Source organism: Ctenopharyngodon idella, chromosome 11, assembly GCF_019924925.1.
Source record: "Ctenopharyngodon idella isolate HZGC_01 chromosome 11, HZGC01, whole genome shotgun sequence".
Classification (NCBI taxonomy): Eukaryota; Metazoa; Chordata; class Actinopteri; order Cypriniformes; family Xenocyprididae; genus Ctenopharyngodon; species Ctenopharyngodon idella.
In genome coordinates this window covers 21835683-21896630 of record NC_067230.1, presented here as the reverse complement: position 1 = coordinate 21896630, position 60948 = coordinate 21835683, and the positions used below count along the sequence as shown (strand labels likewise).

At 36.8% G+C, this 60948-nt stretch overlaps 3 protein-coding genes across 6 annotated transcripts in view; 2 read left to right on the top strand and 1 right to left on the bottom strand.

Annotated features, from left to right (window-relative positions):
- Positions 1 to 22638: 22638 nt before the first annotated feature.
- On the bottom strand, positions 22639 to 28407 carry barx1 (BARX homeobox 1). The gene is made up of 5 exons (XM_051913021.1): positions 28280 to 28407; positions 24887 to 25531; positions 23645 to 23936; positions 23386 to 23470; positions 22639 to 23306 (listed from the first exon to the last, which is right to left on the bottom strand). Exons 2-5 carry the CDS (start codon positions 25086 to 25088, stop codon positions 23139 to 23141), a joined length of 747 nt encoding a protein of 248 aa, XP_051768981.1. The 5' UTR covers positions 25089 to 25531; positions 28280 to 28407; the 3' UTR covers positions 22639 to 23138.
- A 78-nt stretch (positions 28408 to 28485) lies between these two features.
- On the top strand, positions 28486 to 43263 carry ptpdc1a (protein tyrosine phosphatase domain containing 1a). 4 transcript variants are annotated; one of them, XM_051913017.1, is made up of 11 exons: positions 28486 to 28652; positions 29582 to 29749; positions 33642 to 33740; positions 35741 to 35912; positions 36429 to 36509; positions 36601 to 36719; positions 38586 to 38723; positions 38843 to 39993; positions 40123 to 40311; positions 41651 to 41761; positions 41908 to 43263. In XM_051913017.1, coding segments are annotated over exons 2-11 (2196 nt in total). In that variant the 5' UTR covers positions 28486 to 28652; positions 29582 to 29748; the 3' UTR covers positions 42043 to 43263. The 4 variants fall into 4 exon arrangements, with proteins under 4 accessions (XP_051768977.1, XP_051768979.1, XP_051768980.1 ...); XM_051913019.1 differs by lacking the exon at positions 29582 to 29749; XM_051913016.1 differs by lacking the exons at positions 28486 to 28652; positions 29582 to 29749; positions 33642 to 33740 and adding an exon at positions 34386 to 35658.
- Positions 43264 to 50266: 7003 nt separating this feature from the next.
- wnt7aa (wingless-type MMTV integration site family, member 7Aa) overlaps positions 50267 to 60948 on the top strand; it is an 11325-nt gene continuing 643 nt past the window's right edge. Inside the window, exons 1-4 of the mRNA XM_051913177.1 lie at positions 50267 to 51310; positions 52348 to 52574; positions 56126 to 56397; positions 59294 to 60948. The exon at positions 59294 to 60948 is cut by the window's right edge and continues 643 nt beyond it. Coding sequence (XP_051769137.1) covers positions 51240 to 51310; positions 52348 to 52574; positions 56126 to 56397; positions 59294 to 59773 — 1050 coding nt within the window. The 5' untranslated portion in view covers positions 50267 to 51239 and the 3' untranslated portion in view covers positions 59774 to 60948. The remainder of the gene's footprint in view (positions 51311 to 52347; positions 52575 to 56125; positions 56398 to 59293) is intronic.

The window sequence follows — 60948 nt, the reverse complement described above, 5'->3', positions numbered from 1 at the left end:
CGTTTTTTTATCCAATAAATGCCTTGGTGAGCAAATGAGACTTCTTTCAAAAACATTAAAAAATTCTTACTGACCCCAAACGTTTGAATAGATGGATAAATTGAACTAGAAATTGAAGGAAAAACCTCCAACAAGTGTCTAGGAATGTTTAAAACTGATAAAATGTGTGCTACATACTTCACATACCTTCTTTTATGATATTTCATAGTTTTTGATGACTTTATAATTCTAAAATGTGGGAATAGTAATAATAAAAAAGGTAGTTGTAACTGTGTCAAGTAGGTGTGTCTAGTTTTGACAGTTAGTGTGAATTTAAATTATTTTTTTAAATAATTTAAATTTCCTTATGTCTTGTCTTCTAAACACACACAAAACAGCTAAATACTTGTCATGTAGTTAAATGTGAATATTTCATTACCCACAGCACACAAGACAAACAGTGCAGCACTAAAGTATGGTAAGGCATTTATTTTAATCGGAATGATGTACCGGGGTGCATTAAAAGCTTAACTCTTCACCATTTCCTGCACGCACGATTGTGAAATGATCAGTCTTGCACTCTGCCTGAAAGCACTAAAGACATTTTTGCCATTCGTCGGTGGTGTTAATCCATTTCCTATGGAGAAGGCCGAGGGGGTGTGTGAAAGCAGGCTGTGTCATCCCTTCAGCTCTGACAGAGTGCCTGGAAGGAAAGGTGAGGAAAGGTTGTGTACACAGGTGATTACTTAATCACTGTATCCTCTGTGAGAGAGGGCCAACAAAAGGTCACGTCACTCAAGCAACAAAGCTCAATGTACCCTCGTAACCACTCTGCTCAAACAACACTATGCCAGGGACCTCACCTAATGAAGGAGTGGTTACATTTGTTTTGATAGCTTAGCTTCATCAGGCTCATCTCAACTGAAAATACTCTTAAAACATGCCCATGTTTTGTCTTTTGCAGGAATTAGATGGAAATAGTTGGCATGGTTTGACTGCGGAGTCCCTTTTGGCTTGGATTACTTATTTTTGTGCGTGGTATGCTCCTTTTGCGTGTGACTGATCTTCAAAAGTCGCTCTCCATGGCTCTGCAGTTCACCCTCTTTATGAGCCCCTACGAATCTCTACTTTGTGTCTGTGCGACTAAACAAACATGAAGTGGCTCTTCAGAGCCTTAAGGACTTAAGAGATTCTTAGATTTGACAGACCAGCGCAAATACAGTGAAATGTTATTGGATCTGTTTAAAGCTGTGCATTTAGCATACTTTTTTATGATATTTAAAGGTGCAGTCGAATAATGCTTTGTTTATGTTGCGGTAGTCGATGTGATAATCATTTTAGGCTGCTGACACATAGCGACGTATATAGTATCATGCTAAAGCTAACAGTTTTAGTTACCAATGCACTTTTTTAAGAAATATATAAAATGCATTTAGTATCTGCCTGGTCTTGTGATTTCAAAATGGCCGCCCCCATGAGGTGACCCACCTCATGTGAAATAAAAGTAATCAGAGTAGTAGGCTAGCTTTTATTTGGCCAGTAATCTAATTTTAGTGTACATCATTTCAGAATGTTTTTCAAATATACTAACAATTTCTTCATAAATGCTGCAAGGAGGACAAAATTACTGAGTGCACCTTTACCAAAAGCCTCTTTGTAATATTTATTCCATTTCCTTGTTAACCTTAATCTGACACATGCAGGTTATGACTTAGGTTGTGTAAAAGGAAACCAATCATCAAATCTTAGAAACTCAAGAGACTTGAAATGACATTGGCATTTGCCCAACAGCTATCAAAGGCAAGAACAGCTATTAGTGCAGTTTCTAAAATAACTCTCACACGACACTCTTATTTGCCAAGAGGCGTTTAGCCCCATCTCTATGTAATGGAACACATCATTTAGGAAAGTACTGTCATTTGCCGCATGATATCCTGTCAAGTATATGCTTCAATTTAGAAAAGCTCCTGTACTCTTGGGCAGGAAGCAGATTTGTTGCATAATGTCCTCTCCAGATGTCTTGTACAATTGCAATATCCCTGCAATTAGAGTCATCATACAGTTCACAATGCACACACCACCGACGTTGGGGAGTAGCTAACTAAAAGTAGCAATGCTGCTAACTACACTACTTATTTTCAGTAACGTGACAATAGCTCAACTCTTTTTAAAATAGCGTAGCTTTTCCAGTAACTCGCTACTCTTTCCAGAAAACTGGAGCATAAATCTGCTTCATTGCTGTTTTTTTGTTATTGTATTGCATGCATAGTTTTGCAACTGGAACAAACTGAGGCAATAATCACAAGCTCTCCTAAAATGTCCACTTTCTCTCTCATATGTAGCTTTGGGAATCAGTTCATTCGGAGAGTCATTTAAATCAGAAATAGTAAACATTAAAATGAACGAATGCTTCTGTTTATCGCAATGTTTTTTTTTTTTTTTTTTAATTCAGTTTATTTACTGTAAATGTATCCCTGTCACCAGTCTGCCCTATTAGTAGCTATTGCTTTGCAAAAATGATACAAAATCATTTGATAGTTATATATTTTAAAAATATATATGGCTACTTTTTCAATTGGCTAGCTTGACTGCAGTGTTATTTTAGCATTATTTATATGCTATTATAGTATTTTTATTTTATTTTTATGTTTTCAGATTTAATTTTAATTTTAGTTGAGGTTTTAGTAATTTTGTTAGTTGCTTTGGTACTTCAATTAAACATATTTATTTCAAATATTTGCCAAGTCAACACTTCTACTTTTCTTTTTTGTTTTTTTAAGTTCAAGTTGTTCATGTAATATTTATTTATTTTAGATTTTATTTCAGATTTATTTCAATTACCGAAAATTATTTAAGTTGATTAGCTACAGTTTTGAAGTAGTTCCCCGACATCAACACACACACGCACACACACGCGCGCACAGACACACACACACACACACACACACACACACACACACAGGTTTGTTTTGCTATATTAGTGAGGACATTCCATAGGCTTAATTTTTTTTTTTATACTGTACATACTGTACATTCCCACTACACTACCCCTACTCCTACACCTACCCATCACATGAAACATTCTGCATTTTTACATTTTTAATAAAACATTGTTTAGTATGTTTTTGAAGCTATTTTAAATATGCGGACTCATGAAATGTCCTCATAAAACATGTTTACGTTGTAATACCAGTTTTACATTATACAAATTTGTGTCCTCATAAATCATGAAAACAAGCAAACACACACACACACACACACACACACACACACACACACACACACAGACACACACACACTTCAAATATATACAATATTTGCATTAATCAAAAATGAACAGATGGTAGCATTACCATAGTGTTTGCACAGATTTTCATTATTTTTTGTTTTTGTATGCAATAAATTATGTCCAATCCAAGCTGCTTTTCCAGAACTACAAGTCAAGGCATAGGTCTATCACTCATACGTACTCTGCACGTACTCTGCAGCTTATACAATTACATCAGTGTTCACCACAAGCCATTTAGACACTCGTTGACAAACTGACTTGCATCACCTTTTGTTTTGGAGCTCTTAATGGATTATGCTATAACTGTGCCAGTCAGTTTTTCAACAGTCTTTATGAGATGGCTTTCGCTTGTCTGTTTTTCTTCCTCGCTGATGTTAACTCGTTCGCTCGCAGCAGCTGTTTTGAGGATCATCTGTCAAAACAAGAGGGAGCGTTTTGTCAGGGAGATGGAGGGAGGATAGAATGTGTTGTGACTGCCACAGGTGGGGAACCTGACAAGAGGAATAATGAAAAGTCCCAATCTGCATCCCAGGGCCTGTCACTCTGGAATGCCACAGAGAAATTTCCTTGAACAGGAAAGGATAAGATGGAACATGCTTTAGTGCCTTGGTTTATGGGCAAACCGTGGCCAGATGACTGATCTGATGTTAATGAAAGACAAACAAACCATTTGTTTGTGGCGTAATTGAAACAGCCAGGTTACAAGATGAGAGAATAATAGTGACAGTCGGGAATTGCCGTAATGTGTCACGTGTTAACAGGTACAGGGAATAAAGAGAAAGTATGGGGAAAAACGAATGGCAGTGCAGTTGAGAGAATTTAATTATGCTGTTAAAGTCAGGGCAGGAGTTGAGGAACAGGGCATATGGGTTTTGGAGGCCGAGAGAAAGGAAAGCATCAGACACTGATGCCTTTGAATGGCTACTCTAATATCATTTGCCACTTCAGTTCATGCTATTCATAATGTTTATCAGTGCTTGCAGTGTGCTACAAAAAGATGACTGGGGCGTAAAGTATGCCTTTTCACAGTCATGGATTACTTACAATAGCTTGAAATTTAGGGTGTGATCTAAGTGTGAAGATATGTGTTTAAACAGCAAGTAACAGACCCAGAGTCAGTTTTTTTTTTTTTTTTTTTTTTGACATGGTGTGGCTCATTTAGTTTAAATATCCAGTAAAAATGACATACAATGGAAATACACCTTGTCAATATTTTTTTAAATCTGACAATTTACTCTAAAACAATAATAATAGCTAATGTATTATTACACTGGTCTATTATTGTTTAGTAGTCGTCGTCTTCAGAGATAAAATGTGCTATTTATTATGTATTTTGATGTGCTGAATTCAAATATGACAATTAAAACACCTGATTGGCTACTGTTTCCAAGATATTTACGTTTTTTTATATTTTACATCTATATATATATATATATATATATATATATATATATATATATAATATGTATTGTGTGGACAATACCTGTCACCTGTCCTTTTTATGTATTACTTTAATGAGCCGCAAAAAGGTTATATAAATCAAATTTATTATGAAACAAAAGGGCAAGTAGCTATTTTGTACATAGTGTAGTTCCATTTAGTGTCTACTTGCCACTTCTTGGCTTGTCTCTTGTATTCATTAAATGAAGAATCTCTTGTCACTGTCCAGCAATAGTCTGCAAGCATTGATGGGTTCAATTTGAAGTTATCTGCACTGTTCAGACAAGTACGAGACATCTCTGCTCACTTTGGCTAAACAGAAATGGTTCCCTTTGCAAAATTAAACACTGACAAATAAGAGAGCATGACACTGTATGAAAGGGGTAGCAAAACCCAGGCCCTGTTTACACCTAGTATTAAAGGGATAGTTCACCCAAAAATGAAAATTTGATGTTTATCTGCTTACCCCCAGGGCATCCAAGATGTAGGTGACTTTGTTTCTTCAGTAGAACACAAATTATGATTTTTACCTCCAACCGTTGCGGTCTGTCAGTCGTATAATGCATGTCAATGGGAACTCCATCTATAAGAGTCAAAAAAACATGCACAGACAAATCCAAATGAAACCCTGCGGCTTGTGACGACACATTGATGTCCTAAGACACGAAACGATCGGTTTGTGCGAGAAAACGAACAGTTAACAGTATAGTATCATTTTTTGACCTCACTAACCGGATGCTGAACGGAGTTGGACATAGTGGTGTTTTAGAGGTAAAAAATGATATAAATACTGTTCGGTTTCTCGCACAAACTGATCGTTTCGTGTCTTAGGACATCAATGTGTCGTCACGAGCCGCAGGGTTTAATTTGGATTTGTCTGTCGTGTTTATTTGACTCTTATAGATAGAGTTCCCATTTACACGCATTATTTGACTGACAGACCACGATGGTTGGAGTTAAAAATCATCATTTGTGTTCTACTGAAGAAACAAAGTCACCTACATCTTGGATGCCCTGGGGGTAAGCAGATAAACATCAAATTTTCATTTTTGGGTGAACTATTCCTTTAAGATGCGTTTTGGTCGATCGGATCACAAGTGGATGACGCAAAGTAAAAGTGTAAACAGGGTCTAAAACGTTTTGAGCTTATCCACTTTCGACCACTTCCAGAGGTAATCGAAAACGCATTTGACCGGATTGCTTTCGTAGCGTAAATGCTCATGTGGTCAAATGCGTTCGAACAGCCACTAAAAGACCACCTACTCTCTGCCCCTGACCTATTGCATAAACATTACGGGAATAACGCTAGCCACATGGGATTTAAACTTTGTCGGCTGAAGACCCAAGTTTGATTTGAAGGACATTTGGTTTTGAAAAATGTACCAAGCACAATGTTCTCTCACAATTCCTGATTTCTAACACGCACTCACAGCATTCAGCGTAATCTTGCAGCTATCAGAGCAAAAACGAAAGCTGCTGCTCTCTGTGTTTTTTTTTTTTTTTCCATCGTCTCTTGGCGCATTCATATGTAAATTGCACAATATTTCATCCATTCTTCAACATTTATTAAACACACCTGATCCAGCTCATCAAGTACTTCAGGCTTTTTTGAAAACACAAAAGTTTTGTGAGCGAGCGCAAAGTTTCTCGAGGGAACACAAAAGTTCTATGCACTATAGAAGCAATCACAGGTTACATGTCTTAAACAATGGCAAATGATGGCAGTTCACCTTTAACCCAGTTTAAAATAGTGACTACAAATCATGAATGGTTTCTCATGCTCTGCTTGATTTAAAAAAAAACCTGAGTCACTGATTACTACTAGAATAAAATGAACTTGTGAATAATCTTTTGAATGAGAGAAATCAAAGATGATTTATGGCAGAAATTCAAGTGTGGTTTGCAATTTGACTATTTAAAAATAGCTAAATAAAAATAAAATCAATTTGAATCTATGTAAACACTAAAAGAAGACAGCTGGGGCTTTCCAAATTGTCAGTGCTTTTTGTAATATTGTATCACAGTCAACACCACTTTAATATGTTACGCCTGATTAAACAATGTGTCATTTCTCCCTGTTTTCTTTAGAGCGAGTAGTGAAACTTCATGTGTTTGGAATTTTTTTTCAGTGTGACTTTGATAAATTTTGACAAATGTGTTACTGAAAGGTACGAAGTTTGACAAATGACACCATAAAAATCCAACTAAAGTATATGATGCAGAACAAAACTTGAATGGATCTTTAATAGTTTGAGGTGTGATGTTTCACCCAATTTGAATATACATTAACTCTGAGAACATCCGAAGAAAAATTAGGGCATTTATCTCCATAAAACAGTGTCGCTTTGTATTTCAATCAGCTTTTGTAATGATTCACTTTGTTTTGTTGACCTGAGACACAATGCCCACGACTTCCCCTTCCCTGTGGGCGCAAAGCCTAAGATATCATCCAAAATATTCACACTTCTCTCAACCCAACGTCATAAGTATATTTTAAGCAGTGTAAGGGACATATTTCATTCCTGTTTTAAAGTTTGAACACTAAGCCCAAAACACCCATTTTTCCATGCACGCACTAACAGCCCCAAAAGTAACTCCGTAATGAGATGTTGTTTGACATGCGTGCAACATTTGTGCAAGCCATTTGGCATTCTGCAGAAAAAAGCGAGAGTGGGAGAAAAAGAGAGAGGGAGAGAAAAAGAGAAAGGCTGTCATGTGAACTCTGTCTCAAACCAAGCCCATCGCTACACTGCCTGTAATAATAGAGAGGAAATTGAGCATTAAATACAAATCAACGGTTATTAATTTCAGCGTGACAGAAGAAGGGCGCAGAGGTTGAGCCTTTCAGCACTCCAGCGCATGCAATTGCTGTTACTTCACCTCTGTACCTCTGAAAGGAGGGGCTGCATCAGTGCTGGATGGGAGACTTTAGAAGTGAGAAGTCCCTTCTCTGTATTTGGGTTTCTTTTAGTTCAAGTAAATTCATGGTCCAGTTCCATTTGATGTAAAGATGATTACTGAATTAGAGACTTATCAGCAAGCAACGTATAATTTTTTATATATATATATATATATATAACTTTTGATCAAAACTGAGAGAGAGAAAACATTTTTAATGTTACAATAGATTTCTGTTTTAAATAAAAGCTTTTGAACTGTTCATAAAATAATCCTGAAAAAAATGTATCACAGTTTCTACAAAAATATTAAGCAGCATAACAGTTTTCATCATTAATAAGAATAAAAAAATGTTTGTTGAGCACCAAATCAGCATATTAGAATGATTTCTGAAGGATCATGTGACACTAAAAACTGGAGTAATGATGCTGAAAATTCAGCTTTACCATCACAGGAATAAATTACATTTTAAAATATATTCAAATTGAAAACATTTATTTTAAATTGTAATAATATTTCAAAAATGTTACTGTTTATACTGTATTTTTGATCAAACAAATGCAGCCTTGGTGAGCAAAAGAGTCTTTATCTTATGGACTTTAAAGACACTGCCTCCTCTCATGTGACTTTACTCACACTATTTGATCTGATATGTCATAATATTAGTTTTTTATACATTAATATTTGTTTATTTTTTATTCTGTTATATTTCTCTCTTTTTGTACTGATTATTGTCTCTTTTTTTCTTGCTACAAGGCACTGCCTTCTCTTGAGGAAAAAAAGAAAAGAAAAGAAAAACATCCAGCCATGTTTAAGTGGGGAGTGGAATTATATACAAAAGTCCTTTCAAGTCAATGATCAATCACAGTCTCTTGCTGCAACTGCACATTATCAAGTACCGGTCCTCAGTATCACGCCGCGCTCAGAGAACTTACAGAGAATGATGGGACTGATCAGACGTAGTGTTGGGAGGCCTTGACCTTTGTCTCCTTTTATAAACCGTGGAGGAAGTTGCGCTTGATCCCAGTGTTTTCCAGCACCTGCAAAATGTCAACCTGTTTAGATTTGAAGCAGAGACACTGATAGGACCATCTGGACCTTCACTCATGACATCCAGCCATGGCCCATGTTTGCGGCCAACACACCCTGAAAATGGATCAGCGAAGACCTCATTTGTAACATTTTGACTTGCACAAGGTGAAAGACTCACTCAAAAAAGAAGGGGAAAAAAAAGAATCAAACATTAACTTGCTAAATTGATTCAAAGCTCATCCACCATCTAGTAAAAAGATACTCATCTGCTGTAAATATTATTTTGGCTGCTTTTTTTCACTTGTCAAAACAAAGATCTGCAATTGCTATTAGGCTTAATCTTCAGTTGATTGTCTTAAACACATTAACACATTCTTGACTCCTACCCTCATCTGGAAAAACACCTCTCTGTAAAAATGCATTCATTCTAGGTGCAGACTTTTTATGTCAGTTTCCCTCTTTTATTCCTACAAACCCTACAAAACAATAATGTCTACACTCTAAAAAGTAATGGGTTGGCTCAACAAAAAAATTAACGCAACAGTTTTCATCAATTTTTTTGAGTTATGAGTGAATTTACATTCAACCAACAAGCAACATTGTGTTAGAGGAACTTAATTTGTAGCATTAACACAAATTTTTAAGTTGATTCATTTTCAAAACAATTTCATTAAGTTACTACAACCTAATTTTAAAAAAAAGAAATAATACGCAGAAATTTGAGTTTAAATTACAGACAATATTAAGTTGATGTAATGATCACCATTATTATGTCAACAGAACTCTACAAAATAATGTTTGCAACTTAAAAGGTTTAATTAAAACAGTACATTAGAATTTTTAACTTGCAACCATGCTTTTATTTAAGGTCCCCTGAATTACTTTTTAGAGTGTATACTCTGAATTTCTTCTTCGCTGCATTAAGTTAACACCTTTTCGTGAAACATAAAAATAACCCTTAAGAAAGTATATGCATCTGCGGTAGGTCCTCCATGTTTCATAATGAAATGGTGACAAATTTCTCTGACTTTTCCATGGTCTCGGTTTCAGTACAAGATGTCATTAACAGTTTCCATAACTCTGACCCCTATGAGAAAATGCTATGTTAAACAATTCAGCAATTATGCTTTTTTAACAGTCATAACTTATGTGCATCTACTTGAGAGAGCTTTTTTTTCCATCTGTCCATTTTAGATTAGTCGTCCTGTCATGCCTTTACACCTTTCCATGGGCAGACCCTGGCAGAAGCAAATGAAAAAAGGGTGTGAAAAAGCAAATCAATGGACCCGACTTCACTCTTGAAATTCAGTATGACTGAAACCGCCAAGGGCAAGGTTGGGGGAGAGGCAACCATCTGGCACTCCTGCGTTTGAATGGCACATAGTTAAACAATGATGCAGTTTGACAAATTTCTAGCGGAGCTTATGAAAAGATAACATAAACAGTCACCCAGAGTAGTGCATCCACCTGTGTGCGTTGCAGAGAAGTGTGAGGTAAAGGTTGCAGCTAATGAGGGAAGCACTGGCTTGCTCTTGGATTAAGGTCTTTGTAATGTAAATCACTGTCAGATAAAGAGCCTGTGTTTACCCTTAGCATTAATATTTTGATCAGCATGTTTAAGAGACCCGGCTCCTTAATGCACACGCAGCGGGATGCCTTGGCGCGGACTGCCCTGTCGTCGACCGCGTTAACATGTCATAAATCTCTTGCCAGCTCCAGTGCGGCTCTCCATGCTGAATCTCGAGACGTGTTCCTCTTAGATTTTCTTGGCAAATCCTGTGTTATTTCGTTTAGATTTTTTTGGCACATTAATACCCAATTAGCCATCACTGAATGAGTCCTAAAAGGATGAATGTAAGAGTATGGACTGGGTGGGCTTTAAAAAATCGCCTTTGCTGTCTCTACAACTTTTTTCCATTTTTGACTCACACTTGAAAGCTTGTTTGGTATTTTCCTTGGAATCGCTCTCATTCATCCTTCCTGCAAAACACGGCGCGCACTGTAAAGTTTCACGGAAAACGTAGGAGTTAAAAATTGAGGTTTCAATAACCAAAAGCGGCTTTTTTTTGGCAAATATTCTGTCATTCCCTGATTGGGGTCATTTAAGACGCCCTTAACGGCCGACTAAACCATGTACCTGATGCAAAACAGCTGTTTATGGGTGTAAACTGTGTCTTACTGGCTGTATTTGTCCATTGCAGCGTCATATAAACAATCTTGATCATTCTAACCGACAGATTGATTGGTTCAGTCGCTTGGCGTTGTTTCATTCTGCTTGGAGTAATATTCATCAGTAACAACTGAACGTGTGTGTGTGTAAGAGAGAGAGAAAGAAAAAGGGTTTTGTTAGCCATTAGCAGTTTCAATCGGTAATATTTGGCTGCGCTGATAATTCCATAAACATTAATACGCCTTTGCAAATTACATATATTCATTTGAACATTATTTTATTTCACAGAATTAGTCAGCTGTTGGCTTGGCTAACGTTAGCCAGATCTCACAGCTGTTTGAATGTTACTCAATAAGAAGGATTGACTACATTATGATTAGCATATATACTGCAAGTCTACTTGTTGTTAAAGGGTTAGTTCACCCAAAAATGAAAATAATGTCATTTATTACTCACCCTCATGCCGTTCCACACCCGTAAGACCTTCATTAATCTTCGGAACACAAATTAAGATATTTTTTGTTGAAATCTGATGGCTCAGTGAGGCCTGCATAGCCAGCAATGACATTTCTTCTTTCAAGATCCATTAAATGTACTAAAAACATATTTAAATCAGTTCCTGTGAGTACAGTGGTTCAATATTAATATTATAAAGCGACGAGAATATTTTTGGTGTGCCAAAAAAACAAAATAACGACTTATATAGAAACGGCCAATTTCAAAACACTGCTTCATGAAGCTTCGGAGCGTTATGAATCAGCGTGTCGAATCAGCGGTTCGGATCACGTGTCAAACTGCCAAACTGCTGAAATCACGTGACTTTGGCGCTCCGAACCGCTGATTCATAACGCTCCGAAGCTTCATGAAGCAGTGTTTTGAAATCGGCCATCGCTGTACAAGTCGTTATTTTGTTTTTCTGGCACACCAAAAATATTCTCGTTGCTTTATAATATTAATATTGAACCACTGTACTCACATGAACTGATTTAAATATGTTTTTAGTACATTAATGGATCTTGAGAGAGGAAATGTTTGTGTTCACATATTCCAGAAAAAAAGAGACTGATTACAATGTTAAAGACTTTCTATTCAAAACTTAAACTGTCTGTCATCTTAAAACAATGACAAAACACATTAAATTGATCAAGAGTGACAGTAAAAACATTTATAATTTATATAATACAGATTTATATTTTAAAGAAATACATTCTATTCATCAAAGAATCCTAAAAAAATAAAGTATCCGTTTACACAAAAATATGAAGCAGCACAACTGTTTTTAACATAGTTATAAGAAAAGTTTCTTGAGCAACAGTCAGCATATTAGAATGATTTCTGAAGGATCATGTGACACTGAAGACTGGAGTAATGATGCTGAAAATTCAGCTTTGCCATCACAGGAATAAATGACATTTTAAAATATATTCACTATGGACTGCATTTCTTTCTGATTCAAGTGAAATCCAATTTGGTCAATGATGCAATGTCCCCATTGTATTCAGTAAAAATGCAGCCCATCTGGATCCTAAAAAAAAATTATAATACTTTCCTACGTCTAACACAATGGACTTGTAACCCACATTTTTATCCCCTGATTGTTGTGTACACATATTGCAGAAAAAAAAGAGAGTGATTACAATGTTAAAGACTTTCTATTCCCAACTTAAACTATCCGTCATCTTAAAACATAAACAGTGAAAAAAAAAACAACAGAGTGAAACTGGCTTGCCACTATTTTCCAGACCATTACGATTACGTAGCATTGACTAAACGAAAATGACCGGAAGTCCTGAAGTCATTCAAAGACGTGCGATAACATCTCAGAAAAGAAACTGCAGAATAGGGAGAAACAATATTACATTATTTCAACCTCTTAATGACTGCCGTTCTGTCGACCGCAACCACAGAGTTACATACTGACCCACAGCATGTACTGATTCAGCTGCCCGTCGTCCCTGAGTACTTTATTTAGAATGCTAAAAACTCAAATAACACTTTGCTCAATGACCATTTCTTACTGCAAAATGTTTATGTGGTTTGAGAAACCAGGAACAGGGCAAGCTAAGTAATATATTATGAGATCCAGACCTTTAAAGGCAGGCAAAGACATAAATCATAACTAATATACTCGGGCTATAAATTGATGAAAGTGAAAAGAAGTGTGGTGCAGACCACTCATTGCTGCATCCTGAGCAGCCTGGTTTGGAGGCTCTTATGTGAAACGGTATTGTTTTGAGTCCATCTGTCATTATATGGCTGTGATTGATTGATTTAAAAGGTCTTAATATAGCTTGTAGCAGTTACACTCCACTTAGTCTCAGCTTCAGACCGCATTCCCATGAATGTCCAGTCTGCTCACTGACCGTATGATGCATGCTGCATACAATAAGTGTTGACTCACCAGTTTCTTTCTGTTTGGCTGGGTTTATGCAACATCCGGAAAGAAGGGCACATTGGGTTTTTTTTAACATGTCTGACTGGAAACAAAATGGTTGTATCAAACCATTATCTTTTTGGCTGATCAGACACAGTGTTGGGGCTAACACATTACAAGTAATGCAAGTTACGTAATCAGATTACTTTTTTTCAAGTAACAAGTAATGCAACAAAATTTCAAAAGTTACTTTTTCAAATAAGTAACGCAAGTTACTTTGTTTTCCCATTCATTGACTGGTACCTCTCCTGTCACCGTGTTGAAAGAAATTAGGAGTGCAGAGGTGTTGTGTGTGCTGTGTAAACGTGATGGTTGTTGTAGTTCTAGCATTCATTTACTCATCTCACTTGCACAAAAACAGATTCAGCATTCCTCAAGATTAATAAAACAGTGAAATGCAAACTCAGAATATTAAGCAAACCTGCAATAATTAAATATGTCGAAAAAAGTAACTCTAAAATAACTTCAAAACCCGGAAGACTAATTCGCCCGTGGTTCCCTAAAGATTTTCCTAGGGTTTTAGAATGTGGTTTTTCAATTTATGAGTAAAACAATAGATACTAGATAGACAGTTTGTGCAGTTTACAGTGTGCAAGTATTGCCAAGTTATGTTTACCACAGGCTTTATTTTACTCATTAATTGAAAAACCAAATTATAAAACCCAATAGAAATGACAAAAAAGTAAAGTTAGGTTAACAAAATGTAGATTGATATCTAATGGTGGTCTATCAATGGCTTACAAGTAAGAAATGAAAAAATAAATCAAATGTTATATACATACATATATATATATATATATATATATATATATATATGGACAAAATTATGTCCAAATTCATGTAATTTGATAATTATCTGTGTATACTAGATCGGCAGTGTGATTGACCAGCTGTGTAATGCCTAGATTGCAAAGGCAACATCCATTGCTACGGTCATTACAGATCAGTTTCCAAATGAGAAAACATAAGCAAATGTTTTTGAAAATGTTGAATGTAGAATGTATTTCTTAGTCAGTCTTACATCAAAGATGGATGTCATTTCAGTTGATGTAATCAAATTTCTAGTATAATCAGTCAAATACACATTTTTTTTTTCCCTTTTTAAATGTGAAAAGTTGCATAACAGCCTCCGCTTTGAGTCTTTTGGGAAGAAAAATCTTATAATCTTTTGATTTAGAATACATAAAGTGCATTACTTCAAAACACCCCTTAGTATAAGATGTTCCTGAAGCCTGACTGTAAAACAACAGCATTCAAGGATCCCCCGAAAGGCATAAACAAGAACACTGGGTCAGATCCTTCTGCTATATGCCATGTGCACGTCTTGAACTTGTTACAGAAAATCTAGACAAGTGGGTCCAGAGAAAAGCATATCCTCACTGCTTGTCATGTCTTCTGAAAAGTCTTTAAAAAGTGGGATTGACTTTCAAGTTGGATTTTGAGAGGAAAGATTTTTTGTGCAATAATTGCTATATAATGAGCGCTTCGGTCACCTCCTGCCACATTGCGGCCGTGTTTTTTATTTACTCGTCTGGTCAGAGCCAATAGCTCAGTTAAAGAGATGGAAAAAATAAGTCTTTCCAGCTCCTGCTGGAATTTGATTTCTTCCAACAGCTGTCTTGCTTTATACTACCATGAAGTCAGGGAATCGCCCATCTCAAATCAATCACAGGGGGCTGACATTTCCTGCAAACTGTGCTCATAGGATAAATGGAAGGGTTGGGAATGGCAGGAAGGGGGGTCACGGCTAAAAAAGGAACATCAAATTGGCAGCCGAACAGCTGGAATGATGTCCTTGTTTATGTGCTCTAATGCCTTCTCCCATTAGTCTGATGTCTTTGAGAAGTCATTTGCTGCACTTTAGGAAAGTCTCAGCACTTCCATAGAGAAATATTACTTTTGATAGGGTTTCATTAAGACTGGGAAATGAAGTACTTTTTCCTTAATGAATTTTAGATCTCCCTCTTTTTTCATTTTCCAGAATGATTTCTCCTCACTCATGCTATGTCGAAACATATTTTCTGTTGACTTACTGCAGTGAAACTGCTGCGGTGGACGGATTAGATCAAGACGAAAATGACGGCATAATATGTGACTCGCAAAATAACTGATCGAAAGTGGAGGCGAAGACAACACGTGTTTTGGTACTGTTTGTACAATGACGCAATAACGCCTGCTTTTGAGCATTACGCTGAGTAGCGTGCACATTTTGGTCATTAGGAATTACAAACTACGGCTGTTAAGCTTTGAGACACATACAAATTGTGTTTACTTAAAAGCTGGGCTCTGAGAGAGTGCCCTCTTGCTGGCGTGGTCATGTAAGAACACTGAAACAGTGGAGACCTTATTCACACCTCGCTTGCTGAGCTCGGCAAGTGAGATCTGAACAGCGCCGCCCAGGAGCTCAGAGCGTTCAAGCCAATGAATAGGTCATAATGTGCATGTATAGTAATGAGGCATAGAGACCCTTAAACCATATACACTCTATATTTGAATTTTCCTCTCTCGTAAAAATGTCATCACCTCGCTGTTCTTCAGAAATGGTCTTTTAGTATGTGCTTTGATAAATGTGGCGTAGCAATAGGCATTTATTTAGACATTTTGCAAATGTTTCACAATGCGTTTTCAATGAATAGGACTTTTGTGTTTTAGCATATAGCCAGTGAGCATGGTGCACATTGCCATGGCCTACAACCAACAGCAACTATAGCATCCCTAGTATTTTAGTAGCTCAAACAGTAAAGCATGGCGCTAGCAACGCCAAGGTCATGGGATCGATTCCCAGAGAATGCCTGAACTCTATCGCTGCGTCCGAAATCGAATACTTGTCTACTATATAGTATGCGAAAAACAGCACGCCAACAGAGTAGTATGTCTGAAAACATAGTATTCGAAAAACAGTTGGCAAAAAGTACCGGATGACCTACTACTTACGGTGAGATTCCAAAGTGCGCATTCGATGGACACTTTACTATCCCATGAGGCCATGGGAGGGGATTTATGAATGGAGGTGAAGCGACGCAACTGACGCTGGTAGGTCACATGATAATGACGAATGCACATTCATACTATATAGAACATACTTTTTTAATACTGTTTTTGTCCAAATTATAGAAGTCAATGGAACCCCAAATTTTCAAACTCCAAAAAGGAAATAAAACTAACATGAATCTCTAATCAATCTTCTAATCAAAACATTGATCAACTCATGCATACAAATGCTTTGAACAAAATTTCTTTGTACACTACAATAGTCGGGAAATGATGTCACGCTCTGCGGCGTCTTTTTTTAAAGACATATATTCAACATAATAATAAATATAAAAAAATAAATACAAAATGTAAAATATACCATTTACTCCACTTTCCTGCAATGCTGCAAACCTGCAGCTTACAGGGTTGGTTCACCTAAAAAAGTTACTTCATGTCTTTCCACACACGTAAGACCTTTGTTCCTCTTCGGAACACAAATTAAGATATTTTTGATGAAATCCGAGAGCTTTCTGATCCCCCATAGACAGCAACGCAATTACCACTTTCAAGGCACAGAAAGGTACTAAAGACATTGTTAAAATAATCCATGTGACTACAGTGGTTCAACCTTAATTTTATGAAGTGACAAGAATACTTTTTGTGTGCAATAACCAAACCAAAATAACAACTTTATTCAACCATTTCTTCTCTTCCATGTCAGTCTCTAAAGCTTTTCACATTGTAAACACAGTGCAGCACTTCCGGGTTGGTCGACTCCTGCATCAGCATCACAGGCATGCGTGGTGCTCACGTGTACAACATGGGAGACTGAAGAGAAGAAATTGTTGAATAAAGTCTTTTTTTGCACACAAAAGTTTTCTTTTCGCTTCATAAAATTAAGGTTGAACCACTGTAGTCACATGGACTATTTTAACGATGTCTTTACTACTTTTCTGTGCCTTGAAAGTGGTAATTGTGTTGCTGTCTATGGGGGATCAGAAAGCTCTCGGATTTCATCAAAAAATATTTGAAATGAAATGAGGGTGAGTAATTAATGACAGAATTTTTATTTTTGGGTGAACTAACACTTTAAAGTTTTAATTTACCCAAGATGTCACACCATGATGTATCTTTCTTATATTGGTCAAATGTTTTCACGTAATACGAATTTTCAGGTCAGAGTTCACAAATTTTAATTTTGGAATGTAGAGAAATTCGCATGGGCTTGCGTTTCCTGACTCCCACATTTGCATTTGTATGAGCAGAAGTCAATGAAATAACAAATATAGTGTGACTGCCTCTTAATATGGCAACACAAATTTCATGCAAAAAAGCTTAAAAGGCTTAAATTTTGATCTGTTCATCATACAAAGTGATCATGTTGCCTTGTAATATACCAGTCAAGTTATAGGGAATAATTTCACACTATATGGATGTCCTTTTTGGAGCTTGAAATTTTTGGGTCCCATTGGGTCCCTACTTTCATTTTGTAGACAAACACAGCTGGAGCGTTTTTCATAATATCTTTTATTTGTGTGTGTGTGTGTGTGTGTGTGTGTGTGTGTGTGTGTGTGTGTGTGTTTGTGTTTTCCACAGAAGAAGGAAAGTTTTCATTTTTAGGTGAATGTTTCATTACAATAAAATAAATGTAGATGTAGTTCAAAGTGCATTGACACATTTGACATTATCACTTAAAATTTGAACAGAGTGACATTATAGCATGCTGTCAAACACAGTCCAATGAAAACAGTGGGGAGGCTGGGCAACCATAGAGGTACTCCATGCTGAATCGAGTTTCAGTGTAATTGGGATCATACGCAGCATGTGCAGTTTTGGCACATAAGTTAGATTAATCAGAGAGGCTTTAATCGAGAAGAATTCTCCTGTGTGTGGCTGGGCAGATGCTCAACTGTGGGCCCCTAAGTTGAGTTCTGTTTAAGTGCGCACCTTTTGACTCCACAAACACCCATCTCAGAAACTTGGGGTCTCCCACCCCACCCCCACTCATCCTAGTTCGCTTCTTGCATCAGCACACGAACATGCCACCCCACCAGTCCACTTAATGATTAAATTGCATCTCACATGGAAGTTCCAAATCACCAGATTCCTCATAGCTGACTCTTCCTGCTGATTGTAATTTATGTCGGAAGTCATTGCCGTCCAACGCTCGGCCTTCAAGAGGTCCAGACAGGAAAGAAAAGACATGTGGAGCATTTAGCCGTGTGTTGAGCGTCTGGAGTTGGCATCGCACAGTCTGTAAACACGCTTCCTTTCACAACACATGATTATAGGTAATGAAAGTTGCCACGGTCATCACTGGTTGCCTTTCATGCTGTTGCTTGAAGTGCGTGTGCACCTGTTCTTAATCTGCATAATGATTGCAACAGGACCTGAATATGACATGGGTGAATGCTGACGAATGATTAAACTGTATAACCGAGACATAGGGAGTTTGGGGCCTTCAGATATGCATGCTCAGTTAGTCATTTAAAACAAAAACACTAGTAAAGATAATGCATGCTGATGGAGAGTTTGGGATTTTGTGTTTTCAAGCATTTTGATCTCCCCAAAAGAGGTTGTCTGATCGCACAATGGAGCTAAATATATTTTCGGCTTTGCGGGATCATTTTAAAATCTTGATCTTGATTGAAGAGACTTGGAGTTTATGAAGTCCAGGCTGAAAGTCTGTTTCAGGGATGAGGTTTTGTTCACTTGAGTGCATTAGGCATTCCTGCCCATGACTTCATCCACAATGGATTCCCTTCAATCCAGAGGACAATGTGTGCATTTATTTTCCACAAGCTCTCAAGCTAAATACTTCTGTGTGAAATTTCAGCACCTGCATTGTAAACCCATCTCTTTTGTTCAGATGAAATCCATGCTAATGACCCTGGAAAGACTGCAAATAACATTAAATGTCCCATTAGGAAGGAAGAGCTGTACAGGATTGTGCAGGGTTTATTTCCTGAAACTTGTACTGTTGTCATTGTGCACTTAGCAGTGTTAAGTGTCTTGAGGAATAGAAACTTAAACTAAAATGACAATCCTGTGGTTATGTCTCCTGTCTCCTAAAGACCTCACTCCACCTGAGTTATTTTTTACTTTTTCTTTCATGACATCTTTGTCTCTTTAACTCTTTACCTGCTTTGCATGTGTAAACAAGATGTGGTCTAGTAAATTTGTAGTTTTTTTTTTTTTTTTTCCCCGCCTGTCATCTCTCTGTAATACTAAATTACATTGTCCTCTGCATCACTTGCAGAAATTCACTCTGATGATTCAGTCAACAGCTTTTGTTTCACTGTAATCCAGTTAAACACCAATAGGAAATAATTGTAGGTTATCAAATTGTGTGGAAAGACCTCCATATGTTAGAAAGCTGCTTTGTTATGTGATAATATTTGGTGATATGTAATTTTGTATTTGATCAAGGTTGAGTTGAGGAATGAAAAGTCACTTCAGATATCCAGCGTATTTCTAGTTAGTTGTATTTTATTAGTCTGCTATGTGCAACTTGAACTTTCTCTTTTAGAGAGATACAATTTCATGAGAAATATTTGACCTGTAATAATTATCACTGTTCAAATAAGAAATAAATTGAGAACCTTCCACTCTTCCTTGTCATCATTATCATCCTCCTCTTCCTCCAAAAACAGGTCCAAATTAAAGCAATATGGATTTAAATCTGTACCATGGCAGCATTGTGTGTGTGTGTGTGTGTGTGTGTGTGTATATATATCTATACAGCTATATATATATATATTTAGGCCTATCTATACAACAATGTTGATCAATACCAATAAAAACAACATTGATTTATTTTTAAAAAACTGTATGTGTCCATGTTAGTTTAATAAACTCACTTTAACCTTTGATTATTCATTGATTTTGTACAAATATCAATTACGTCACAAATTTCAAGGTTTTTAGGGTTACTTGATCTGATTTAAAAAAAAAAAAAAAAAAAGTATTTTCATAAAAAGTTGATGATAGTTTTTTTTAACCTTTTTGCTTTATTTCATAAATTAGATTTATTTTTCCTTTGCACCACAACAAATATTCTCATTACCCGTGTCATAATAGCGTACTTATTTTTGTTACTGTGCTCAGTAAGGTTAAATAACTTTCATCACTTAGACAAAATAACATGTAATTTCTGTGTTAGGCAGTATTTTGATGTTGGGTGACACACTCGCTGGAAGGGTTTTGGCCTTAATTCAGCACATTTGGATCTGACAGCTCCAGTCACGATATGCTTCACGACGAACAGACATTACATTACGGACGACGTCAAGTAAGATGACTATAAAACCTACAACAAAACTCTCTAAATATAATGTTTAATATAGCACCGTTTATTTAATTAGAAAGTGTATTTAAAAAAAAAAAAAAAAAAAAAAAAACTCCATTCTAAAACTGGTTTCTCATATCTACCTATACTCATAAATCTCTCAGAGACGAAAGTGTGACCACGTTATCTGATATCTTTAGGCCTGTAACATTATTTATTTAACTTTTTCTGTAGAAATGGCTTTCAAATAAAAGTTATTTCACTTTGCACTTAAATACAGTTAAACATGCTGGAAATTAGATTTATTAGTGAAATTCCAGGCGCAGCAGCAAGTGCAAATGCGTGTGTGCTGAATGGAGTCATAAATAAGTTGTAGCAAACTATAGCTAGCCTTCCTTGATACATTAAAAGTTAGACGCACGTTTTGACACTTAGGCCTATTATAATCGTTCCTTATCTTAATTGACAACAACTGATTATACGCTAAACGTAAATATCCTGTAGCTACATTAAAAATGTGTTCGAAGATCCCTAAAATAATATCATTCTTATATACTGTTATATTTGGTTAAAAAATAAATAGCCTATGTAATTTAAACAGGAATTTTCGGAAGAGGCGGATAGAGACTTTGGGTTGCGGCGTGAAATGAACTCATGCCATGAACGCGGCTAAAACTGCTTAATTAATGCTTTTACCCTGTTATTTTACGCAGCCACATATGAGCTATTGATGAGTGGCGTTGTTTTATGTGTGTTCCTGAATGATGATCCTGTCCTGGCACTAAAACTCCAGTCTCCAGAATTTATACCGAACCAAGCGATAGGATCAAATTAACCAAGACAATTGTGCACTGCAGTGCATCATTATTCCTTCATTAATGTATGATTTTGATTAATAGCCTCGTCTGGAGTTCTCATTGGTAAAATGAAACTAGGAACATGTGAAATAAATTGTACCAAAGCACAAGGTACAGTAGGCTATATATTCTCTAGCCTATTCCAGGCAGGGTATCAGTCATTTTTTCCACTTTCGTCCTCACAGACTAAACTATTAGATATACTTGATATATGGTATTAGTGTTTGAAAAAGTGTAAAGAAATTGTCCTTTGTGTTTTTATTTGTGTATTAAATTGAAAATGCCACATATCCTATCTCAAATGTAGTTGTATAGGAACAGCCAAATATATTATGAAACAAGCAAACTGGTTCCGTCACATTCAGCAATGATATGATATTAAAATAACGAGATGAGTGTGTTTTTGATCAAATATGTGTCCCCTAGAATAAGAGCGACAGAAATGTATCGTATTATTTATGGTTTATATATTTTAGACTAGAGGCAGAGAAACAAATAACAACCTCATGTATTTTTTACTTGCTAATGCATCACTTCATGGTGGTTTGAATTTTTTTTTCTTTTCCGTTTGACAAAATAGTTTTTATTCCATTATTTATTTCTTGGGGTGCAAAAATTAATTATTAATAATATGTACTTTTTTATATATATAATAAAATATTTAATTGAATCTTCAAGACTTTATTCTGAGAGTTTTGTCAGACCCAACTACAGTTCCCCAAATTATCAATCATTTCATGTCTTTGGTTCTGCTGTAGTTAACATTAGGTTTATTAATTTTATTAATAAAAATAATTACAAAGTATTATTTCAAGATTTAGTATTGTCTTGCATCACGAAGCAAAGGTCCTTGGCGTTAAAAATGTGTTACTTTAAGAGAATCGAGTGAAAAAATAGTATTTTTAAATAGACCAATTCCAAAGTTATCAGCAGAATAAGATCATTTTAGCATCTTGCAAATACTGTGGTGCAAAATGAACAGGACTGCACATTCATCACACTGCAAATCGCTTACTTCAGACACTTCTTCTTGGCACCACAACCAATGTCTTTGATTAAAAGGATCTTTCTGTGAAAATAAATAACCTCACTTCGAAAATATTGTGTTACCACATATTTACTTTTACTGCGTAAACACGCCAAAAGAAGTTTAATGCGCGGTGTGACGGCGCTCAGTTAGGCCGTAAACAATTCCGCATAAAATTACACAGCCCGCATTCTATGTGCCTCAGAGATATGGAGGAAGAATTTGACACAACATGAAACGAAAAACAGCAACGAGGGGTTTTAGATTTATTATTGTTGTTGTTATTATTATTATTATTATTGACTTTCATGCTGCCATTTGTGTCTTTTGTGGTTCCATGTTTAAGAAAGAACGTCACATTGCCACAACGTCAAACTGTCTTCGGAAAATTGTCATTTTAATTTTTTTTTTTATATATATTTTTGAAATACCAATGAAAAGCATAAAAAGCACAATATATGCTGATAAAAAAAGTCCATGACACCACAGCCTTCAATGCTGAGAGAAAGGCCATTCGCTACTAACCACCGTTCCGGTCCCTGGAAAAAGTTCACTATGACTTTTCAAGGCCCGCAAAAGTTGGCGTAATCAAACAAACAGACAAAACATAGGTAGTATAAAATCAGGCCAAGTGGTTAGGTCTGTAAGTGCCATCATAAAGGCATCGGTGCGCAATGATCCAAAGAGCCCGATTATAGGCCCGACTGTGTCCTGGAGACAAACAAATTCGCAAGAAGCGGGATGTGCTCGTTTATTCCTCTTGGTTTGCATCAGAAAGTGAAGAAGCTCCGCCGTCGGATAAGCGGTCCGCTTCTCGCGTCCTCTCCTGCTCCGACAGCTGCTCGCTGCTGGGGATGGAGTTCTTTTTTGGACGGCCCTTGGGTTTAGTTGGAGATTCTAGTCCTCCTCCTTGCAACACCTTCAAAGCAACAACGATACACATCAGCTTAGATTTCCACAGGTATGACATAATTTGTAGCGCTATTATTAGAACTTACGATTTTCTTCCACTTCATTCTTCTGTTTTGATACCATGTTTTGACTTGAAGCTGACTCAGGCCTAAAGACTCTGCCAGGTCTATTCTGTAAAAGAGAAAGATGTCGACTAAGCCATTTCTCAGACAGTACCAAATGTGTTTTGCATGTACACAACAAAATAATACAGTTAATAATACAAAATAATAGAGTTGGCGGAAAAAGTCAAACAGTGGCAGTGTCTTAAATACGTAAAATAATTGACATTTAAAGCGTGTTTACCTGTCAGGAGTTGAGAGATATTTTTGTTTCTCAAATCGTTTTTCCAAGCCCATAAGCTGTAGTTCGGTAAACACAGTCCTACTCCTCCTTCCTTTCTTAGTCTTGCTCACGGCATCACCTCCAGGATCGAGTTTACCCCGAAGATGGAGGTCCAGCGGGAGATGGTGGGATGAAGAGCCCACCTGCAGTCCCGCAGCTCCGGACAGAAGCGCAGAGCCCAGCGGCGCCCCGAGTGAGCAGGACAGAGGAGACACTGGAAACTTCAGGATACTGGTCTGGTCTGCTTTAAGGACTGGAAATAAAACAAATGTGTGTGTATGTGTTAGCCATGATCATTTTATCTGAAATAAAACCTCCTGGCATTTTCATGTCAAATAAAAAAAAGTTTGGATGGATACATCAAGGTGAAAGTGGATATTATGTGCAGATTTATACAAATAATATAGTCTAATATAAATTACATTTTATATATATTTTCCCTGATCGATCTAGCTGTTAGCTACAATTGAACTGTACGCTTTTGAATTCATAAGGATATTTACGTAGAAATCTTGAATAACAGTTTCAAAGGCTTCAAAACAGACAAATATTTATTTAAATGAGTTCATTGTGCTTAAATCTTTCCAGCCATAACGGATGGTATCTTTTAAAAATTGACAGTCTTGTGAATATTTCAGCGTCAACCTCGAAATTAGCTGCATTATGTTGCATCACTGTAAAAATGTTTTCATTACAAAAACATCTTTATTTCCAACCATTTAATTTGTCACAGTAACCTTAGTCGTTTCTACTCAATTTTCGCAGTTTTCAACACAGTTTTCTTCATGTGTAATTAAATTCAAAGTGCAGTGAATTTATCAATGCATGTTGTAACTTTGGCACCACTATTATTTTACTTCACTATTTAAGGTGGCAAATAAAAAAAAAAAAACTTTGTATTTTAGTGATTTTTTATTTGTTGTTTTTTTTGCAGTGGTTAGTAAGAGTTTTTCCCAGATCAACAAAAAAGGGGCCTGAACTGAACGTGCATTGCTCGGTCCACTGCATTGCATATATTTCGGTGTGAGATATCTGATTTGCTTTGTATTGGTCTGCAGATATAATGTGGAGTCTTTTCTCTTTGAGTAGGCAAATAGAGAGGTTCCGAAATTTGAATGCCCTGTATTAAGAGAAGGTTAAGATTAAAGGATTGCCCATGCCGGATCTCAAAATATTGTCTGACTCAAAGGTCACGGTTCTTACCTAAGTGGTTGTGGTATGGTCTGGCGGACAAAAGGGCATGTACTCCAAACTTTAGAAGGTCTCCAGTGGGACTTGATACCTTGTGATCCGGATGGTCTGTAAGAATCTCTTCAATCATGAAACTCCTGTACCTGTGAGACCTTTGGTCTGGATGGACATCCGGGGGGTAGTAGTGCGCCCCAATCTCCAAAGGATGTTGCATTATTATAGTTTAAATGTAGCAGATGTTCTCCGAACCTCCTGGTAGCCTGTAGAAACCTTGAGGTCACATTGAGGATTTAGATGTCCTTCTGAAGCACCGATGCATAAACGTCCATTCAGATTTTTAGATGTGCTGATCATCTAAAAAAAATCATCTTCGCGTTTTTGGAGCGCTTTTGAAATACGCGAAGAAGACTTTGACTGATTCACGATCTTTGAACGCTCAAAACACGAGCGAAATTTATTTCTTTTCTTTCGGGGAGTTCCGAAATGTGTGGTCCCGTCCACGCAGCTGGAGTGAGAAGTCTGATCCGCCCAGTGAGGGCAGCCTGTTTCTGTTCTTAGCGCACCAGCCGAGCTCTGAATCACGAACATAGACATCTGAGTTTAAGGAGGTCTAGCACAACGCCACACCTCCTCCTCCTCAGCATGCTCGGGCACCCTCTGTAAATAAAGGGAAAACACATAGTCAAAACATTGAACTTGTCGTGTGACTATTTTTTAAATGTCTTCGATCATTTGAATAAGTTTCATTTTAAAGCGGCTTTTGGCAGAATCTATTACTTTATCCAAAATACATGAAAAAGAAATACATACAAAAAGAAATTCTTCTGATACTTATATTCCCATTTCCGAGTCTTTTTGTAGCTCTTATAGTTCTTTTACATATTTTTTAAACTAGATTTTTTTTAACAAGATTTTTGCTTTTTATAATCTCGAACATCTTAATTTGTTCTTGACCCATATATCAGATTATAGTCACATATCTTTCACTAACGTTGTTGTCTTAATTCTTGTCTTCAATCTATCAGCGTAATAAACAAATAGGTTATAAAATTAAATGATGTTTTCAACACATTATCTTATTAAACTTAACCTTGCAACAAAATAAACGAAAGTCTAGCGAAAAATAAAACGGAATAGGTCCGCTCGAAATAAGGATATTTGAGCTCATCATAAAAAGACACAACATCGCCTGTTTAAATATTCAGATCTTTGAATTCCGATGGTTGTTAATAGATATAACCTACCGATTTATTTTAAATTCAATCTTAAGAAACTGGGTCCGCGAGAATAGGAGGAACGGAAAAATATTAAGTTTGGGCTCCAAAATCTTATGTAAAATATGTAGTTCAAATAAAGGTTTAACACTAACTGGCCTTTTAAATTTCATAGTATATCTGGCACACAGTTTTTTCTTTTGCTTGTGATGTTGTAATAGAAAAACAGAAAACTGTTTTAATTCTGATGAATAAAACAATGCCATTCCTGTTACAATGATGAATCATTCAGGCTATTCACCATCGTCAGGAAATTCTTTTAAATTAAATTTAATTTAGAGGACAAGTTGCAAATTTTCTTCTGAAAACACTCTAAATCCATTTAACATGGTGATCCCAGTGTAACAATAAAAATACTGGGTTACACTTTATTTTAAGGTGTCTTTGTTACAGTGTAATTATACATATAAATACTAAGTATTAAGTAACATGTTCTTACTATAGGGGTAAGATTAGGGTTTGGTTTGGTTTAGGGTTAGTTGCATGTAACTATGCATAATTTACTGTTATTAACTACATGTAACATATGTAACAATGACACTGTAAAATAAAGTGTTACCAAATACTGTTTGAATATGTATACAATATAATAGACAATATACACCCAATATAAGGTCCTATTATTACGCATCAGACACAAGGCAGTTGCTTTTGTTTATTTTCTGTAATCATAGCATTCTGCTTCATATTGAACATTTCATAAATATTTCAACATATTAAATTGTAAAATGTGACACTGGTCAGTGGTGAAGCGCTGTCACTCTATCGGGCAGAATAAACCACTAAATTGCGTCTCATGTTTACAGCATTTAAACAGAAATTATATTTCTTCCTTCTTCACACTGTTTAATAAAATCGTATGATTTTAACATTAATCGTTATGCCAAAGCTAGAAGCATGCATGTCTTCTTTATTTTCTTTCTTCTTCTTCATCATATACTCTATTTTTCTTCGTCCATGCGAAACTATATTACTTTTATAAATCGTGTGCCTATATGACACAAATATAACTATATATATATATATATATATATATATATATATATATATATATATATATATATATATACAGTATTAGTTTCTCCTATTCGTATTAGTTAGGCTACTTTTTATAGTGTGTAATTATTATTATTTCTTAAATATTGCATATTTCGAAAGAAAGAAAGAAAGAAAACGAGAAAAAGAAAGAGAAAAGGAAAAAGAAAGACATCACACTCGTTCAGCCCCCTCTCACTTAAGATAATATTCCACATAGTAAGTCTAAAGCATGAACGACCACTTCTGATCGGAGCACTTCTGTATTTCAACCACTAGGCGACATCATGTGAATGCCAGATTGCATCGAGTGGGGTTAGTAGCCATATGTAGTATTGTGGGAAGTTGGACCACTTCAGCAAAAGGTTTATTGCGTTAATCTGTTATGTGCTTAACCGTGTGCGCCGACAAGCTTCTTACAGGACGCCCATGGCCACTCTAAAGCATCATAAACATGCACCTATATTGATCAGGCATGCCTTGTATAATATTATATGCATACAGTGGAGCTCAAATGTCTACACTGAAAATCTGGTATTCCAAGTTTTAAACTTGAAAAAGCCCATAACATTGTAGAATTTTAAAAATGTTTTAAACAGGCCACCATTCTATAAACAAATTTGTGGCATTGGGCATGTGAACTCCTTTTACAAAAGGTCAGACGTTCTTGCTTGCATTGAAGCACAAGATGATCTTTGGATCATTCTCAAATCATGTGGGATAACATGGTCACGGTCATAACATAACTAGTTACATGTAACGGCGTTACGTAATTTAATTACAACATAAATGTAACTGTAATAAATGTGGAGTTCACGTAGCTCGAGTGCTCGTGACATTGAAGCAAATATTAACAAATACTAAAACATTCTCGTGTTTTTTCCCTTCTTTTTTTAAATTAAAATTTGTACACAATTTGTTCTTTTAATTTATAATAAAGATTTTAAATTAGGAAAATGCTTAATAGATGCATTTGCATTATATAGCTATTATAGACGTCTTTGTTAAAATAAAACGGCAGTTTTATAGCCTAATGTTTGCTTGCGTGACTTCCTTATGTCTTCCTTGTTTTTGATTTCATAAATGGCAGTGATACCTTTTTATAAGTACTTCAGCTCATTAGTTCAAGCAGATCAAGTACACCCTTAAGATGAGTCAATAACACTTCACATGAAAATCAGCCAGCGTCCAAATGTGCTGTTCTTCGAGTGTTTTGTCCCATTTCCTCACATGCTCTCACCGCCCTTCATCTCTGCTTTATAGCCCTCATTTGATCACATGACCACGGATCGACCAATGACAATCCTTATCTGTTTCCTCCAACCTGTTACAATGTAACATCCCTTTGAGCAGCGAAACTGATACAAATGCACTCGACACTGTCTATAGTTGATTCATGCGTTTGCATTTCACAATGACCCCAGTGGAAACAATGGTCTGAGCTAACAAAATCCGGTTCCAGGGACGAGGTATGTACCAGTAGGTCACACGAGCCCTAATGTTAGCCTTTGCTTTTAGCGCAGTAGCATTAAAGGTTAGCTAGCTGAGAGATGCACCGCAAGAGATTAACCATACAGTCTGTTAGTTAATTTAGTGATCTGCTCTCTAAACTCTGTTATTGTGCAATTTTGTCTCGGTTTCCTTTGATACAGAGCATATAACTGTGTAATTATCCTCATACAGCAACGCTATCTACAGAGCTGGGGAAAACAAGCTGCATCGTTCTTTTTGTGGGCTGTAATGCATGTTACTGCCAATAATTAATGTTAGACTTTAATTTCTAGGATGAAAGCAGAATGAGAATCTGGAAATTTGTGTTATTATCTTATGTTCAGTCTTTTGAAAGCATGCTGTTATAGAGTTTGTTTCCTTTTAATAACAATGTAGAGGATGACTTTATTGTCCAGTGTACAGAAGAGAGATAGATTTGGTCTTATATTGTTTTCATGTTCTCCCATGTGTTTTGCTTGTTATTGTAGTGTCTGTCCAAGCTCATTGTGTATGTGTTAATTTAGTGTTGTAGTTTTTATTTGTATGTTCAGTGCTCGGCGTAAATGAGTGCACCCCCTTTGAAAAGTAACATTTTAAACAATATCTCAATGAACACAAAAACAGTTTCCAAAATGTTGACAAGACATTGTATAACATCTGTTTAACTTATAACATGAAAGTAAGTCAAAAACATTTATCTTGGTCTCATCACTCCAGAGTATAGAGTCCCAGTAGTCTTCATCTTTGTCAGCATGGACCCTGGCAAACTCTAGGTGGGCTTTTTTGTGCCTGGGCTTTAGGAAAGGCTTCTTTCATGGACGGCGCCCATGCATGCCATTCCTCTGCAGTGTACGCCGTATTGTGTCATGGGATATAGTCACCCCAGTTTGCCTTTCTACTTCTTTAGATAACTGCAGTGAACTTGCATGCCGATTTTCTTCAACCCTTCTCATCAGAAGACGCTCCTGTCGAGGTGTTAACTTCCGTGGATGACCTGGACGTCTCTGTGAGATGGTTGCAGTTCCATCTTTTTAAAATTTTTGTACCACTTTTGCTACAGTATTCTGACTGATAAGTAAGAAATTATTTTCTTTCTCAGGTCTTGTGACATTTCTCTTCCATGTGGTGCCATTGCTGACAGCATGAAATGGGAAGGGGTTTTAACACCCTTTTATAGTCAACTGTCTGCTGGACACCTGTGTAATGAATAATTAGACTCACCTGTGGTTGAATTCTTGTTAAATTAGACATTTGTAGTCTAAAATTAAGCTTTGCTCCAGAGACTTTCAGTGGGGTGTACTCATTTTTGCATCACCCTAATCTGAGTAAAACTGAAAATTTTGTTCTCTAAGTTATATTATTAACCTTACTTTCATGTTATAAGTTAAACAGATTCTATATAAAACTTGTCAGAATTTTGGAAAATGTTTTTGTGTTCATTGAGATATTGTTTAAAATGTTACTTTTCAAAGGGGGTGTACTCATTTATACTGAGCACTGTATGTATGCATTTCATTTATTTATTTAGTTATTTACCAAAGCAACATTGCATTCTTATACACTTTCCACAACATAACAATAATAATAATAATTTATTATATGTATTTATTTTTGGATTATGCATTTAAAATGTACTTTGCTGATTGCTCAGTAATCAGGGATGCAGTACAAAGATTACATAACAAAAACAAGTTTCTCCTCTTGAACTTGGGCTGGAATTCATGGTACAGTTTAGTCTGGATGTCTTATATTGATGTAAATAAACTTGACTCCTCAACAAATGTTTCCCATGATAGATCTCTGCATAGATAGTTGCAGTAGCTGAAAAAAATTTAGTGACATGTACTCGGTGTTTTCTAAAAATAAAAGAGGGCATGTGAAGGGTCAGACATTCAGCCAGCAACAACAGCAAGATTTCTCTAAATGGTTCATTGATTGCTATGATTGGCTGAGGGAACACTTGAACTCAAGCTCTGTGGTCATATCTGAAAGGCCATGTAACCTTAACTAAACACATTCACTAAGATTATGATATTCAAGCTGTTTTTTTTATACAGTATGCTGAAAGTATGCTATGGTGTGGTGACTAAAGCTGATACGATTTAATGTCACAATCAGTGTTTGGGAGTAACTAGTTACATGTAACGGCGCTAGGTAATTTAATTACAAAATAAATGTACCTGTAATCCGTTATAGTTACTGAGAAAAAACGTGTAATTAAATTACAGTTACTTATGAAAATGTTAACAATTACAAATGGGGCTTTGCCTGTTTTTGATGTGCCTGATGCCTCCTGTCATTTAAAGGCCGTTTAGTAAAGCGATGTCATTCTGATGCTTTTAATTGGCTCTCTTGTTTGACTTTGCAGAGCATCACGTCTGCCAATTACATCAATCATCATTTCCCCTGAAAGCTTTAGACTACAAGCTGTCTGAGAGTTGCCACTATGGCGGGTGATAAAAATGCATTCCATTGCTGGAAATTTAAAAATAATTTCATCCAGAAATCTGTATTTTACCTCAGAACAATCGAGTAAAAAGAGGTGCTAAAGTCTGATTTTGTGGTGGCTGTGCTTTAAAATGTAATTATTATAATCTTAATTCAAGTGATGAAGGATTTTGAAAGTAATCAGTGTTGTAAGGTTAACTAATGTTTGAAAATGATTAACAGTTGAAAACATTAGTTAGAAATTTAGAAAAGTAATGAAAAATGAATCAAATGTAATCTGTTACATTACTTTAATAAAGTAATTGAATTTACACTACTTACTACATTTTAAATAGGGTAACTTGTAATCTGTAACCTATTACATTTCCAAAGTAATGTTCCCAGCACTGGTCACAATAAAGGGACATGCTGAATAAACTACAGTCTTTAACTCTAAATGATTATTTTATGGTTTATTACATAAACAATTCTCATTTTATCAATGCAGTCATTAAAATAGTAGCTATAGTAAGTTAACAGAAACCAGTCAGTTGTCTGGTTAATAATGAATGCATTTAAATACATAAACTCATTGTGCAAATTTAGCAATAACACTAATCTGATATAAAGTATGTGTGCACTCCTTTTTGTAACTCTTTTTATGAAAATGCTTTGAAAAATCAGTTCAAAGTTTAGATGAAAGTGATCGCCGCCCTTTGATTTAATTCAGTGGGCAGCGTTCAAGGATTCACCCAAGCTCAGACTCTGGCAGCTTTTGTAAGGGTGACAGCTGGAAAATTGTTTGCAAGCATATTAATTAATAAAATACATTATAATGATTAGCTATAAACACTTGGGGGACTAAAACAGGAATGCATTTAGGAAGCAAAATGATCTCCAAATGTATATTAAAAATATAAGGCTCAAGACTGACTTGAAAGCACATGAGATAAGTCTCTGTCTTTTCTATCAATGTGTTGATCAGGATTAGGAAAAATCCATTCCTAATCAGATGAGTAGCACACACTGATTGACTAGTGTCAGGTTGAGTTTTTGGACGGCTCAAGTGGGGTTTCACTTTGTCTCTGTCGGATCGGTGTGTAAGGAGAAGCGTACGTTACAATGCAAATGAGTCTCATAATGCCACTCCGCTGTCCTGTGTCTTCTCATTTTACACTGTGAATTAATCATGGTGTATCCAATGACTGCTAACATCATCCTGAATGTGCCAAAGATCGTTACACAAACCCAACGCAAATAGGCAGTACTTCATTACTTAAGGCAGCACTATTGTTCTCCACTTTCGATTATTCTTAAAGATGAATAAACCTGAGAGAAATGTTCGTTAAGATAAAGATCATTGAAGACAAGATCATTTGAAGGTCTATATATATATATATATATATATATATATATATATATATATATATACACACACACACAGTCAAACCAAAATGTATTCAAACACCTTGAACATTTCATTCATTAATACAGTTTATTCACTATAGTTTAAAAAAATGGTAATAAAATATGACAAGATCTCAGAGTTAACCTGTATCAGAAAAAAATGAATCTTAATTATGTCAGATAACACTTAAGCAAAACATGGTCAGGTCAAAGTGTCTGAATAATTTTTGATTCCAAATTTTTATCAATTTTACTGGTAGTCCACTGTATGAAGAATTTTTGGGTAATATGTCACAGTTTACTTTATTTTGCTATCCTCACTTACATAAATGAACTATAGTTTCCTGCACCCATTAGTAAAAATATATCAAAAATATCAAAAATGTCTGAATAATATTTGGTTTGACTGTATGAAGTGTCTGTGACTAGGAATAAAGCGTAACCCAATTTTATACAATAACAGTATTTTGGCTTTGTCAAACCAAAATAATTTAGCATGCAAAATATTAAAACGTGGTAATATGAAAATCCAGGAGTAAAAACTTGTTTTTGAGCAGGATGGTTACAGTCATTGCCACACTTACCTGTGATTAAAGTAATGGCTATTACAGTCACAATGGTAATGTGAGTAGTCAGCTGTTGACACATGATATGCAGTGGTCACTATAGGGTTAAACTGACACAATGAAGTTTCCATAGCTTCATGCTAGTATAGTATAGGTGAAAAATCCCTCACATATATACACAACAACAAGAGATTGTAAATCTGTAGTCCTCCCAATAATTTATGAGGTTGATTCCTGTGAAAATCTTGATGATTTGATTAGTCTGAATGGAAAAACTACAACATCATATGGGTTTATTTGTTATTTGTTTCCTCAAGAGTCAAGGTTATTTTACACTGTTCTTATATAGAAATGGTTGTAAACTTCTCGCTCTTTATATATGCCATTTGCAGTGACACTAGATCCAGCGTGTGACACAGCATCACACTTTATAAAATTTCCTCCCAGGAGGGAAAACTCCCAGGCAACCAGCCTTACAACTTCCTCATTTATGTTGTGTCTTGACTGTTTACTCTGCCACTGTTTTGTGTCTGAGGCTTTGACACCATGTTTGCTCCCACTTTTCAGTGTCTGCCATGGCAGCAGGCGTCAGTTTGTTGAGTGACCTGCCCTACACCACCGGCAGTTCAGCTAACAGCAGAGAGTTCAACACTGACATGGAGCCAGGTATTATACTGCTATTTTCTGTACCTGTGACTGGGAGATATTTTAAACGGTTAATGCCTTAAATAAAAAACAAATAAGATGAGATTCTGATTTGCAAGGACTGAACAAACAGAGTCTTTTGTGTATATTTGTTACAGAAAGAAAAGTTTGATGTATGTTATAATATAATTTGTACATGTTATTCAAGAATGTATTATTATTGATTTACTCAAAAACAAAAAACAAAACAGATCATAAGGAAAATATTTGCATTGTAATTAAGTACAATAACATTTTAGTTTTATACAGCATGTACAATAAATGGGATTTTAATTTTAATGTATTCTATTTTATATCAAGTCATCAGAAATAAGAGCACTAGAGCTTGTTTATACTGTATTATATTATAATATTACAAGAAATTGTAATTTTTGTGGATTAATTGTTTTGGATATACTGTTCAATATATATATATATATATATATATATATATATATATATATATATATATATATATATATATATACACTTTTATTTAGCAGTGTCACATTAAATGATTCAAAACTGATAGTAAAGACATTTATAATGTTACAAAAGATTTATATTTCAAATAAATGCTGTTCTTTTGAACTTTGTTCAATAAAGAATCCTGAAAGAAAATGTGTCATGGTTTCCACAAAAATATTAAGCAGCACAACTGTTTTTGACATTGATACTAAGATAATGTTAATCATTTATTGATAATGATTCTTGAGCATCAAATCAGTATATTAATTTAAATAATTTCTGAAGAATCATGTGACACTGAAGACTGGGGTAATAATGCTGAAAATTCAGCTTTGCATTACAGGAATAAATTATGTTTTAAAATATATTACAATACAAACAGTTATTTTAACTTGTAATAATATTTCACAATATTGCTGTTTTTACTGCATTTTTGATCAAATAAATACAGCCTTTGTGAGCATAAGAGACTTATTTCAAAAACATAAAAAAAATTTACTGACCCCAAACTATTGAATGGCAGAGTACAAAAATATTTTTTTTTTGCCAGGTAACGGGAAACATTCACATTCATTCAACTATCTACATTAACATATATAGACTGGTGCAGACATCATAAAGTCTTATTTTTCATCTATTTTAAATGACTCATTCAATCTTGATGGACTCCTTTAAATACAGAGATAATGCATCTCCTTTTAATCTTTCTGAATTCAAGTGATTAAATGGCCATGCTAACAAGAACTTCAAGCTCATTTCCATTATTTCATAAGCCTTTTCAAATGCTGAGGAGACTGATGTATGATGAAACTACTTTTCTTTTATGAAGTATTCTGTTTTTGTGCTCTGAGTTACATAAAGTCTTTGTATTCACTGCAGCAGATGGAATGCATTAGTTGAAAAGGTGTAATTTCAGCCCCATTTTGTTGAAATGCATGCACGGTTACGCAACCAGAGCTGTCTTTATCATTTTCATAAAACACATCATCCTGTTTCTCTTCCACCTGAGACAAAAAACACAAGCTTCTGCACAGCCTCCCACTGACTTCGGACTTGGTCACCATGGAGATCCCCTTCAAGTGCAACTAAACTGGTTGGATTGTATTGGTCTCTTATGCACCTTTTGTGCAGCTAGGTGATTGTGTAGCGATGATTCACTGCTCTGGGGTCAACGCTTAGTTTGTTCAGGCTGTGCTAAATGTAGTGTCATCGGTGCGTTAGACGAGAGGCATGCAGAGACGGACTTGCTCTTCCCTAGACAAGATCTTCATGGGATTTTGAAAGATGCGTCGGCACTCTGCTTCTGAGATCTTGCTGAAGATCCTGAGGAAGAGGCGTAGCTCAGCTGTGGAAGTTCTGACTTCCTCTTCACAGAGGGTTATTGTAGCGCTTAGCATGTCCGAGGCACAGATTGACATCACAGGCTGTGGATGTAACGTTTCATTTTCAAGTTAAAGCTACATAGTCTGATGACTAAATTCTGAATCCTAATTTTTCTTCATGTATCTCTCCAGTAAATGTCAGAGTGCCGACTGCAAAGTACACCAAGGTGGGCGAGACTTTGAGGCATGTCATCCCAGGACATATGCAGTGCTCCATGGCGTGTGGTGGTCGAGCATGCAAATACGAAAACCCTTCTCGCTGGAGCGACAAAGAGCAAGCCATCAAAGGACTGTACTCCTCCTGGTAAGCTGTCTTCTCGCTCTCTTGTCAGAAGAAACAGAGTAAATCTGTATTGTTTGAAGTGAACATATCAAATATTTAGCAGAGTCAACATCCATTCATTGTGCTACTCCTAGACAATTCAAAACTTAGATACACTGTTAGTTGAAGGCAACGAAAATGTTTTTGAGAGGGAACGCAAAGGTTTTGTGAGAAAACGCAAAGTTTATGAGGGGAATGCATTTTGCGAGCGAACGCACAGTTTCTTGGGGAAGTGCAAAACATTTGTGAGAGAATGCAAAAGCATTGACTTTTTATTTTTCCTCCCATCTCATATTTTTTTCCACCACCATGTCTCCTTAGAGGCTCTGTTAAACTTCTTGCCCCCCCCCCCCCCCCCAATACAATGAGTATAGTGAGTATTATTTATTTATTAGTTGACATACTTAGCATTTGCTTTCCATTCTTATTTTGTAATATTTGTATTAATGTTATTCAGTCAGTTATTTTGTTGATATCTAATTCATTCTCTGTTCACAGGATAACTGATAACCTGTTAGCCATGGCACGACCTTCAGCTGAAATCATTGAAAAATTCAACATCATCGAACAGTTTCATATGTATGTTGAACTCAGCGGCAAGCTACCAGTAAGTGATTCCCAAGATGCACCAGGGACGACTTTGCTTATGCTTATTCTTACCTCCTTCTAGGTGTGGCTTAAAGACGGTAATCAACCTGCAGCGTCCAGGGGAGCACGCCAGCTGCGGCAGCACTCTGGAGCCAGAGAGCGGTTTCACCTATCGCCCAGAGGTTTTCATGGAGGCAGGGAGTGAGTAGCTCACACATACACACAAACATACACCTATTCCTCCATCAGTAGTCAAGGGAATCAGGCTGGGATAAATCCTCACTGTTATCACATTAAATTGTCAATGTGTTTGACAAGCTAAAGAACCTTTTAAGCTATGCTTGCTTTGTAAACGTGGTGATCATGCAGTTGTTCAGCTTCCATTCAGGTATTGAGGCTTAGAGGGATTGGCAGCCCTTAACAAGCTCTCTTGAGAGTGCTGCTGTGCTTATAGACAGCCCCTTCTGGGAAACTACGTAAGGTACAGTTTTCCACAGAGCACAGCAGGTCCAAACATGCACAAAACCTCTCTCAAATTTAGGAAGAGTCAGCACTGATGAGAGGTCCTCCATGTTTGTTTTTACATAAACATAGACAACATATTGAGGCGGTTCTTCAACTATGGGGTCTTTTGGCCCCCTTTAATGAAAATTCCCACCACAGTGCCATTTCCACCACATCACAGATAATGTTTTATACTTTTTTGTTATAGCATTCTAGGATGGTAATGACACTGGTGAAGATTACATTTTTAATATTTTAAAAAATGTTCATATATAAAATATAATATTTTAGTTAAATTTTTTGCAAAGTTTGACAAAATTACAGCTTGATTGAAAATGACGCATGATAAAAATATTTTGTTCACAAGTGATACCCTAATAACTTGGTTGTTTTCTTGGTCAACAAATACACTAACTTTAGAATAAAAAAACATTTTATTTTTACATTTAACATTTTTATAATTGTTCAGTGTGGTGAAAATGACAACTACAACTGTGCGACATTTTACATTTTTACACAAATGTTGAACTTGATTGAGATCAATTTCAGTTTATTTCACTCTTTGATTATCAAGATTTAAAGGGTTAGTTCACCCAAAAATGAAAATTCTGTCATTTATTACTCACCCTCATGTTGTTCCACACCCGTAAGACCTTCATTCATCTTCGGAACAGAAATTAAGATATTTTTGATCAAATCCGATGGCTCAGTAAGGCCTGCATTGACAGCAAGTTAATTTACACTTTCAAACACCCAGAAAGGTACTAAAAACATATTTTATACAGTTCATGTGACTACAGTGGTATAACCTTAATGTTATGAAGTGACGAGAATACTTTTTGTGTGCCAAAAAAAACAAAATAACAACTTTATTTAACAATATCTAGTGATGGGTGATTTCAAAACACTGCTTCATGAAGGTTCAAAGCTTTAAGAATCTTTTGTTTTGAATCAGTGGTTCGGAGCGTGAAAGTCATGTGATTTCAGTAAACGAGGCTTTGTTATGTCATAAGTGTATCGAAATTTCAATGTCCACGCTCCGAACCACTGATTCGAAAATCTTTAGTACCTTTCTGGGCATTTGAAAGTGTAAATTAACTTTCTGTCAATGGAGGCCTCACTGAGCCATCGGATTTTATCAAAAATATCTTAATTTGTGTTCTGAAGATGAACGAAGGTCTTACGGGTGTGGAATGACATGAGGGTGAATAATTAATGACAGAATTTTCATTTTTGGGTGAATTAACCTTTTAACATTTAATAATTCATAATTGTATGATGCATATATTCATAGTTTATTACAGAAGTCAGAGTGTTTTGGACAAGGGTAAACAATCTATAAATAAAGCCATTTAAAAAGTAGGGTGAAAAGATATCTTTTAATGTTACTTTTACTAAAAACCAACCTCTGGGACATAATTGTGACTGAAGAAATTCAGTCCATGAAAGTCCAGTCCAGAAATTCGTTCTGTGCTAAAAGCAAATAACAAAAAATGTTTTCGGTTTGAACTGAATTTCTTGAATTGCACAAGTTTTTTTAATCTTATGAGAACTTTTTTCCAGTTTATTTTTACAACTTTGGCTGGAAGGACTATGGCGTGGCATCCTTGACTACTATTCTTGACATGGTGAAGGTGATGTCATTTGCCATGCAAGAGGGCAAAATTGCTGTCCACTGCCATGCTGGACTTGGCAGAACAGGTCAGTATCTTGATTCTCTTGAAAATTTACAGCGATAATTTAATATAACTTTAGTAGTTTTCCATTTTACTGATTATTTGATTCTTAACTACCCTTTACGCACATTCGTCTTCTTATAGGTGTCTTAATAGCATGCTTCTTAGTATTCACATCCCGGATGAGCGCAGATCAAGCCATTTTGTTTGTTAGAGCTAAACGTCCAAATTCTATCCAGACTCGTGGCCAACTGTTATGTGTGAGAGAGTTTGCCCAGTTCCTTGTGCCACTGCGGAGTGTATTCTCGTGTGCCGAGCCCAAAGCTCACGCAGTCACGTTGTCGCAGTACCTCACTCGACAGCGGCACCTGTTGCACGGCTATGAAGCACGACACATGAAGAACATGCCAAAGATCATATACCTGGTCTGCAGGCTCCTACTGGACATAGCAGAGAACCGGAAAACGGTGGAAGAAGAGGTGTTAGACATCCCAGACCTCACGGAGGAAGTGGAGAAGACGGTCTCGCTGCAAGCCCTTCAGCAGTTAGGGAAGGAGATGAGGGGGAAAGGGATTCCCATATCCTCACCTCGTTCTCCTGACCAACCCAGCTTGCTTCTTAAAGGAACACAGAGTGATCCACCTCATGACCGGCCACTCTGTAGCGACCAGGAGTTTGATGTTCTCTGGAGATGGCCGACGGTAGACAATACCTACAAATCTCATGTCATCTTGAGAAAATGTCTTAGCTATAGCGACTCAGCCTTGCACAAACTGGACCCAAGGGTGCAGTTACTACAAAGTCCCCAGAATGCTCTTGGCAGCAAATCTGGGTTAAACTTTACCGAACTTTATTCATCGCAGAGAAGATTAGATACACAAACTCCTGACCTTCTGCCATCCCTGTTGACATCTGAAGTCAACAACAGTCCCAAACATGGCTCTTTAACTGGTTCCTGTAGCTCCCTGGGACAATCCAAAAGTGTTGAAGGCCATGTATCCTGCTCTCCTGTCTCCATAAAACGGGTACCTCTGAAGGAGGCAAAACGCAGCATGTCTTACGGCTTTCTAGGGAGGACCAGTGACAACAGCATATTTTCGACGCATCAAGGTGGCAAAAGTCACCTCAGCCCTAATGAAAACACAACCTCTGATGTCACACAACAATTCACAGATGTTCCTATTTTAACACTTCAAAGTGAACTCTCACCTGAGACTCGTCATCTGTTTGTGGCCAAAGCTCTCACGATGGACATTGATGGAGAGGAACTAAGGAGCACAGTCTCAATGTGGCAGGTAGGAGCTTTGTTTTATGTCATAGATTTTTGGGTGAATTGAGTCTCAGAACTTGATATCCATATCCTGTCCTTCTATAACACAATTCAGTAACTTTCAGTCATTTTCGCACTTGCTGTTGTCCCTCAGACAGAGATGAACTCCCGTGAAGGTGCGTGGGAGAGGTTGTGCACCGAAAGAGATCCTGTTGTGCTCTCCACACTCATGTGGTCTTGGCTAGAGCAACTAAAGGAGCCAATCATCACAAAAGAGGATGTGGAGACTTTGGCTGGAAATTGGGGATTCAATCCCCAAGATGCTCTTAATTCACTCGATAAGGTACCAAGCTACATGGAAAAGTGTCTTTAGAGCAGTGGTTCTTAACCTTTTCGACTCCAAGCCCCCCACTTTGTCCGAGACAATATTCAAAAGCCTCCTCCTGATATGTACCTCTGATGTACGTTTTATGTTTTTTTAATTTTAATGCATTTTAATTCAAGTCAGCATGAAATTAAATTTCACCCTATGTATTTTGTAAATGCATGATCTCACTGTGAACCATTTATCCATGCATGTTTCTTTTTTTAATGTTTTCACCTCGTAATGTTTAACCAAAATATCATAACTGGACCTTTGGGTGAAAATGACAGACTTCTCTTTGGTAACATATGTCGGACTTCTCCATTCATTTAGTCCACTTAGTTAAACCCCACCTCTGCAAATTCACATTCAACTACCTCCACTTTTGAGTGGAATGCCCACATCTCAAAATCCAATCAACAGCCAATGCATAGAACCAAGTCCCTTTTTTTCTTTCTTGATAATCCGTTTCACTCAGATGTGTGTCACAATAGAGAGTAAAAGATCTGTCGCTATTTCCAGTTCATTGCAACTTTAAGACATTCTCACAGTTTCTCACTTCTCTTATTCAGTTTTTCCCAGTGTTTTAATGGTGACAATAGTTATGACTGGCCTAATGTTCCCTGTTTTACTCCCTAGATGTTTAATAGCCAAAGAAGGGTCGTAACATTAATGGGGGCTCGTCCGGGATTTGAACCCGGGAGCTCTCGCACTTGAAGCAAGAACCATACCCCTAGTTTTAATATAACTAAATTTAAATCATTTTAAGACTTATTGGGAGGTTTGCAGAGGCCCCCTAGTGGGCTCTGGTCCCCTGATTGGGAACCATTGTTTTAAGCCCGGAACACACCAAGCCGACGGTCGGGTGTCGGGCAGTTTTTGTTCATCGGCCGACTAAGTTTTCTCAGTATGTTCAGCACCGTCAGCTGAAGTTGGTCCTCGTCGGCTTTTTTTCGGCCGATTCGACATTGGCGTCGGAGCTCGACGGTCAGTCGGGCCATCTGATCATTCTTATTGGCTGTTCAGCTACTGCCACCTGCTGGTACAGAAAGGCATTTCTTCTTATGCAAGCGCAGAACGGACGTGCTACTTGGCCGTCGGATTTCGAGCGCCAGTTTGGTGTGTCAGGGCAACTTTGGACCCAGACGCTGCTGACGTGAGCCAACCCTGCAGTCTGCTTTCGTCGCCACTAGTTCGTTGGCATCAGCTTGATGTGTTCTGGGCTTTGGAGTACATTTCATTACAAATGTGACTTGTTTTTTCACTGTCTAAATGGATTATGTGTACTCTAAAACATCTGTTTGTCTTTGTTATTTAGGGACAAAAACAAACCCTTCTGTGTATTCTTGATTGCGCTGCTCATTTGCTTAAAATACCAGAGGATGTTGAGAATGCCTTTTTTGAACGCACAATCAAAGCATTTACTTGGGTAAGTCATGGCCACAAAACAGTTTCGCAACAGACTACTGGTGCAATTGAAGTGAAGATGTGTTTTTTTTTCACCTAGCAAGATTTTGTGGTACTTTTTAGATTTGTTTATCCTAATTATGTGAATCTAATCTTTGTCTAATCCAGATTTCCTCAGATTCAGAGAATGGGCAGTTAATCTATAAGACTCTGAAAGACGTCATGATCCCTGTCCTCAATGATATGAGGACAAAAGCAATGGAAGAGCTTGAGCTGACCTGCCACTGTTCCAACTTACCCTGATCAAGAGGGTGAGACACTGGATGTGGAAACTGAAATCTGGAGTCTGCACTGTAATTTTGAACGAAAAAGAAACAAACACAGGCACAAACTAACAGGTTTAGTGTTTTTTTTTTGTTTGTTTTCAGTGGTGTCTTTGCCATGATTACTCATTTAAATAATGTATTTTAACATCTTTTATTTGTGAGAGAACAATAATTACTGCCATACATGTATGTGCCACAAGGTTTTGTTAGGCTATTTTTCTAATTTTGTTCCTTAATAGTTTATTTTTGGTACACAATATTTATTAGCTAACTGAGGGAACTATTTATTAATAAGTATGTCATGTATTTATTTTTTACGCTTTTGTTTGGCTCTAACGAACTGAGAATTCTCATGAAAATGTCTTTCGTCTTATATAACTGTTTGAATAGATAGATGTTAGATGTACCTCATTATTAACTAAACCAAAATAATATCATTGTGCAACATGTCTCATTTTATGACACAGTCTTTAATACTTTTATTGAATGAAGCAAATTGCCAGATTTGCTGATTTTTGCCTTTGCAAGTTTAAAGGTTTGTATTTAAGGTACAATAGAGGACAACTGAAAGCTTTCATTCATAATGCAACACAGTTTATATTATGAATAGCTCAGCATGGCCTTGATCATACTTTTGAAAAGTTTTTGAGAATGTATCAGTACAATTCCTGCTAAAATGACACAAAATACTGACAGGCTTTTGCAGGATGCTCTTTAACTTTTATTGGCATTATTTATAACTAAGCTGCTTCTTTTAATGGATTTAGAACAAAAAAAACAAACAAAAAAAAACCCCGAAAGGAATATGTACTAATATGTTTGTCATGTGGTGTTTTAGTACTAGATAACACTGTGGTGTTAAAACTGACCTCATTTGTCATCTAAAATGCTATCATTGTCTTGTTACTTGTACTTTTTTAAGTAAATATCATTTAGCCAGCAGAATACATGTTTATTCATTCATGTCCGTGGAAGAATTGTAAGTCCAATAATTCTTGTCTGATTCTTAAAGACAGAATATTGTGGATTTTTCCTTAGCACTATATATTTTTTATTTATTACATTTTCATTCAAGTCTATAAAATAAAGATCTGAATGTTATCTTTAGCAGAGTGTCTTATTAAAATAATAAACTAATTCAACTTTGCCTCCATTAAGTTTCTTTATTGCACTATTAAATAAATCTTATTCATTTTTATGTGTTCTGAATCATTATTTCATGAAAAAAACCCCTCACCACTGCAATTAGACCAGGGTTGTCTGGGTCAGCCAATGCAGCAAATAAAAATTCTAATAGTTCTGTTTCCTAGTTTTTGAAGTGTTGCTCTGCAACCAACTCGAGCTTTTGAATAAGGCAAGATAATACATGACGTTTTAGAAGCACTTGGCATGTATGAAATACAGAATGCTTTTTATAAGACTCTGTCTTGTCTTGTGTGTCTGGATCTTTTCATTCAGGCTGCTCTGGAGCTGCCCTGCAGCCGTAATTATTGCCAGAAGTGCATCAAACAAACTCAAGTTGCGTAAAAGAGCCTCATGTTCTGCTAGGTCAGAAAGTAATTTTCCATGCATAAATCCAGCAGAGTGTGATAAATGGTGCTTTATATTCTAATGGAAAGGTATGCCAAACATGAAGATGAATCTGAATTTAGGTTTGTGCTGAGAAGACCTTGTGTTCAGAGATGATGTACGTAGCATCTCAGGTGAATATTAAAACTAAAGCATGTGCTCTTAGCACTTTAACCAGTGTTTCATAGGTCACGACAGTACTAGGTGTAAAACAGAGGTAAAGCCTCTACTTAAAATATGTTTAGAATACTTTAAGATCCTCTTATAGATATAAATATGTATACATTATTGCTTCTACATACTACATACCCTATCAGTCTAATTACTAAGTATGCTCCAACGTGTTTCGTTTAACTCCAATATGCTGATTATACCTAAACATGGCTGAATAGTCTTGGTCTTATAAGTTGTGGAACTTTCTCTCAGACAAACATAAGTAAAGATTGACTTGCTTAGACCTTTTAAAAATATCTCAAATCACATCTGGGTCATTCCATGTCAAATCAACCAAATCTCAGAAACTTCCCCAGCTCAAAATTGTTATTTTGTTCATCTTTTTTTTTTTTTTCCCCCCTCTAAAGAAATACAAACATAAGTAGTGATGAAAGCCAAAATAGTAAATGCCACAGATATATTTACTGAGTAATCCACTATTTTGTAGAGAGGGGTCTGTAAATTTGAAATCTTTGAGTCATTTTTACGTTTAATATTTTGGCTTCCTTCTTCATTTATGTATTTCTCTCAGCAGAAAAAAAAAGGATCAAAAAATTTTTTTTAGTCTGGGATCTCTGGTTGAGTTGACACGGAATGGCCCATCTCATCTGTCTGTTTTATTTTATTGAAGTGTATTCTTTGATATTTATTTGAATGGTTGTATACATATAGATAAATGGTAGGCTGTAGCACACTCTTATTTTCCTGGATCTTAGCTGAGCTTTCAATGCTGTTTGCTTAAAAAAGGCACGATATTATAAATATAGGCCTAAGGTTTAGTTTACTATTTTATTTAAACTGTTTAGTGTGATTCAGTGTGTTGATGATTGGTTAAATCAATGGTGATTGTTTTTTAATCGAGCTGATGAGTAATAGATATTATTAGTGTTAAAAAAAGGAGTGATTTACTTTCATGATGAGAAGCTTCTTGCTTCGAGCAAGACTTTGTAAATGCAGATCAACAGCCCCACCTGGTGGTTGGTAAATTCAGCAACTTCACATTAAAAAAATGCTAATGAATGGGTTTTTGGGCATCAATAGATGCACACCAAGAGCCTACCTGTTTCTTCTATTCTATTCTATTCTATTCCATTCTATTCTATTCTTATGTGGTAGTAACTGTCGAGCACAACTAATTGTCTTATATTATAATATGGTATATTACATTTATATTTCTAACTATGGTAAATATTACAGTTAGTATATTATACTGAAACATAACATGTTAGTAATGAGTTCCAGAAGATTTAAATACCTTTAGTATGAAGGTAGATAGTGTCAGTATTGCTTTGTTCTGATGTGACTCTTCCTTTAAGATTTTTTTTATGTTTATTTTTCTAATACACTGCGATGCACCGGAAGTTGCAGTAGCCACTGAGGCTAAATACAGAAGCAAGCAATAGTGCACTGAGTGCCATAAATAAACAAATAAATATTTTACATTTTATTTAAATATTAAAAAAATGTATGTATGTAAAACACTCTATGTCTTTACATCTAAAAAAAAAAATTGTATTTAAAAAAATCTGTCAGTAACTCCCATAAACCGGAGTGCGCGAGCTGAGAGGGAGGTCCCCTCCGTCAGTCCTCTACGCGTTCATCCGGGTCCTGGAGTTTCAGCACAGACGCTGACCGCGGGTGTTCATCGTTATTAGCCAACTAGCCTTCAGCTTCCATTGAGGACACACTGAAGGTATGACAGAGCGTTTGTATGTAAAAACAGTGCTCTCCTGTTACCAAGGACACCGTGTCGGTTTTATCGCCGGTATCTGTATTTTTTCTTACGTCCGATAAACTTTACAAGAAGTTTCCATTGCTTCCTACATTATTTAAGAGCGATGTGTAAACTAGCTTGCTGGCTAGTCTATGAGGGACACTTATCCTAGCATGCTATTTGAATAGAGCTGATATATTTCACGTGCGGTGCTCTGAAGGATTTTATAGTGTCGTGTATGTCAAAAATGCCGTTGAGTTTCTACTTGTTCCAGGGGTCGTTAATTTGGTGGGTAGATGTGTTAGCAGGCTAGCCACTGGAGACCGCCATTTTTTATGAATCAAGCGAGGGAAATTTGAGCAACATACAAAGAGTTTGAGAGGACAAACTAAGAGACTAAAGGGTCCACCATTATAAAAGAAAATAATTGATATGAGTGACTGTCTTCAAATTGTCTCTGTGTAAAATAACGTTAACGCGTTGGCAGCGCAGAAGAGTCTTAATTCTAATACATGCCGAATGTGGAAGAGGAATCTCACTGTCCAGCAATCTACGTATTTTATCAGGTTGTGTCTGTTACGTACAGACTTGGTGCAAGATGTGAGGTGTGATTTCTTTAGCAATTTGACAGGCAGCTTGTGCAACAGTGACATTTCGGCTACAAATGCAAACTGCAAATCAGTTTCAAGTTTCATGGAGTGTGTGTGTGTGTGTATGTATGTATGTATGTATGTATGTGTAATATATATATATATATATATATATATATATATATATATATATATATATATATATATATATATATATATAAATTCTGTTTTCTTGAATAATTCATTAGCACTTTTCTTTCTTTCTTTTTTTTTTTTGCTGCTAAGTGGAGATAAAGGGTTCGTTCACACAAAAATGAAAATTGTCATCAATTACTCACCCTTATGACGTTCCAAACCAGTAAGACCTTCAAAACACAAATTAAGATATTTTTAATGAAATCTGAGAGAATTCTGTCCCTCAATTGACAGACCATGCAACTACTACTTTGACGCTGCAAAAAGCTCATAAAGAGATTATAAAACGGATCCATATAAATCAAGTGAATTAATCCATATTATCGGAAGAGAAATGATTGCTTTATATGATGATTTAATTTAGGCTTTTGATCGCATATAAACATTGAACAACGCACACATCAGATATGGTAAATGAAAGCTCAGTCATGCTTGCTTGACGCTAGAGAACCAATGAGGTTCATTCTCATGTTACGTAGTACATTTCAGCTTCTGCAAGAACCAATGAGGTTTGTTCTCTCGCGTCAAGCAAGTACAGTTGAGTTTCTGTTATGTCTGCTGATCAATGGTTATATGTGAATAAAAGCCTAAATTAATCTGTCCATCATATAAAGCGACCGTGTCTTCAGAAAATTTGGACTAAACCACTCAATTCATATTGATTTGTTTTACCATCCGTTTCTGTAACTTTTTAAATCGTCAAAGTGGTAGTTGCGTGGACTGTCAATGGAGGGACAGAAATCTCTCCGATTTCATTAAAATATCTTCATTTGTGTTTTGAAGATGAACAAAAGTACAGGTTTGGAATGACATGAAGCCAGGCGAGTAAATGATTGATGACAGAATTTTAATTTTTGGACCACTTCAAGATAGTGGAACTAGTATCACATTCACTGATGACCTCAGAACTGTGTCCTTTCAAAGATGAATATGCAGCATTATTGGAAACATGCAGAACTGCCAGAATGTAAGTTAGGCTTATGTTGCCAAATGCCAAGTGGGCAAATTTAATGGTTTCCCAGCCAGATCCTCTGAATAGTTCTTTTGCCACTGTTTTTCTACTTTGACTGTGTTTTTTAGGGGAAAATCCTGTTTCCTGTCTGAATAATCTTCATCCATTTTTCTGTCATTGCAGTAACCAACTGCTTAATGTCAAGTTGTCATTATATAAGTGTTTCATGCCTTCAGGGGATGTACTGCACCGCAGCTGAGTCTGCAGCTCCATGGTATAATATTATATTGACAATAAATATCAATATTCTAACTTTATATCGAGTTGTCCTCAGCTTGCGAAAACGATCATAGAATGCAATATGTTGCCAGTTTGTGAACAAATCACTCAATTGGGTAACAAATCAGAATGAAAAGATCGGCAGTCATTGCCAAAACGACATACTTAAGGAAATGCATGTTTATCATAGTTAATAACACAATTTATAAACTCAATGCATTGCTTTATGAAAAAGATCAGAATTTTTGTAGATAGTTCCGAAACACGAAATTGCATTTAGATTGAGCTACCAACAAGATGGCTGAAAACAAGACAAGGCTTTGACTGCTTTGGTTCCCTCTTGCTTGCCTGCTGTTACTGACGACATCTATCCCAGAGCCAAACTGGGCCCAAGTCCGAATGTGGCGGCATTTAATCTTGACTGGGATGTTCGTACGTAGCCAAGTCACACACAATGTCAACATGGCTTCCCGGTGCCGAGAGGGTGCCAGTAACTTGGCCAGCCCCTCCATTTTGCTGCATTACCCGTGGTGTCTGATGCAGTTCGAGGGAGCATTTTGTAGTCCTACAGATGCCCGATTGGGGTCTTTTTTTTTTCGTAATGCGTTCTTTCACAGTAACTTATAATGTTGTGCAATGAGAGCAACGACTATTTTGAGTTTTGAACAATCAGTTTATTTTGTCAGCAGATTGATGAACTTTAATTCACTAACCTTTTTCCTATCCACAGAATGACTGCGTTTGGAAATGTGGTAGATGCCGAGAGGAGAATCCTAACATGGCGGGCAAAAAAGGACTTAGGAAGACATCAGATTAGTTGTGTCACTATCCAGTTGCATTACTTCATTTCCAGGTGGAAAGAAGGCGACATGTGCACCGTGGGATGAGGTAGTAGGTTGTATAGTTTTAGGGTCACACCCACACTGGGAGATAACTATACAGCCTACTGTCTTTCTCAAAGTGAAAACGGAGCTGCCTACGGAGTTTCATCCTACATTTCCTGATGATTAATATCAATGATAGCATTGTCACGGTATGTGTCAGTTGGCAAGCTGAAATTTTTATTGTTAAAAATATATAATTTTTTTGTGTGTAGTGGTATTAGTTTTGTTGCGTTATTTAGATGGCAATGCTTGCACAGTGTGAGGTAGTAGATTGTATAGTTGTAGGGTAGTGATTTTATCCTGTGTAGAAGATAACTATACAATCTATTGCCTTCCCTGAGGGGCAGAAATACACCAAATTAACATCTGATTATGTTAAAAAATGTGATGCAGTGTTTTATTTTTTTTTTAATCAAAACATTTTCCTTGTTTCTAGTGTAACGCTGTTTTACCAATGCAATAAAAGTATTTGCAAATTTATCAGTGTTTGTCATTGATTAAAACGGATATTTATGTAATGCCTATTTTTAACAGACAAAGAAAAATATTTCCAAGTTAAGAGTGGAAGACAATCCTGGATTAATAGAAACCGTGTATGATCTATAATAAGAGGTCGTTATTGTCGCCGCAGCAGCATCGTACATTCATCCTGGAGATGGCGCTCTTGTATTATCTATATGTTGAACACATGGCTGAATCTAACAGCACGATAGATGCTGTATGTCCCGAATGATCTGCCCCCGGTTCAGAGTAAGAGGGTGTCTTTAATTTGTAATCCAGCAAATGCTGGATTTCTATTGCTTCTGTTGCCTGTTATTATGTCTCTATAATTTATATTCATATGGTGTAAATTCACCAAACTCTGCATGAAGGATCTGTAATCGCATTGTGGATGATTTTGGGATGGATGGTTGCTTAGCAACTAGCAATATTTTAATCGTTTGTGCTCGAGACTTACATTTCACATCTCTTCATGGGGAAACTTTGGAAAATGTTCCAGTAGCAGGTCACTTATGTGAAATTATGAACTGCTTAATAATGGGTCGTGTGTGTGTGTGTGTGTGTGTGTGTGCGCGCGCGCGCGCGCGCGTCATATTTGGACTTAGATTTTAAAAGTTTGTTGCTCAAACATCAACGCTCCATGGATTTAATAAATCTAGTAATTTACAAAGAATGTGAATTGTGTCGATGTTAAATAAAATAAAATAGACAACTCATTTGCATTTACAAATAATCAAGCACTTTTATTTGTATTTTCTGGTCCATTTCACAAAATGCGTGCCTTTTTTTTTTTTTTTTTTTTTTTTTTTTTTTCATTGGTCAGACAAACTCTTGATGTATTTCTAAATTACACCGGACTTTCTCAAGCTAAACTTGTTTATATATGTTGGGATATAGCCTTACGTAACAGGGTCGACAGTTCATTTAGCCACTACTAACCTTGTGCTATTAGGAAGATAATTGATGCATATCTACAAAAATCCAGTTTTCAATATCAAATCAGTTGTTTTTGTTTCCTATCAAAAATCATGTTAACAGGGTTGACTTTCAGATCGTGTCTTGCAAACCAAACAAAATAAGACAATTTGATAAAAAGAGAAACTTTAAAAGAGTTCGGTTTTTATATTATTATTATTATTATTATTATTATTTATTATTTCAAATTTATTGATTTGTTCTTTATTTTAAAGAGATTATGAAAACTGGATTTGTTGATGTGGAAAGGTAATATGAGCTTTTAATTGTTAAAGTCACTGCTTACGCAAATTTTAAGGGACCCTTTTCTTGGAATGACTGTTCAGTTATGAACACTTAATCTAAATTTCCATTCAATCTAACTTTGCATCTATTGTTATTCATTGAATTGGGATGAATTAACCTTTCATTAAAGAACACAGAAGTTTTAAGTAGTTTAAAAGTCTGTTTCATTATTTAATATTTGTTGTACTGTTCTTGGTCACGCGGATGGTTCTTTGATTTTTTTTTTTTCTTTTTTTTTTTTTTTTGTGGAAGGTGGATAGATGAACACATCTCTCACCTCTCAATTAAGGGCTTGAGGTGGGTGAGGGGGAAATCTAAAGTCGAACAAGTTTTCTTTTCTCATGGGAGGAGCAAACGGGTGCAGGAAAATAGATAAAAGCTCTGTTTAAGAAGCTGGAGTTACTGCGATATGATCTTCGCCAAGAAGCGCATAGAGAATATTCCTTTCTTACTCAGATTGGTTATTATGGTATTATAGCGCGATATATATATATAAATCCAAGTGACACATCTATCGCTTATTACTGGTTGTCGTATCTCAAATCAGATTTTTACCTCAATACGTACTGTAGCCTACTTCAATGCATACTTGTGTTGTTTGGTTGAACGCGCGTGTTTGCGGTGTGTTTTGAAGTCATTAGTCGCGTTATCAACCTGCTACTCGGCTTCAGGAGCGCACAGACGTGTAAAAGGAATATCGGAAAGTTTAATTTCCTTCAGAACACATCCTGATAGATTTAACAGATAAAGGATCTGCTGGAAAGGGTGCTGTGAATGTAAGAGCGGGTATTCTGTTCTAGTAAATCGAGACGCGTAAAATTGATTCAGAAGTCGTACATATGCAGAATAACATTCATCTCCACGCGTCCCGAAGGATATCAGCTCAGGTGTTCACGTCAAGTTCTCTCGGAGTTTTGCATCCCTCCAAGGACTTGCTTTGCTTGTGATAAAACCTCTTGTCCACCGGTTAGGAGACTACTATCCCTTCACAGTCTATTAACAAAGTACAGGCTGAACATGAGCAGGAAAACACGCCGCTGGATTTTTCACATTTTCCTCTGTTTGGGGATTATATATTTGAAGATTGGGTAAGTAGGGTCAAATAGAATTTGTTTACCTGTTTTAACCTGCAAAGTATTTCGTACTGCCACATTTATGCAGAAATCCATATAATATTGATGAGAATTTTATTGAGAGCACATTGTCCGTTCACTGCCATGACACTTGAATTTCATAAAGTTTTTGTAAATGTATAGTCAATGAAACATGAACAGTGGAACTTTTTTGTTATGTATCTGAAATATCTCAATGACGTTTATTGTCCGTATTTATTAAATTATTACAAAAATTGTTGTATGATGAACATTTTTTTTTTTTAAATTTAGTGTTTTTTTTTTTGTTTTTGTTTTTTTGAAAAAAAAAAAAAAAAAAAAAAATCCATATTTGACACATTTATATTTGGAAAAACTTTTGTCAAGTCAGTGTGCCCTAACCAAAAGTTAAACTATGTTGTTGCCATGAGAAAAAAAAAAAAAAAACCTTTTAGAACACCCTGGTTGTGTCAAGATTATTAAACTTTGACCTTTTTATGAATGTTTTTGTTAATGTCCAGTGGAGTAACCCTTTGAAAACTTCATATTGATGACTATTTTTTGACAAATAGGCCTATATTTTTTTTTTTATTTATTTTTTTTTTAAATAAAAGTGTAGACTCGTGTTTCAAGGTGCCAAGAAAGTAATTTACTTGATGGATTTACTACTTGATTTTTGTAGAAAATGCATGAAACCAACATGAGTAAAAATGACATTTTTAAGAACTTGGAACTAAGATTTTAAAAAGATTTCTGCTTTTTATCATCTCAAACATGTCATTGTCCCATATAGGCCTGTGTCCCATGAAATGATCTCTTTTCTTTTCCCTATAGAATAATATTTAACGATGCTATGAGTTATAATACTCAAATAATAACATCCATATGATAGTTTAATTGTCTCCCAAAGTGCTTTAGTGCTCAGTTTTGTTACCATCCATGTCGTGGTATACTGTGTATTATCTTTTAGTCATGCCCGATGATTCCTAATATTTTTCTGTATAAATATAAACCCTTATTTCTAAACTTTACAGGGGCTTTTCCTCCGTGGTTGCGTTGGGAGCAAGTATTATCTGTAACAAAATTCCTGGTTTGGCCCCTCGTCAAAGGACTATCTGTCAAAGCCGGCCTGACGCTATCATTGTCATTGGAGAAGGAGCACAAATGGGAATCAATGAGTGTCAGTTTCAATTCAAAAATGGAAGGTGGAACTGCTCGGCCCTCGGGGAAAGAACTGTCTTTGGAAAAGAGTTGAAAGTGGGTATGTTACCAAATTATTACATTTATATTGTTACAGTATTCAAAAAATGAAGTGTTGATATTTTTAAACTAGCGGCCTCCTATTGCAGGCAAAAACGAAGAGCACAAAGAATGTTATTTGACCAATTCACTTCCTTTTAAGCCCTCAAGAGTGTCAAATCCCAAATGAAGCTGTTTTTAGGCTAAAAGTGTGGATGAGGAAACCTTAAGAATTTAGTTTTGCTGAAAGATTGACAGTCTTTGTGATATTTAATGGTGAAATCACAGGTCACTCTTATACACCTGCTAGAACACGTTTAATACTTCTTTATTATTACAAATATATGTTTTCTTCATAAAAAGAGACTGGACAAATTTTGGATCGACTTGGCTCCTGGAATGACACTATATTGTGTCCTGTTTCCGTCACTTTGACATCTCATTTAAAAATGATTTGTCATTGGATGTCAGACTAACATTTAGTGTCTCACAAGCCACACTAACAATGTCAGGTAGGTTTCAGCTGCATTCATGGAGCAAGTGCCAACGCGGTTGGATTTATAGCCCTCTCAACAGTCCACCCTCTCAAAAGAATTCTTTTTCTAGTCGTCCTGTCTTATCTGTAGATTTTAATGATTTGGCAGTCAGGGTTTTCACTTTACCACGGGTATAAGTTACAGTGGTTGAATGGTAGGACCAAAAGAAAGTACAGTATTGTGAAGAAATTTAACAATATGTCACCTTAGAGAGACAAAGCAAAAGTAATTAAGCGAGTTTTTCACTTGGGGGTAATGTTATCCATTTTCCTAAGGCAAACTTTGGCCTGTTAAGGGGTCCTTCAGTGCTATTGAGCCTACGACACTTTGATGAATGGTGGCGTGAAGGACTTTGCTTTAGTTTCAAACCCTCGTTGGCTGCTAGCAAAGAGGAGTTTGCATTATTGCGTGTTTCTTCCTGTGGAAGATAGCTGAAGGGAATTTCAGTGCTCAAATATCGGAAATAAACTCCAAGATAATATTTAATATAATTTCTTCTCTTTCCTTTTGCTGCGTGCTCTTAGGATCCTAGTCAGTGTTGCGATGGTGTGGTTGAGGCCCAGGGGAAAAGCTTAGATCTGTAGAGACTTGTATCTATCGCTGAAGGTGAAGCTGTATTTTATCCCTTTGCATCAAAGACAAGCGCCTCCAGAGAAAAAAAAAAAGCACAGGTTTTCGTCTCTTTCCATCTCATTCTGGAGCTGCACACACTCAGCCGTTTACACTTGAATGGCAACCTGGATTTGTTGTGGGTGCTGATTATATTATTTAATGCTGTCTGCTTGGACAGCTGCTTTAGGTCTTGTGTTGTGTGCCCTCTCATCTAAGCGCTTCAGAGGTGACGCTGACCTAGAGTGACAAACCGTGGTCTCCATTTCTGAAACGGCCCAACTGCTTTATTTACCCAGACTCTTTTTGTCTACGGTCAATATAGGGAGGATTAAATATAGCGGACAACCGTTCAAATATGATTGGTTTCAGTGGGTGTATGACCAGTCATGCTCATAGTAGCAGAAGCTAGGAGATGAAAAGAGGTAGTTAATCCTTTGGGGAGGGGCTTGCGTACTCAAAAAAAAAAAAAAAAAAAAGTTGAGTAATGTGCAATAACTTTCAGGGCCTGGTACCAATGTCCACATTTGGCACACACGGCCATAGATTCCTCTTTTAGGTGCACATTTTGCCTTCTCCAGTACCGGTGGACCCGTTCACCTTTTTATCGTATATATGAATGAAGTTGCGATTGAAATATAGCTTGCTGGAAATCAGCAGTTGGACAGATATGCGAAAGGCGTACCATCTTTGTGCTTGTGTTACTTTATGTTGCTTGAGCGCAACCCTCCTAAATCTTCTCTGACTTAACCACCCTCTGGTATGCTCAAAAATAGTTTTCCTCCAACAGCATTAATGCCTCAAGTCCAGACAAGTACATTGTATGAGGTTTATAAATTAACCTCTTGCATTTACAGTTTTGGCAAGAGACGTCTCGCACAGAATCATGCGATGCCACTGCTTCAGATTTCTTTTGAAAATAAATGACACTCATGTCATAACACACATGTTTTATGGGTGTCTTATCAGCTGTGTTTGTGTTCAGAATATCTTGATTTGAGTAAACAAAGCTCAAGTGATATACAAAGACAAGGAGGAATACACTAGTATTGATGAGAATTTTAAGATTTCGCATCAGTCTTCATTTTTCTTTCCTCAGGATACATCCCTTCTCCCCTGGCGACAAGCCCAAACAACTCATAAAAATCTCCACATAATTGATGCCCCAAACTGGCCTTTGTTAAATTGCATGGGCAGAGTTCCAAGATGTTTATCATCAGCAGGTCAACACATACCAATGTTAGTGAGTTTCAGGAAACCACTGAAGTTTCTTGATCGCTTGAAGGTGAAAATTCCTGAATTGCTGAGCCGGTCTGTTAACAGTCTGACATATTTGTGTGTTTTTTTCACTTCTTGCCATGAAATGATTAAAAGATAGCAAAGATATTAATTGTAATAACTCATGACATCACTCTTTATGAGGCCTAAAGAGGATAACTTTTTAGGTGTTTCTTCGGTTCCAGGTGTGTAAATGATTCTTAGGACAGTCAATACATGATGACTCATTAATCCAGAAAAGGATATGTACATTTCCGGGAATGTTAACATAAGTGAGCAACAGTAAATGCATCTTAATTTTTTTTTTTTTTTTTTCTAAGGGGTTTTTCAAATTTTAAATGTATTCCAGTGCTTTGTTGGCAGCATTAAAACACTGCCAAAGAAAATATTAAAATAATAATGAGAAAGAAGAAAAAGAAATGGTGGAAGTGTCCGTTTGCAAAATTGAAATTTGGTTAATAGTTCACTTAAACGTTCTTAGCTTGCTGTCACCTTACAAAAAAAGTCCTTGAAATAACTCTTTGTAGAATTTTCAGACTTATCTTTGTCCTTACAAATGAAATACAATGTTAACCTGGAAGTGCCCTGTTTAACAGTGGCAATCAATTATAGCAGTGCTCTGGCCAGGGAGGCACTGCATGCCTGAGGAGTTCATCTCCACAGGGTGGATCCCTCGTTCTGACGGAAGCTGGGACAGTGGCCAGGCTAGAGTCTAAACACATACCCTCTATCTCTACCATTCTATTGTCTCTGAAATAAACCCTTGTCGTTTGTGCTTATTAAAGAGATGGACTGTTCCTTCCTTGCTCATCTGTGTGCAAACAGTTATTTGTCTTTCTGTTTCCTCTCTATGACAACTGAAGGACAATTATTTGTGTGTTGAGTAATCACAGATATGTGATCCGTGTTTGTTTTGCCTATGTTGGACTCTAGATCATTTTTTTATAGGCCTACCACACCATCTTCCCGAGGCCATTCTGTTAATCAGTGTGAAGGGTGTATGATAAATGAACTACACTTGACTCAACTAACACATTTCATTATTGCTTTGAGTGTCAAGATATGTCAGGTATGTAGGGGGGGTTTAAAACTGCCTATAACTGGATCTTCTTGTCAGCTATATTGACATAGAATGTTCTTTTGGTTCCAGGCAGTAAGGAGGCAGCCTTCACCTACGCCATCATCGCTGCCGGGGTCGCCCATGCCATCACGGCGGCCTGCACGCAAGGTACGCTGAGCGGCTGTGGCTGTGACAAGGAGAAGCAGGGCTTCTACAACCAGGAGGAAGGCTGGAAGTGGGGAGGATGCTCGGCTGATATTCACTACGGTCTGAGCTTCTCAAAGGTCTTCGTAGACGCACGGGAGATCAAGCAGAACGCCAGGACACTCATGAACCTCCATAACAATGAAGTGGGACGCAAGGTATGTGGCACAATCTATAAGACGTGCATAAAGACATTGTTTAGTTTACATCCTTGTAAGTCCTACTAGGCTATATTGCTCTGATTAGGAGTGGGTTGTAGATTAGCAATAGCTAGGAATAGCAATGCAACTTCAGTTTTGGCACGCACATGACCAGCTATTTGTGATTATGGCAAAACTGTAATTGTGCCTTTTAAGTGATTCAGAAATCGTAAAGGAGATGTGATTCACTAGAGAGGTTAAGCTGGTGAGACATTCAAGAAACTGGGGATTTTACACTCACGTAAGTCAAAAAGATTTGGTGTGTAATTGAAAATATAACGTCAAAAGGCATACCCAGAATGCCCAGGCAGTTTGACTGACCTTCATAAGCTTTTTATCATTCAGTGCCAATCTGGAGAGTGTGATGTTTCAGCACTCTGGACAGAGCTTCTTTTGGGGCTTTAAACCCCGAAGCCTGACCAGTAACCTTGTGTAATGTTTTATCATTAAAAAATGTTCTGGTATCTGTTGCCTCACATGCACCAAGGCTCTCCTTATACCAAGTACATTCACTCCAGTGCTTGTCAATTCACAAATGCATTGTGAGCTCAGCTCAGATGCAGTTTTCTACTTTTCATTGAGCAGTTCTCAATGAAAGTAGGGTTGTGGCATCGACATGCCACGCCCATTATTTTGATTGGTTAATGGACCGCAATACAGTCCCTCAGTGAAAACACAAGGGGTGTGGCCTCTCTTAAAACACATGGATCTTTCCTTTGTAAACTTTTCCGGAGACTTGCTGTTTATCAGGAATCAGCAGCATGAGCACACTAAGCCTGATATGCATCCTAGATTGCAGACAATTGCCAAAAAGACTCCAGAAAGTCTGAGAGAGAGAAAAAAATAATTAAAAAGCAAGGTAAAGCCTCTCCCACCCACAGTAAAAGTGAAAAAGAGTGAAAGGAAGAGAAAGAAAGGGAGAGAAAAGACACATTAACCGACCACACCAAAGATTACGCCGCCTCGAACAGGCAATCCACTGATGCCAATCAGACCTCTCGGATATCTTTCATATCTAAACAGGCACTCTGCTTCACTGAGTTCTGCTTACGTTTGCCCATTCATCTATTCTGAGCTAACCTATGTTTTTTCTGTGCGATTTTTTGCTGCACTGCTAGGGTATGTGCAATGCATTAATGTTTAGCATTTGTTTACATGAAAAATAACTACAGGTCAGGAAAAGATCTCAGCCTCCCTCGGTCACACTGCTGCTCAAAATGTTGTGTTTTTACCTGTGGGGCTTGACATGTGTAGGTATAACAAGGGGAAGCACACAGGCACCTGAAACCTGATTCCTGAGCTTTATCTGTGTACACTACACACAGGCTGATTGTTGTAGGAACTCTGCGATCATCGTTCAGTCAGTGTTTATATCATATCCTGTGCAGATTCCGCTCTATTGCTTATACAAGACAAGAGACTCCTACAGACAACCTCTGATAGTTTGCCCCTTGCAACAATTTGTGGCGTGTGTTGTGTACACAAATGAAACAGCTTCCTACAAGTAGTCAGAAAGCCTGTGAACACAAGCTGTGTTTTGCAGGCCCTTTCTACAGAACGAGAGGAATGAGGTAGTCTAGCACTGCAAGTTTAACAATCCTTGCATTCTTCAAATCGGAATGTTAAAAAAAGCCTTTGTCTCAACCTGTTCCCAGAAATGTGCTTTAAATACCCAACTGTATGCCATGGAGGGTGATTTTACTAATCCCTACTGTATTGTATATGGTCTATACAGATTGTGGTTTGCTGGAATATGTCTTATATTAGATGATGTGAATATATGCAAAATGTTTAAACCGTGGTTAATGACCAAAACTACCACATACCTGTTCATAAATAAGATCTTTTCCTTCCTCATACATTTGTCCGCTTAGCATCAGTAATTCTATCTTTTGTAACGGATGATTGCACACTTCGAATTTGTCACCAGTCAGACAAACTAAATCAACAATGAGTCATCGAACAGTCTAGTTTCATAATTACCTTAGGCTAAGATTCTTAAAGGAATAGTCACTTTGAAATATAAATTTCCTGATAATTTACTCACCCCCATGTCATCCAAGATGTCCATGTCCTTCTTTCTTCAGTCGAAAAGAAATTAAGGTTTTTGATGAAAACATTCCAGGATTATTCTCCTTATAGTGGACTTCAATGGTCTCCAAACGGTTGAAGGTCAAAATTACAGTTTCAGTGCAGCTTCAAAGGGCTTTAAACGATACCAGACGAGGAATAAGAGTCTTATCTAGCGAAACGATCGGTCATTTTCTAAAAAAAATCAAAATGTACATGCTTTATAGGCACAAATGATCGCATCACAAGTGCTTCCACTTACACTGAATGTCCTACGCCTTCCCTATTCAACTTACGTAACGAACGCGGCGCCAGTTCCGTTTTTTCCAAAAGTTGAATAGGGAAGGCGTAGGACATTTAGCGTGAGCTTTTTGAAGAATACGGAATCGCGTTCTGGTGGAAGCACTTGTGATGCGATCATTTGTGCCTATAAAGCATGTACATTTTGATTTTTTTTTTAGAAAATGACTGATCGTTTCGCTAGATAAGACCCTTATTCCTCGTCTAGTATCGTTTAAAGCTGCACTAAAACTGTAATTTTGACCTTCAACTGTTTGGAGACCATTGAAGTCCACTATAAGGAGAATAATCCTGGAATGTTTTCATTAAAAACCTTAATTTCTTTTTCGACTGAAGAAAGAAGGACATGGACATCTTGGATGACATGGGGGTGAGTAAATTATCATGAAATTTTTATTTGATAGTGAACTATTCCTTTTAAAGGAACCTAGGTGCTGAAATAATCCCAAAGGTATTGACTTGTTTATTTTTCCTCCCACCTTAGATCTTGGAAAAGAACATGCGTTTAGAGTGTAAATGTCATGGTGTATCTGGATCCTGCACCACCAAGACTTGCTGGACCACTCTCCCAAAGTTCCGGCAGCTGGGTTACATCCTTAAGGAGAAGTATAACCACGCCGTGCATGTGGAACCTGTCCGAGCCAGTCGGAACAAGAGACCTACCTTCCTGAAGGTTAAAAAGCCTTACTCGTACCGGAAGCCCATGGAGACGGATTTGGTGTACATTGAGAAGTCGCCCAACTATTGTGAGGCAGATCCTGTGACGGGTAGCATGGGAACCCAGGGCAGGATCTGCAACAAGACTGCGCAGCAAGCCAATGGCTGCGACCTCATGTGCTGCGGCCGAGGATATAACACACACCAGTACTCACGTGTGTGGCAGTGCAACTGCAAGTTTCTTTGGTGTTGCTACGTCAAGTGCAACACCTGCAGTGAACGGACAGAAGTGTACACGTGCAAGTGAAATATTTATTGCTGGGGTATTGATGCACACCTGTGACTTGTGTGGTAGAAGGTCTACAAGTGTCGCAACTGGATGACCACTGCTATGGATTCCAGGTATTGAGAGGAAAGAGCCATTTGCACTGGAAAACGTGGGTTTGGTGGAGTCTAGACGGCATAATTGCATGCAATGCATGCAGCTTTGCTCCAGAGCTCTGCTGAAGGCTTCGTGTTGGTACCAGTAGAGACCTTTCTGTTCCAGTACTGAGCAACAGAGCGAAGTAGCCGGCAAAGGCTTGATCTGTGGACCGTGAGAAAGATGTGGGGTGTGATTGAGGGTGTTCTGCTCCGTAGATAGTACGGAAGGCACTTTTGGCCTGAGGGATTGACATTACAAATCTTACAACATTAAAAACTGTACATGGACACAACGATGATATTTAACTTTTAATTTAGAGAAAATGGCTAATGTTAATTTATTTAATAAGGAAACTACTGATTTTTCTCATTGTGTTTACTAGCTTAGATTTAGCTCTTCTCCTGTTTTGATGTTGTGTGTTTTGCATAGAAAAAAACGGACTAACTTTTACACTGTACATCATGTGCTTTAGCTTAGGGATGGAACGACGATGCACGATACAAAAACAAGTGCGCTGCACTCTAGGTGTAATTACTAGTCTCTGAAAGCGGAGACTCTACTGTCTTTAATGTATCATTGTGAGTCTTTGTGCTTCCATTTCCCCCTCTCCTTCAGTGTCAACCCTTGCACATATATTCCTATGTACAAATACACACTGGAATTGTGCATCATGTTTGAAGGCTCATTCCTTCCAAAGCGAATAAACAAGTAGTGTCATTCTTTTTTAACATTGGTTCACAAGAACATTTGTGATCCAAATTGGAATAGCCCATTCAAAATAAGCGTATTTACATGGGAACTAAATTCTACCCACTTAGACTTAAACTTTATGACCTCAACTGACACAAAGCTTTATGCTAATGAGGCCACAAGCTCCCCTCGCTTTTGGCTAATATTTGCTCTGTTGGCAGAGAAAGAGAATCAGTACTTAATTCACTTAGGAATGGAACAGCCTCAATGCAGATGCCCTGCCTGCTACTGATGTGGAATGTTGAGATCAGATAACCAATTCTATTAATGTTATATATTATAGGTAATATAACACTTTTTGCTGCTAG

Coding starts and splice junctions, on each gene's coding strand:
- barx1 (XM_051913021.1), bottom strand. CDS start 25,088: ATGCAACATCCTTTGGAGATTGGGGCGCACTACTACCCCCCGGATGTC. Junction 23,937..24,886: donor ACCATACCACAACCACTTAG/GTAAGAACCGTG, acceptor TTTTATTTCCAG/TCCTTAAAGCAGACCAGACC. Junction 23,471..23,644: donor TATCTCTCAACTCCTGACAG/GTAAACACGCTT, acceptor TCTCTTTTACAG/AATAGACCTGGCAGAGTCTT.
- ptpdc1a (XM_051913016.1), top strand. CDS start 35,511: ATGCGTCGGCACTCTGCTTCTGAGATCTTGCTGAAGATCCTGAGGAAG. Junction 35,913..36,428: donor AAAGGACTGTACTCCTCCTG/GTAAGCTGTCTT, acceptor CTCTGTTCACAG/GATAACTGATAACCTGTTAG. Junction 41,762..41,907: donor CAATCAAAGCATTTACTTGG/GTAAGTCATGGC, acceptor TGTCTAATCCAG/ATTTCCTCAGATTCAGAGAA.